Source organism: Panthera pardus, unplaced genomic scaffold, assembly GCF_024362965.1.
Source record: "Panthera pardus isolate Hobbes unplaced genomic scaffold, ASM2436296v1 HiC_scaffold_2, whole genome shotgun sequence".
Taxonomy (NCBI): Eukaryota; Metazoa; Chordata; class Mammalia; order Carnivora; family Felidae; genus Panthera; species Panthera pardus.
This window is the reverse complement of record NW_026526765.1, coordinates 20516870-20588958: the sequence shown is the minus strand read 5'-3', so window position 1 is coordinate 20588958 and position 72089 is coordinate 20516870.

Genomic DNA, 72089 nt, shown 5'->3' with positions numbered 1-72089 from the left:
GCAGAAACCTGCACATGAATGTTATACCAGCTTTATTTATAATAACGAAAACTTGGAAGCAACCAAGATATCCTTCAGTATGTGAATAGATATATAAATGGTGATACAGCAGGACAATGGAATATTGTGCAGCACCGAAAGAAATAAGCTATTAAGCCATAAAAAGACATGCAGGATCCTTAACTGCATATTTAAGGTATAAAAAACCAATCTGAAAAGTCTACATACTGTATAATTATAATTATAAAGCATTATGGAAAAGGAAAAACTGTGGAGACAGTTAAAAGATCGGTGGTTACCAGTAGTTTGGGGATTGGGGGCATGGGTGATAGGCAAAGCACAGAGGAGTTTTTGGGTATGAAAATACACTGCATTATACTCTAATGAAGGATATGTGTCATTATAGGTATTTTCAAACTCATAGGATCTATAACACTAAGAATAATCATAATGTAATCTATGAATTTTGGGTGATTATGATGTATCAAGGTAGAATCAATAATTGCAACCAATGTACCACTCTCTTGGGGGATGGAGATAATGAAGGGACCTATGCATGCACGGGAGAAGGAGATATATAGGAAATCTTCATATTTTCCTCTCAATTGTGCTGTAAATGCAAAGCCATTCTAGAAAAATAGTCTTAAAATGACAGAGAATTAAGTTCTGAGACATTTTATAACATGGATGAACCTTGAAAATGTTATGAGTAAAAAAAAGAAAAAATATATATAAATTGGGATGTAATTGACATATAACATTCTCTAAATTTAAGGTGTGAAACATGTTGATTTGGTACATTTATATACTGCAATATGATTACCACTAGTGTTAATTAACAACCCCATTATCTTACATCATTATCATTTCTTTTTAGTGGTGATACCATTTAAGATCAAGTCTTTTTTTTTCAGGAAGATTTTGTTTTATTTTATTTTATTTATTTATTTTTTCAATATATGAAATTTATTGTCAAATTGGTTTCCATACAACACCCAGTGCTCATCCCAAAAGGTGCCCTCCTCAATACCCATCACCCACCCTCCCCTCCCTCCCACCCCCCATCAATCCTCAGTTTGTTCTCAGTTTCTTAACAGCTTTCAAATATGTAATACTTATTGTTGACTATAATCAAAATGTGTGCATTCAATCCTCAGAACCTATTAATCTTCTAAGTGCAAATTTGTACTCTTTAATCACCATGTCCTCAATTTCCCCATATCCCGGCCCCATGCAACCACCATTCTATTCTTTGGTTCTATGAATTTGACTTTTTAAAGATTCTACATAAAAGTGAGATCATACAATATCTGTTTCTCTCTGTCTGATTTATCTACTTAGCATAAAGCCCTCAGGGTCCATCCATATTTTTCTGCAATTGGCAAAGTTACTTTCTTTCTCATGGCTAAATAATATTTACATATATTGGGAAGTTGAGCATCTTTTCATATACCTGTTGGCCATTCATATGTATTTTTTGTAAAATGTCTAATTGGTTCCTCTGCCTATGTGTGCACAGTACAGTGACTTATGTCCCGAAAAATTGTTTGAAAAAATGGAAAGGAATGGGAGTTTTATAGAATGTAAGAATGTGCATATGTATCTGTGTTTCTCTGTATCTGTCTTACTATCATCTAGTTTAATATGTTTATATATAATTGATGTCTATCTTTCTATTATCTGTTACCTATCATCTATATATCTATCATCTATCCACCTACCTATCTCTTTATTATTTATCTTAAATTTTAACTTTAAATACTTTGCCAGACATTTTTTTTCCTTAGGGAGTATTTTATTCTCAGGATATATACATAAGTATTTAACTTATTAAAATTTGGTCTTTTTATTTACTAAAGTTGGTGGCAATATCTAGAACTATGTAAAACAGAATTTCATTAAAAGACATTAATAAGTAAATTATTAGCAACCCTTAATGCAGTCGAATAATCGGAATTGAAGGCAAAATGGGCTACAACAAATGAAATACCTTTATAAAAAGGTATTGTATTTTTATGTGCTTCTCAATTATTTATTTAGTTAAAATTTTTTTTTAATGTTTATTTATTTTTGACAGAGAGAGAGACAGGGCATGAGTGGGGAGGGGCAAAGAGAGGGAGACACAGAATCTGAAGCAGGCTCCAGGCTATGAGCTGTCAGCACAGAGCCCAATGCGGGGTCGAACCCAGGGACCGCGAGATAATGACCTGAGCCAAAGTTGGACGCTCAATCGATTAAGCCACCCAGGCGTCCCTGCTTCTCAATTATTAAATACATTTTTTTACATGTGAGCTGCTAATTTAATCATGAATTGTCATAATTTGGTCTTTCTTATGAGTTTTGTTGGCTTGACTAAACACTACAGAAAAATTACAGTTTTGTGAACTCTTATAGGTTGCTGCGTCTAAGTGCAAGTATAAATTTTGCAAAAAATTTGAATGAAACCCCAGCCTAGGCATAAATAGAATGCCACAATTGAAACTCTATTTCTTGGGTATTATTTTGCATAAAAATTAGTAATAATCTTGTTACTGATGGAAATTGGCAAATAAAAAATTAATAGCTATGATGTGTGAAGTTGTGAAGCAAAGACCTTGAGTTAATAGTAGATATTTGATATACAGGGACATAGTATATATATTGTACACATCTCTATATACATATTATATAGAGGGATACAGAGAAGGCCTGGATAAATTCCTGCCACTGATAGTTCTTAATGATATGATCTTGGGGAATTGACTTATTGTTGTGTATGAAATGAGAATAGGTTTATAGTATGATTATTCAACCAGACTTTTTACATAAACACTTTGTAAACTGACTTCCAAAAGCTAAGTAATGAATATTATTGCAAGTATATAAATACATGTGGCATTTACGAAGAAAATAAAATTATTTATATACCACACACTACATATTTACACATCTGCCTATCATATTACTTATATACCACCCACTACATATTATACATAGCCTCTATTTTTCATAAGATATATGTACTGGTATTTTATCCTTTTAATAATTATTAATGAATCCTTTTCAGATTTGAGGAGTTGTATGTTTACTTTTTATCACACACTGATTGACAGATTTTTTACGTTGTTATCAATAGTTTTTGACATGTTCATGTTCAGGTGTGTAGTTGGACAAAAACTTTACAAAACATGGAAACGGTATATATTTGCTTTTAAACAAAATTATAACAATCTATTTTTAAGAGTAACCATGAGTAAAATATGACTTCTATAGAAATTCTATTGTCTGTCCTCATTACACTATTGGTTTCCTCTTGAAGAAAATAAGCAGGCTAGAACATCCTTGTCTATTTGGAATATATATATTAAATATTTATCACTTAATATGTTTCAGGTGGAATTATAATTTTATATATTATTTTGTATTTCATTTCTCTGCAATTGCTGAATTTCTGAATAGTCCTTTTGTTCATCTGAGTAGAATAAAATATTTAATCATAAATGTATTTTATTCTATAATATGTAGCTAGGAGAATTTATAATCTCTATTTTATTGTTGACTTCTTAAGCCTTTTGCTGTCAGAATGTTTTCTTTTGATTGCATCAGCTTATATTTATTTGATACTTATAATCAATTATATTTTATTTTTAAGCACTACCCATTTTATTCAACTGTGTGCAGTATTTTAATGTAATCTTGGTGAAAATTTGAGAATTTATATTTCCCCTTCACTACTTATTTTACCTAGATATCTAAACAACTTTTTTAATGTTTATTTATTTTTGAGAGAGAGAGAGAGAGTGTGAGTGGGCAAGGGGCAGAGAGAGAGGGAGATACAGACTCTGAAGCAGGCTGCAGGCTCTCAGCTGTCAGCACAGAGCCTGATGCAGGGCTCGAATTCATGAACCATGAGATCATGACCTGAGTGGAAGTCAGACGCTCAACTGACTGAGCCACACAGGTGCCCCTATAAACAACTTTTTAAAAATACATATTTTAATTTTTTTCTAACTATTCTGATAATTTGGAAAGAATAAAGTTATATTTTCAAGACAGCATAATAAAATTAAAAACCTATACAATTGTATTGCCCACAAAAGGATCCTGAAAGCTCAGTCTGGTATTTATAATTTGGGTGACTGTTTGTTCTCTAAATAATTTCTGTAAAAAAAAATAGAATAATTTTCAGTTACCCATAAAACCCAAAGAAAAACAAAATCCTAAATAATGTTTTTAAACAGAACTTCCTATATAAAGTTATGACTTATGCATTTAACCATTTAATTATCCTTGTTGATCTAAAAGGTAGGTATATTCGGGGTGCCTGGGTGGCTCATTCAGTTGTTTCTGACTTCAGCTCAGATCATGATCTCAAGGTTTGTGAGTTCCTGCCCTGCATCAGGCTCTGTGCTGACAGCTCAGAGCCTGGAGTCTGTTTCAGATTCTGTGTCTCCCTCTGTCTCTTTGCCCCTCCCCTGTTTGCTCATTCTCTCTCTCTCTCTCTCTCTCTCTCAAAAATAAACATTAAAAAAAAAAAAGGTAGGTATATTCAAATCACTGCAAGCAATGGACATATTATATGTAAAAGTTACATACCTGAAGTTATTGAATACACATATAATGAAATTTGCCTCCTTGTTTTATATTAAAATTATTTTGATGAGCAAACAATTGGCACACAAATTTGTTTACATTTTTTTTGTTCAAGTAATACATTAAGCAAAATCAATACCTTGCTATCAGTGCTGGTATTGTTGATTTCAAATGCCAATAAGCTAATATCTTCAGGATCTTCTAAGCAGAATATTGAGTACTTATTGAAGGATGACCTCTTGGTAATGAAGAGAAATATTTTCTTGTACTCAGAAGCATAGACCTAATAATGATAGGGCTGTACCCCCGAAAAGCAATGAGAGATAGGAGAAAAGATGAAAGGTATAAGAAAAGCTTCAATGTTTTTTTTTTCCTCCTTTAATTTTAGTGCTTTAATGCTGATTCTCAAAGAAATCGTCATACCTCATTAAGGGATATTAGTGAAGGTGTATTGAAAAATAGTGTAATTGGGAAAACATTTGAGTGAACCTTTGACTTTTAAAAACATTCTAATTTGGTATACCATGTTGAGAAACCTTGGATCTAGTCATGTTTTGCCCCTAATTATCTGTGAGAAGAAGAGTTTCACTAGTGAGGGTTTTTTTTTTTTTTTTTTTTCCCTCTGACATATTCTTCTATTCCATTTCTTAATTGCAGGCTTCAGCTCACTAGGATAGATGTGCATAACAAAGCTAGTATCTTCATAGGAACTACAGAATGGAGATTTCTAGCTAGTAGAATTGTCGGATATGAGAACAGGATCAAAGTAAAGACTTCCCTAAACATGGGCAAGTCAAGATGTTCACTGATGTTTTATTCAGACAAAATTGCTTTTTAGCTTCCTTCAGAACACCTCATTTATAGTTGCTTACACGGTCTAGTGGTGGAAATTCATGAAGATCACATTATTCTGTCCAACAATTAAATCAACTCTCCTCTCATTTTTTAAATGACAAACTAAAGGATTTCTGTTAAAGAAATGATACAGAAACATACATTTGTAATCTGACATTTTTGCTTTATTTCATAATTGGCAAGGAAAAAAGTCAAATCAAAAGAGTGTTAAAAATATTAGCAACTTCTTTTTTTTAATTTTTTTTTAACGTTTATTTATTTTTGAGACAGAGAGAGACAGAGCATGAACGGGGGAGGGGCAGAGAGAGAGGGAGACACAGAATCGGAAACAGGCTCCAGGCTCTGGGCCATCAGCCCAGAGCCCGACGCGGGGCTCGAACTCACGGACCGTGAGATCTGACCTGAGCTGAAGTTGGACGCTTAACCAACTGAGCCACCCAGGCGCCCCAGAAACTTCTTAAATAGGAAATTTTGCCCTTCCTAATGAATTGTGGATAAGATACAGTAGGAAATCCCCACATCGATGAATTATAATGGTAGGTGGAGACTGCTGAATTCTATGAGTGCGTGAATAAGAAAAATACCACATAATTTAGTTGAGGGAGCTTTGATAAATATTTAATAATGTTAAATTTTACATATGCTTATCTAAGTAACAAAATGTCTGAATTCTCTATATGTAAACTGGAAGTTGTACTTAACTAAAACTTATGAGAATAAATGACAATAGTATCCTAGTATTAGGGCTCAAAATCTGACATACTGTGGCAATTTTATAGCCTTCTAATAAGCTAATTCTTATGTATTCTTTACAGTTAAAGGTCTTCTTTGTGAACTGTTGTACTTTCAGATCTGTCAACATTTTTTAATGCTTTTATTTATTTTTGAGAGAGAGAGTGCAAGTGGGAAAGGGGCAGAGAGAGAGGGAGAGAGAGAGAATTCCAAGTTCTCTCTCAGCATGGAGCCTTATAGAGTGTTTGATCCTGTGCCCCTGGGATCATGACCTGAGCTGAAATCAAGAGTTGGCCACTTAAGTTAAGTGCTTAAGTGCTTAAGTGCTTAAGACCGGGCCACTGAGTTACCTGGTCACCTTCAGATCTGCCAACTTTTAAGAACCTGATTATTTCAGATAAATGATAGGACAAATTTTTTAATTTTGAATATAGCTTAAAATATCTAAATTTATATAATGTTAAATCACTAGTCATATGGTATTCCAAACATTAAAACTTTGCAGCAAATATATATAGGCTAAACTAAAGAACCTATAAAATAGAAAATCATGCCACACAAAATCCTGAAGACAGAATAAGTTGCATGTTATGCTTGTTTTATTGAGTAACTTGTTTTGTGAATGATTTAGCTACAATCATTCTGGGTGAAACAATGGGTTTGTATTTTACTGACCAAAATGTAGTTGAATATTGTGGCAAACACTGTAAGACTTTTTTCTTGTAAATTAAGAAAGAAAACTTCGTTTAGAGTTACTATATTTACTAGTTTGAATAAGGCTTACAAATAATTTTTACTCAAAACTGTGTATTAATATAATTAACATAACTTGTAGGTAAATTTAATTAATATGGATTTAAATGTAATTATAATATTAAATATTATAATTTATTTTTATTTATAATTCATCATTTAAATTTGGCCACATAGTGAATTTCAGGTGAGCCAGTATCAGTTCTATTTGGCAATCATAAATGTGCTTTTTGCTTGCTAATTTCTAATTTGTGTTACATAAACAAAATTACAATGTATTGAATGAACATCCAAATACAACCCCATCATTTTCATTGGTTGATGGCTGCCTGAAATTTCTTTTACTCTACTGTTCTTTTTTTCTCTTTGTTTCTCTCTCTCTCTCTCTCTCTCTCTCTCTCTCTCTCTCTCTTTAGCATCCTTGTATTTATTTCTGGAAAAACCTGAATATTTCCAGCAATTTGATTTTGCATATTGTGGTACAGTTGTGGTTGTAAGTTAAAAATCATATAAAAACCTTCGAGAAAATTCTGATTATATTTCTTTTTTGTGGGGGAGTGGGGAAAGAAAACACTATGTACCCATCACCATATGTAACATCAGGATTTTTTTGCATTTAGCTAATTTTAATAATAGGTTATAGTTTTCATTTACTGTCTGGCAAAGTATGTGTTGAGAACTTTTATTGTTTGTAAGTAGGTTGTATACCATATTTTCTCTGTGTGTAAATCAACTTCAATTTCTTTTTCTCTCTTATTTACTATTTGGAATTAAATTTCCTAAATTTTAATGAGGGAAGGAGAGTTTAATATAGGTCTTCTAGAAACTCAGCTATAAAACTTTCCCTTTCATTTTGTCACTGTCCTGAATATGGCCTTTCCTGTCCTGAAATATGCCTTCTGTATACTTGCACACCTTCCCCATTTTCATTATAACTTTTTATTTTACCTTGATTTTCACAAAGCCAGTAGAAAAGAGCAAAGTGTTACAATGTTTACAGATAAAAATACATATTAAGGAGAAAAGAGAAATCAAACAATTCTAGGTTTGCTCTCATTGCAAAAGTGCATGTATCAGATAAATACTAAATGAGTATGTCCTGGTTAATGATGTTTAAAGGTATAAACAGAATAATTCAACATGCAAAAAAAAAAAAATAAAGGGAATTAAAATAACTAGACAGATACAAAAAGATAAATTGATATTCTAAAATGAAATATAGTTACTTTAAAATTAAAAATTAAATTAGGCAAGGAGGAACAAATTAAATAATTGGAAAACAAATCTAAAGACATTTTATAGAATGCTAGAATGAAGCACAAAGAGAATTAAAAAGTAGAAAATATGAAAAAAGGAAATTAAGAAGTAAAAGCTAGAAGGAGAAGTAGAATCCATACTTCTAACTGGAGTTCATAAAGGAAATGGTAGGAGGAAACAATGATAAATGCTTAACATGACAATTATTGAATGTCCAGAATTAACCAATGGAATGCACTTTTGAACAATATCAGAATATCTGAAGCAGGCTCCACACTGTCAGTGCAAACCTGATGTGGGGCTCGAATCCATGAACCATGAGGTCATGACCAGAGCTGAAGTCAGACATTCAACAGAGTGAGCCACTCAGGTGCCCTTACATATGTCTTAATAAAATACCACAAAATGGGTAGTTTTAACAACAGAAATAGGATTTTTATGAAATCACTGTGGGGGGTTACATCCTTAGTTGTTGTGGGTAAGAATTGACCACTTATTACAAGTTCAGTTCTTGGGAAGCAGATGTTGAAACAAAGTTTGTAGTGCAAGATATTTGTTACACTTGTTCCAGGAATAGGGTGTAAGGTTGATCAGGGGAAGAAGCCAAATTGAGGGTGAGTCTGAAAAATTCTCAGTGTACCAAACAGCTCTGAAGACTGTGAGTTATGCTGTATCAAAGAAATGGACAGGCATTTATATCCTTGCCTCATTCAGTCACTGGTTAGGAGCAGCTCTGGGAAGAAAGTAACTTCAGACAAGGTGGCTCTTTGAGCCATCACTTGAGGAGGCTGATAGATGGAGGATTCCTGCTGACTATATGACCCACATTTACAGGGGCATCTAAGAACTTCCTTAAAGGGGGTGTAGGAGGCATATTTCCTTATCTACCACACTGCTATATCAGAGCTGAAATTTGGAGATCAAGCATACACTGTTATCACTGCTATATCACTGCTTCTTAACTGCCTATATTTTATTTTATTTTTAAACAGTAATTTTATTTTTTTTAAGTTTACTTATTTATTTATTTTGAGAGAGAACAAGAGAGAGAGAGACAGCACAAGTGGGGTAGAAGCAGACAGAGGCAGAGGGAGAGAGAGAATCCCACGCAGGCTCTGTGTTGTCAGTGCAGAGCCCAATTTGGGGCTCAATCCAAGAACCATGAGATCATGACCTGAACCAAATCAAGAGTTTGTATTTTAAAGACTTTTCTGCGTGGAAGTTAATTGTGAAACAACACAGAACAAAATAAAAATTGTAAAAAGAGTAATAGCTATTTAAAAAAAAAAACTGTTATAAAAGACTTATATATCGAGAAGAAAAAGATTATTCAATCAAAGAAAAAAAGCAGCAAAGGAAGTAAATAGTTTCCAAAAAAGATGTCGAAAGGTTTAAAACCTATTGAAATATGGCCAACACACTGGTAGCAAAAGAAACACATTAAAAATGTCAATGAGATGGCAGTCTTGGCAATCCATTTTGTCAAGTACAAAATATTTGTAATATTCACAGTGCTGACGAGGGTTTAAAAAAAAACAAACAAACTTGTTCTCTTATATATTACTTTAGTAAAATATCCTTGCAGGACATTTGATAGTGTCTCTCAAAATGAAAAATGCTCTTTATGTTTTTCCCAGCATTTCCACTTTTAGGCATTTATACTAGTAATACACTTGTTTCAGGCAGAAAACCATATAGACAAGCAACAACTGGAAGCAATTATCTAGCCACAACAACTTAGTTTAATTATGGCACTTAATCAATGGCAGATAACATGGTGTAGTATTAAAAGAATGATGGGTATATGTACAAAAAGGAAATTCACTCAAAGGTTTTCCATCATTTGAAAAGCAGTGCAAGTCATTAAAAGAGCAAAGCACATTAGTATGTATTCATAAGCTAAGAGTTGTTAAATATATGCATATTCTTATGAATATACAGGTATATTTTAATTAGAAACAAGACACACTATGTGAAAAGTTGAACTGTCTTTACTGTTAGTATTTAACTTATTTTTTAAGATGAGTCCCCTTTCCACTAATTGTATACAACATCATTTACATAAAATAAGAATTCTTTTTTAAAATTGTCATTCCATATATATACATATATATGGTTTATACGCTTGATTTGAATGTGCTTCAAATATCTGAGAATAATAAAAGCATTTTTATAGTCTTTGTCAATTCAGTTAATAATTGTTGATCAAACTAGTTTTTATGTATATAAATATAAATTTTAAGTTTTAAAAATAATCAACTTACAAATAATCTATAGGTTAGTTATTAGTATCTAAAAGAAAACTCAGTACATTGGCTCAGTTGGTTAAGCAACCAACTTCTCATTTTGGCTCAGGTCATGTCATGATCTCATGGTTTGTGGAATTGAGCCTAACATTGGGCCTCTGTGCTGACAGCATGGAGCCTGCTTGGGATTCTCTCTCTCCTCTCTTTCCACTCCGCCCCCTTCTCATTCTCCCTCTCTCAAAATAAATAAACATTAAAAAAATAAAACTATAGGGGCGCCTGGGTGGCGCAGTCGGTTAAGCGTCCGACTTCAGCCAGGTCATGATCTCGCGGTCTGTGAGTTCGAGCCCCGCGTCAGGCTCTGGGCTGACAGCTCGGAGCCTGGAGCCTCTTTCCGATTCTGTGTCTCCTTCTCTCTCTGCCCCTCCCCCGTTCATGCTCTGTCTCTCTCTGTCCCAAAAATAAATAAAAAAAAAAAACGTTAAAAAAAAAATAAAAAAAAAAATAAAAAAAAAAGTAAAACTATATATATGTAGTATATGTAACTATATATGTATACACACACACATATATATACACAAATATATATACTTTATATATAGTACATATATACTTTAAAAATATGTATATACTTAAAAATATACACCTATATCAAAAATATATAGCATGCATATGTATCTAAAAGAAAACTATCAAATAGTTTTAAAAACTTCTGTATTGACAACTTCTACCTTTTGACTTAATATATATCTTTTCTTAGAAAATACATTTTTTTAAGGATTGAATTTGCAGTACATTTGTACTAAGCAAATGTCTTATATGTTATATGTGTTCAGCAGATACTTAAAGTTGAAGTAGATTGATTCTAAAATTTCTATGGAATATCTATTCCATAATAAAACATGGAGTTTCTCTCGAACTTAATTTACTTCCCATTTATATTCTGATGTGAGATTAAAATCCATTTTCTACTTGCTGATTTCATTTAAAACATCATGAGCAATGAAAGTGCTGAGTCTTGCAGTAAATATAAAACATAATGTTAATAGTATGTTATTTCAATTTAAAATTCTTTAATAATATAATTACTGAGAATATTCCTTAAAGTCACTTTTTTTCACCTGAATATCAGTTACTCCTAAGAATTATATCATTGTTCTATTAAGAAAGTCCACTGCCTATTTAATTAAATTTTATCTTTATCTAAAACATAAATGGACACAAATCATATGTCTTACTAAAATTTTGAGAGAGACCCCTCAGCAGTCTAGAAAGTTCATGATATAATTATGTATTCTTTATTTGAGTCACATAAGACAATGATATTAGAATTCTCTGAACTATTTTACATAGGGTCTTAGAACTTGCAAACAAGCACCTAAGAGAAAATATAAGTACAGTAAATCATAGAAGACACAGCCATTAAATATAAATGAGATAACAGTCACAAAATATTTTGCTGTCAGTAAATATTACCTACAATCTAATTTCTCATCTATTTAATATCTGGTACATGGCTTTTATTATCTTGGTGGTGCCCTATTTAAAAGATAAGACAAGGGGCGCCTGGGTGGCGCAGTCGGTTAAGCCTCCGACTTCAGCCAGGTCACGATCTCGCGGTCCGTGAGTTCGAGCCCCGCGTCAGGCTCTGGGCTGATGGCTCGGAGCCTGGAGCCTGTTTCCGATTCTGTGTCTCCCTCTCTCTGCCCCTCCCCCGTTCATGCTCTGTCTCTCTCTGTCCCAAAAAAATAAATAAAAAAAAAAAAAATAAAAAAAAATAAAAGATAAGACAATAATATAAGGCAGCTCAGACTTCACATATTTTAAAGCCTATTATTCTATGGAAGATAACAGAGTTCTTGACTATTGCAAGAAAATCCAGAGTACTTTTTTCCTACCTAGATTACTGAAAACGTGTTGTTATATTGCAACTGCAGGTCAATGTTCTATGCAATGTTTGTATACAGGGATGAGTTAACATCTTGTTACGAGTAATTGCATATTGGCAAAGAACAAACAAACCAAAGATGGTTTTATAGAAAATATTCAACATGTATTACCACTTTTTTCTCTATTTGAGGGCTGTGCTTTAGTAATATCCCTAGGAATGGTTGTAACTGCTATAAAAGAGAATGAGACGGGATGAGAGAGTCATTGAATTGGTCACATGTAATGAGATCAGTACATGTTTAATTTAGACATTGGTTTCATAGACTTTTTACTCGGGCAGTCCCCATTCGGGGTAGTGGTCCTCCTATAGATTAATTATAGCTTGTAGTATGTAAGCCAAGAACATTATTACACCGATTTCAATAGCCCATTTTACTCTTTTATTTCTACCAGTAGACTACAAGCTCTGGGACAGCAGGCATCATTTCAAGCAGGCAATATTTTCAATTATTTTATCCTTAATACTTGCACCAATATCTGGTTCCTGGTAGACAATCACTAAACATATTTATATCAAACTATTCTAACTGCATTTATTGTTGGTTTAATAACATGAGAGTATACAAATGGCTATTTTCTTTTTTTTATGATAGCTAACAAATTATTTTGAAAGGCAGAACATTTTTAAATTAAGAAGGTAAAGAAACCATAATATATGCTCTAGTTTGTAGGTAAGACACTCTTTTTCAATTTCCTTTTTCTTCATCTGTAAAATAAATGATTCTGATATTTCATGTGTTCCTTTATAACACCAAAGAATTCTATATTTTTATATTAAAATTGCTCATTTTTCTTAACTTTAATTTTGCATTATTTTGTTTAGTTTACCTAAATATAAAATCATTATTTGTTCTGCCTCAGTTCACTTTTACTAAATATCATAAAATATTTGAAATAGATTGTGTTTATTTAAAATATAACTGTATCAAAATAACCCTGTATCTTGGCTTTGCTTTTCTACACAAATGTTTACTCCTCTGTCACAGTGTTTTGAATTCCTCAATGAAAACTGTAGTCTTAAAATCTGTATTCTCACTTTATTTTAGCATTTCTTTCTATTTTTTTCTTCAATAACTTTATTGTTTTCAATATCAAGATTTGGGTGTGGGTAGCACTCTTATAACCATCTTCGCTACATGTGTTTTTAAATACATCTATGCATTCAGTCATGAATGGCTTTCACTTCCCGTCACTGAAATAAGATTCTTTTCAAATCAGTATACACATAGCACTCTTTATTTATTTACTTATTTTTTATTTTTTGGAATTCTCTTTTTTTAAGTAAACAGGGTAGAAAAATGTACTCAGTGCTAAGTCTCTAGATTAAAGCCTGAGAACCGTAAATCATACATAGGTTTCAGAGAGCCTATGAATCATTTGAAATTGTAGCCACAAGGGGCGCCTGGGTGGCTCAGTCGATTAAGTGTCTGACTTGGGCTCAGATCATGATCCCCCAGTTTGTGAGTTTGAGCCCTGCATCAGGCTCTGTGCTGACAGCTCAGAGCTTGGAGCCTGCTTTGGATTCTGTGTTTTCCTCTCTGCTCCTCCCCGACTCATGCTCCCCCCTCCCCCTCTTTCTTTTCTTTTCTTTTCTTTTCTTTTCTTTTCTTTTCTTTTCTTTTCTCTTTTCTTTCTCTCTCTCAAAAATAAATAAACATAAAAAAAATTCTAGCCACAATCTTGAGTAGATGTGCTCTGTATACTCAAATGTTTATACTGGCAGTAGCTACCATCAAATTATCAAAGGATTCCAGAACACTTACAAAATTAAGAACTAAGGCACCATACAGATAAGCAAAATATCTGCTAGTTCAAGAGCTTCTTGGCATCTGTTGTAATATAACCATAAGATCAAAGTGAACAGAATGGGCAAGCATATATCTCTCCTGAGATGAGGAACAGATCTCCTATGGGCCATGACACAAATGCTGAAATGCCTTTTAAATTAATGTAGTCATCACTGCTTTGTTTTGTACTGTTGTTTTTGTAGATATGCGAACTTGGGTTTCAAGTTTTTCACGTATTTCCCTTATCTTTGATCTCATGTTTATGGCAATATAGATATATGGCAATATTTGGTTACATTTGCTATCTGAGAAAGTCACTTTATAAGTGATACACATTTTGAAGTCTATGTTAAAATTGAGTTATATTGTTTATTTTTTTAAAAATGCATTTATGAAAAAAAAGCAGCTGTGGTCTGAAAGGAGCTATGTTGAAAACTTGAGTTTAATTATGCTAGGCATGACCAAATGGAAAAGGCTATCTCTCTATTCTAGAGGGTTTAAGATTTTATGAATATATACATTGAAAAATATTCACACCAGAATTTGACCTTAATTCAAAATTTCTGAACAACTGTCCTGAGCATCATTATTTTGTGTAGCCTTACATAAAAAGAGTCAAATACATTTGGAAAACACATAACTGCTATATGCAGTCACTCATATTGTACACTCATGTTTATAGGTTTTGTTTTTAATAACAAAGTTATTGCAATATTATTGACTATATTCCCTCTGCTATATTTTTCATCCTTGTGACTTATTTTTTTGTTATTACTGGAAGTTTTCACCTCTTAATCCCCTTCGCCTATTACTTATTCCCTCACTTCCCTCCATTCTGGCAACCATTATTTTTTTTCTCTGTATTTCAATCTGTTCATGTGGTTATTATTCATTTTTTAGAGTCCACTTGTAAGTAAAATCATATGGTATTTGTCTTTCTTTGCCTGACTCTTTCACTTAGCATAATACTATCCACGTCTGCCCGTATTGTCATAAATGGCAAGATCACTTTTTATAGCTAAACAATATTCCATTGAATAGACATAGTACAACTTCTTTATCCATGTATGTATTTGATGGACTCTTGGGGTGCTTCCAAATCTTGGCTATTTGTAAATAATGCTGCAATAAACACAGTAGTACACATATCTTTTTGAATTAGTTTTTCATTTTATGTAAATAACCAGTAGTGGAATTACCGGATCATATTATATATTTTTTTAAATTTTTTGAGGAATCTCCACACTGTTTTCCACAGTGGCTGCAACAATTTATATTCCCACCACCAGTGCATGAGGGTTTCTTTTTCTCCACATTCTAACACTTGTTACTACTTTTCTCTTTGACTCTAGCCATTCCGACATGTATGAAATCATATCACATTATTTTGATCTGCATTTCCCTGATGATGAGTAATATTGAGTACCTTTTTATGTGTCTGTTGGCCATCTGTTATGTCTTCTTTGGAAAAATGTCTACACAGGTCCTCTGCCCATTTTTTAAATTGGATATTTTTTTTGGTGTTCAGTTGTATAATTTCTTTATGCATTTTATACATTAAATCCTTACCAAATATATCATTTGCACATATTTTCTTCCATTCATCAGGTTGTTTTTTTTGTTTTGTTTTGTTGATGTTTTCCTTTGCTGTACAAAAACTTTGCAGTCTGGTATAGTCCCAGTTGTTTAATTTGTTTCTCTTGCCTGAGGAGACGTATCTAGGAAAATGTTGCTAAGGCCCATGTCAAAGAGATCACTGTCTATGTTTACTTCTTGAGTTTTATGGTTTCAGGCCTCACATTTAGGTCTTTAATCCATTTTGAGTATATTTTTGCATAAGAAAGTGGTCCAGTTTCATTCTTTTGTATGTAGCTGTCCAGTTTTCCCAGCACTATTTATTGAAGGGCCTGGCTTTTCCCTATTGTATATTCTTGCCTCCTTTGTTGTAGATTAATTGTCCATATAAGTGTGGGTTTATTTCTGTGCTGTCTTTTCTGTGCCATTGATCTGTCTATTTTTATGCCAGTATTATGCTATTTAAAAGGCCACAGCTTTGTATTATAGTTTGAAATCTATACTAAACTTCCAGCTTTGTTCTCCTTCCTGGAGACTGTTTTGACTATTCAGGGTCTTCTGTGGTCACAAATTTATTTTTATGTAAATTGCAGTCTCTGGGGTTGCAAAGTATGGTGAACCTGGTTGAATGCTACATATGGCTTCTGTTAGCTTACAGGAAACTTTTAGAAGCCCTATAGTAACTAATTTAATTTTGTATATTTGATCACACTGCTTTTTTTCCCCCTATATTTCATCTCTTGTGATGAGGTTAGCTCCTTGTAGAACATCAGGAATATTTATATTATTATATGTATATTAGATATTTATTCTTGAGGTTCAACACGGTCTGCACCTTAGAAGGTTATATTCATCTTGTGGTACCTGGCTGGCAGTAGGTACCACATCCGACTCTTGCTTTTGGCTCAGGTCATGATATCACAGTTTGTGAGATTGAGCCTCATGTCACGCTCTACACTGACAGTGTGGAACCTGTTTGGGATTCTCTCTCTCCCTCTCTCTGCCCCTCCCCATCTTGTGCACGCACATGTGTGCACGTACACTCTCTCTCAAAATAAATAAACATTAAAAAAAAGAAGTTTACATTCATTTTAATCTACTGGGTAGACAATTTCACGAGAATCATTACTCTGTCTTTTTCATCATGTAGTGGTATGTAACATTTATAGAGCACTTACGGTATACTAATCACTATCCTAGTGCTTTGCATCAAGTATCTCATTTAATTAGCATAATAAAGTAAATGACAGATGTTATTGTTACTTTCAGTTTATTTATGAGAAAAGTAACACCTGGGAAAGTTAGGTGATTTGCCAATATTAGACACAGATAGACCGCTGCAGAATTAAAACATAAATCTGAATTATTTTACTATTGCACATGGGACTATTAACATATTAACACATTTGCCCTATCCCCAAACATTTGGTTCTTACCATGGCAATACAGTATTTCTTTTACACGAGGTCATAGGTGACCAGAAAGGACAAAAGGCATGTCCTGAGATCCCATTTGTTCCGCGTAAGAAGTCTCTCAGTTTTTAAAGGTCTTTAATAGATTTTTCTGTCTATTATTCCCACTTAAGTGGTTTTTCTTGCTTTTACTTTTTTCACTGTCCACTATTAGTTAAATTACTTTAAAAAATTAATTTTGACTAAGCTTCAAATTTTAGGATAGTTTCAGATAAACAGAGGATGACAAAGATAGTTCAGCGAGTTCTTGCATCCCCATATTCAATTACCCCTATTGTTAATATTTTACGTTCATACAGTGTATTAACTATTTCATACTTTATTCAGATTTCATCAGTTTTACCTAATATCCTTTCCCTGTTTCAGGATCCCATCAAGAAGACTGTATTACATTTAGTAGTCATGTCTTTTTAGGCTTTTCTTGGCTCTGGCAGTTTCTCAATTTTTCCTAGTGTTTCACAACTGCCAATTTTGAGGAGTACTGGTCAGGAATATTTTAGAATATCTCTCAATTCTATTTTTTCTGATGTTTTCCTTGGGGTTATGGGTGTGGGAAAAGGTGACCATGGAGGTAAGGTATGATAGATTCCTACATTAAAGGATATTTATTTATTCCTATTTGGCATTCTCTGATATGGTAAATAAATACAGTGTACAAATCTATGCTGAACTTTACTCACATTCAGATATATTATGATAATCATTAAGAAACTTAGTATTATTTCTATGCATGTGCATAATTTTACTTTTAAAAGAGGAAATACAAAAATCATCATATATATTATTCAAACCCTAAAAACACCCCTGACCAACCAATTTCTCCCCACTCTGATTTTATTTCAATAATTGTTGAATCAAAATATTTGGTTTGACACCAACTTTCTAACCCAATTGTCTAATTCTTTCATTTTTAGAAGTGTTCTAGTGGTTGTAGCTGGAGACGAACTGATCAATGAGCTCATAATGGGAGTAATAAGGATAATATTTTATAGGCACAACAAGTTCAGGCTCAGAGTACTGTAGGCCAGGGGGGAAATTTGATTTTATGTGGCAAAATCTTTGTAAATTAGTTCAAAACTCAATACATATTGGGAAAACAGAATGAAGAAAAACTATTATGGAGAATAGAGCTGGAAAACTCCTCAATGCAAAATTTTCAAGAATAGAACATAGTCAGTATTAAAAAAGAATGCAAAACTATATTGGTCTAGGCAACTTCTAACTCATATCAAGAAGTCTTAGTTGATTTTTCAATTCAACCAGGTTGTATCATTTTCTGACTATGTAGTACGAAGTTAAGCCCTCCAAGATCCTTACTTTTCTTCTAGAATAACATTTATTTCTCATATATCACGTTCAATAATTTTTCACTTCTTTTAAAAATGCTGTTTAAATAATAATGGCTTCTCTAATATATTTTTTCTTAGATATAGTGCTTATAATATCTTTGTTTTAAAAGCGTTTTTCTCATAATCTAAGGATGATATACCAACATACACGCGCGCACACACACACACACACACACACACAAAGACAGAGACTTTAAGTTTTAAATGATTAAGTGAAGACAAACAACAAAGAAGACTATACAAATAAAAACAACTTCAAATGACTACAGTAAAAATGTTCATATTGTGAAGTAAAAATACCTGTAATGATGTCAGCTATTACAAATTGCCTTAGGATAGTCTTCAAGGGGATTAGCACAGTCAAAATTACATAAGAAATTCTAAGGTAGAATGAAGAATTTCAATACACTTTGTGGAAGATAATCTGAACATTTGATTCCATCAATATTAAGTAAGTAAAGTCACATAAAAGAATAGCATTTTATATATTATAAACAAATAGGTAGAGCTACTCTCACCAAGATAGTGGTGAGCTCTGCTCACCAAGATAAGAGCAGAAAAATATAATGATCTTGTTTTATTTGTGTAATTATGTCTATTTATTAATGTTGCAGAGCAATCCATGTAAATAAAACCTAGCAAACAGTTCAGATTAGCTTCTAAATAAAAGCAATGGTTTTATGACTCTTTCCATTTTTTCTTAAGTCCTACTGCAAAGATACTCTCTCTTAACTACTTCTGTTGTAATTTGTCTTGTGGGTATCTGTGAGATATTAATATTTTTCTAAAATTAATATTTAATTTTAATTAGTATTATTGTTATTGATTTGTCAATATTAGACACTATATATATATATATATATATATATATATATATATATTACTGTACCACCTGACATCCAATGTCTTATAATTTTTAGTATTTCTTAGAAGTTTTTATCTTCTGTTTACTACAGTTATCAATCTAGATTATATACTGAACCTCTTTTATGTTCAATTGAATTTTGCTCAGGTCTTGGTACTGCTTGCATTAAAACATATTGGTCTCACATACTAAACTCCAGTGTCCTCATCCCACTTCCCTATTTTAACTGCGGCAAAGGGCATTTATATTTATATTGTCACTGTCTTTAACATTCATTTACATCATGAATACAATAGGAACTTTTCCAATGCTTCAGTCACAATACTTAAAGTACCATTTACAGTGCAACTAAGATATGAATTTAGCTTGTCCTGTGACAAATGTGTGCTATGATTATAGTATTTTAACTGGATCTAACGCCATATCCTTCAGGCACACAAATAAGAAGAATCTTTTTTTTTTTAATAGGTTATCATATTTTATTTATTTTTTGTAACAAATATTTATCTATTTATTTATTTATAAAATTTATTGTCATATTAGCTTACATAAAACATCCCAACAGTGCCTTCCTCAATGCCCATCACCCATTTTCCCTCTCCCCCAGCCCCCTGACCCGTTGTACCTCCTCAGTTTGTTCTCTGTATTTAAGAGTCTCTTGTGGTTTGCCAAAGAATCATTAACATGTGTCTTCACATTAAAATTCTATATCACTGATATAAATGTTGCCAGCCACAATTAGTTTGCTTCATACAGGGATGATTTATTTAATATTAAATTTTTGCGGTGGTGATGTTTGGTTATTAACTTTTTCATAATGTTTCTCTTTATTTTTATTTTCTCTTTGATTTTCTCTTTGCTTCACTTTATAATGGTCTCAGAGTTTTGTGTGCTATCAAAATATCTTTTCTGTTGAGTGGAGATTTTTATTTTTATCTCTACATTCTGGAACATTCTATTTTGTTCCAAAAGGGACTAGTTCCTCAATAATTTCCTATACAGCTGTCTTCCTGTTGATCCTCTGCTGTGTTTCACTGGTTTCAATGTCTCCTCTTTCTTGAATTACCACCATGTTGTTCTGGAATGAATTCTGAAATAAATTCCTGAAAGTGGGTGCAAGTGGGATAAAGATATTGTAAGTTTACTTGCCTAAAAATGTTCTTGGCATTCTAGATTGACTGATTGTTTGGATGTGAACAATATGCTTTAAAAATAATTGCATTCAGATCGTTAAAAGCAATGTATCATTATATTCTGTTTATTATCGATAATGCAAAATGTGATGCCACTCTAATTCATTCTGTGTTGTGCATTGCTTTTTATTCTTTTTATATTCTTTTTGTCTTTGGAATTACGAAACTAAATTGGTGATCTGTCTGAACTTGAGTCATTGTAGACATTGTCTTATACTTCTCACACAGACATCTGATGATACTATTATTTCTGATTATTTTCCTTCTGTTACTGGTTCATATTTAGCTAATTATTCTCTCCCAAATTTTCCTGTGATGTTGGACTTCTTAAATTTCCTTCCCTATTATCTCTCTTATATGTTTTTCATGTGTTGCATTTCATTCTTTTTCAATATTTTTACTTTTAAGTATCATTCAATTTTGAGGTAGAACAATTTTATCTTATTTTTGTAATATATCTTATGTTACTCAACTGATGAATGCAATACCTTCTTGACATTCTTGGATACCTTCATTCAGGCTTTTATAATTTTGTAATCTTTAAGTTTTTTAATGTTTCTCAATTGCTTGTTCTCTGGTCAGTTTATTATTTTTCATTTTTGCATTTCTCTATTATCCTTATTTTTTCTTGATTGCCTAATCTTATTAAATCTCAATAAATTGAAAGTTGTGTGACTTTACTTTGTTGTAACATATTCAAACTAATAGTTTTAGGAATTTAGATATTTGTTCAATTTATTAGGAGAGTACTTCTATTGCCTCACAGATGTTTATGCTACCTGCCTAAGTAGGTGAAAGTAATTCCTAAATGATACAGTTGTATGTTTTTAGGCAATCTATTAATCTTATTTTTGGTATTCTTGTCCTAGTCATCCACTTTCCTGTCCCTGGTTACTCTAAACTCAGCCCATCTTTGTTTTGTAATCCTACAAATGAACTGTCATCCCCCTTCTTCTTTTTTTTTTAAGTTTATTTTGAGAGAGACAAAAGACAGCACGAGTGGGGAAGGGCAGACAGAGAGGGAGAGACATAGAATCCCAAGTAGGCTCTGCACTGTCAGCAGGGACCCTGATTTGGGGCTTGGAACTCATGAAACCATGAGATCATGACCTGAGCTGAAACCCAGAGTAGGACGCTTAACCAACTGAGCTAACCAGATGTCCCTATTGTCCCTTCTAAGGATCTTTATGGAAAGATCAGGGCTGCAATTTTCTACCTCCATAATCCCCAAATACAATCCTATAAATATTCTGTCTTACAGAAATTTTTGTAAACTCTTAATAGTTGGAAACTTCTAGGAAAAATTTCTAAAGGTTAGGATACTAATTTTCTAATTTTTTAGCCCTGGTTGATATGTAAAAGAAGCCTTTAAATATCTATGAATTTTATGATGACAAATGAATGTGTGTGTGTGTGTGTGTGTGTGTGTGTGTGTGTACGTGTGTGCCTGTGCATATGGTATATCTGAGAATTCAATAATTGGAAGGAACCACTGTAACATTTTACTCAATGCTACTCAGAGACTACTAATTGAGACATATTTTTTTATATTTCTAAATGTATCTCTCCTACTTAAAATATGTCATCTCTGCAATTCACTTTGAATTTACTTCCATGAAATAATAAGTATGAAATGTACAGAAAATGCTGGAGTGAGAGGTCTATTTCCTTAATAGAAAGAAAAAAATAAACTTTTTTTTTTTTTTTTTTTTTTTTTTTTTACAATTTTTACATCTGCAATACAAAAGAACAGTTACAGGGAGGAGGGAAGCAAATTGCTTTTCATTGACCCAAACTTGATCTTTTGTCAGCAATCTCACTGTGGTTTTCAACAGTGAATTGTTACCTTCCAGAACATTATCTTTCAAAATATTTCAACTGTTTTTTTTTTTTACTTTCACTTCAGAAAAATGTATGACCCAACTGACAGTAATAAAATAAAATCTGTAAAAAGATCAGTGCCTATTTGATCTTAAGCAAAGATTGTATTAGCTGAACAGTGACTTGGTTCACTGGGAGATACAATTTATCATTCTTCTTGAAAAGTTAAAAGCAGGCAACTATATATAAATGTGAACGAAGAAATATTTGGTTGGAAATTCATAACAAAATTGAACTCTTTGCCTTGCAGTTGCTCTCAAAGAAGAAAGAATGATGTGGTACATTTAATGTCAGCAGAGTTTTAAAAAATCATTCTTGGACTAAACATAAAAGATTTGAATATTTTTTGTCTTGCTCGTGTCATGAGAAAAAGTCAAAGAATCTATTCTCCTGAATAATAATATATTGTTAATAATGAGTTCTGAATATTCTATTTGGATTTTAAACAGTAGTGTGCTGGTAAAAGTTCAAAAACAGGCTCTCCCTATAATGATGGAAAGAAGCTTTGATTTTAGTATTTGTCAATTTTCATGATGAAAACACTCTAACCTGCTTATATGTCCTCATTAAATGAAAACAGAAAAGAGATTCTAATAATAGGCTCTACGGGCCCTTATAAACCATCTCCTGCACATCTCTACTCTCAAGATAGTCATGGTGAAATGTAAAAATGTTTAAGATTATGCTTAGATAATCTCCATAGAATATAAATGATTATGCCATATTATGGATCAATATGTAATGCCTTTAAATATATAATTGATAGTTGTTAACCATTACTTAGTTCTGTGGGCAGCTTGCTTCATCAGCACAAAATTATTTAAAAGTAGGGTTAATAAGTGTATTACACTTTAGCTTGGATATAATATAAGGTTCTCCTTTCTTATATTTAACACAGATCTGGGAACGTGATTAGTGGTCAACTACATTCTACTGCAATTTCCCAAATAAATGGATAGTTTGAATTATTTTAAAAAATTGTTTATTTATTTATTTTGAGGAAGAGAGAGGGAGAGAGGAAGAGAGTGAGAGACAGAGGGAGAGAGAGAATTCCAAGCAGGGTCCATGCTTAGCACAGAGCTCAACCTGGGGCTCAATCTCATGACCTCGCGATCTTGACCTGAACCAAAATCAAGAGTCAACTGATTTTGACTGAGCCACCCCGCCATCCTGGATGGTTTGAATTCTACCTCTGGAGAAGAGTTTGAAAGATTTATTTATTTAAGTTTACTGAAAGCTTTTCTTCTAAGCATTTTGGCTTGTTTCCAAAAGAATCCTATTTACTTATTACCAACATAATGTCCATCAAGATCATTATAGGTGTTTTTGTTATGAAATGTATTTGTAAAGTAGAATGACAATAACTATCTTTCAGTAGAGTAGAGAAAAGAGAATAGGGTATCTTCCTAATTTCTATCTCTTACGTCTTTGCAATACTAGTGTTTTATGTTTTTTTTGTTTTGTTTTGTTTTGTTTTGTTTTCTGTGTGTGTGTGTGTTGGTCTGCATGTTTGTCTGATGTAATCAAGTTTATAAAAGTTGACTTAAGAGCTGTGTAGAGAATGCCAGTAATTTTTACCAAAGCAATGGACCTGAAACCCTATTTATCTATCTATTGGTAATTTGATATAAGGTAAAATATTGAATATTGGTGTCACAGTTGTAAATAATATGCATAGTAATGGGAGTTTTCAAATAAAAATATTTTGAAAAAGAAGTTGTATTTATAGTTTGAAACAAGACAGTTTGAACTGTTAGAGTCATTAGACAGTAGGCATATCCCAGTGAAATTTCATTACCCCAACCAACAAGAACATATAATCTTAAAAGGTTACTGAGGGATAAAAAAGAAGATAATCTACAAATAAATAGGAAACATCAGAAACAGAAATTATTCACACGCTAGGTATTTTGGATACCAGAGGAAATAGCTGAACAAATTTGGGGGGAAGTGATTATAGCCAATGATAATCCCAGTCCTTATACCTCTTTAACATATTCTAGACTAGTAACACTTCTGTCTTCCTTACTACGCCTCTTAGTCAGATTTTCCTCATGCAACAGACCTGAAATGGTAGGTGTCTGTGGCATGTAGAAGGCATGGAGCATTCATGGATAATCTTTTTCTATGTTTGCAGATCTTATTGCCTTCAGAATAATAGAAGGCATGACTACTCTCACTTCTATGTATAAGTAGATGTAGGTAGATGTCTGGGCAAAAGCAGCCTTTTGGAATCATGCACAGAAGCTATTTCTGTCTGTCTCCAATAACATAGCTGTATAAGTATGGATCAGCAAGTACTGATATACCTGCTGTATACAATTAATCACTTTCCATTAGCAAAGCATTCACAGGCAAGAATTGAGAATAAGTTTAATAGTCTGACTTGTTCAAAGACCCAAGCTGTGATCTTGTGTTGCTTTTGATTAAAATGACATCTTAATATTATCAATATATTTTATAACTAGTTTGATATTTAGGAGGAAAAATGTACATTACTTATTGCACTTTTAAGAATTCAGCAATAATTTTAACCAAATATCTTAGACTCAGTTACACTACAGATTTTTGTGAGCTCAAGAAAAATGGCCCAAGCTAAATTGCATATATGGTATTCCACTATTCCTTAACATATTTATTTGTTCAAGTGCAGTTAATCCAAATGTATATCACCTAAAAACATCTTTCATCCATTTGGTTGGCCCAATGAGACATTAAATAGTTCTATTTGATAAGCAATATAATTACAGTAAGACTTACCCTGGTGGTCAACTAAAAAAAAAAAAAAAACAAAAACATGCTAGGCCACCAAAGTTAAATTCTAGATGCATGACAAAATCCATACACACATCCCCAAAACAGTAATACTAATCTAAAAATTCTATAGTACTATAAAATAAAACCCTATGTTAAAAAGTTGCTATGTTAGAGAAAATCATAAATTCATAATCATTTTTGGTTAGAATCTATCAATTCAGTTATCAAATAATTATAGTCATTCCAAAAACTTCACCCCATGTTCATTTTGAGCTCCCCACATTTTGCTTGAAAGAAAAACATTCCAACTTTATGCATAGATGAAATTGCTGCAAATCAAAAGAGCAAAATCCATAGCACGGTAATTAAGCAAAACAATCAAAAGTAATCAATATATAGTGACTGATAAATACATCCATGAAATAACATGCAAAAATGAGGTCAAGTATCATCTAAATAACTTTAGAATAATTATAAATATACCTAGGTTTCAAACTGCGCCAAATTAAAAAAAAAAACAGGCTTAGAAGAGAATATTTCAATATATTACATAAATTATTTGTGAAATGAAAACTGAGTGTTGTCACAGAACATTTCATGGGTATGCAGTAAGTCATTTTGAAAATAAACAACACACAGGAGCCCTCTCATCAAAGTATTACAAGAGAGCTCCCTCTTTACTTGTATTTTGTACATGCTTCATCTAACTCAGACATCACAGCTGATGACATTCTCTACAATCTGATCATTACTGGTGTACTACAGATCCATAACTGAGTATACTACAACCAATATTATGTCCCTTAAAATAAATAAAGACATCATTACACAGTAGGTAAATACTTATCTATATGCTTTATTAAATATTTATATCTACAGAGAGCTAACTTTGCAGAAATACAGAGATTCAGGCAATCAGATCACAGACTCGTTTCCACACGAGGTGAAAAACAAAGAGGGTGAAATAGCTACTGAATTTTATCTTAACTGACAGTTTGGCTTACAGTGTTTTTATGATGGGAACCATGTATCTCCACTAAAAGTAGATAGAGAGTAGCTCAGAGAGAAAATGAATTATTGACAAACTAAGAGTGTCACTGAAAATCATTTCAAGTGCTATCTTTGTCATATTTTCTATAAGATAATTTAGCTTGCTCAGTGACAGTTTGCCATACCATGACACTCTGGCTCTACAGAGGCACTTGACTTTGGAATGGGAAGTTGATTCTAGCCTCCAACTTCTTCTAAGGACTCACAGAAATGCTTCATCTTCATTGAGTCCATTACATCTAACAGCAAAAAACACCATCCACAGCCTCCATTTTGACTCCTTCATACCCCTCCCTACATCGGTGTTTCCCTCTTTGAACTCCTCTATAGCTAGACCCCATTTCCTCCTCTTTTGTGGCCCATACCAAAGATGGTAACTGCTTTGTGGAGTTCTTCAACATGGGTTACCTCAGTGACCAAATTCTAATAGACAATCCCCTAACACCTTAACTAAATTCCTATATTGAATCCCCATTTTTGGATGACATAATTTGTTTATGAATATAAATAACATATAATAAATTTTAAATAACTTATATAATATATAACAATTTATATATAATATATATATATATATATATATCTTTTTCATGGTTGATATACAAAGTTCACACATTCTGAGGGGCACCAGTGTTCCTTTACTATCATATCCCCTAGACTAGTCTAATAAAATTTTTTTCTATTAATTTTCTTTTTTTTTTTTTTTTTAACGTTTTATTTATTTTTGAGACAGAGAAAGACAGAGCATGAACGGGGGAGGGGCAGAGAGAGAGGGAGACACAGAATCAGAAGCAGGCTCCAGGCTCTGAGCCATCAGCCCAGAGCCCGACGCGGGGCTCGAACTCACGGACCGTGAGATCGTGACCTGAGCCGAAGTCAGACGCCCAACCGACTGAGCCACCCAGGCGCCCCTCTATTAATTTTCTGATGCAAATTCTTTGAAATCAATGAACAAGTTTTCCAACAGCTAAGATTAATTCCAAAGTTTGGTCATTTCCTTATAGCTTTCTTAAACAAATTTTTTTCTATGACAAATCTTCATGATTTAATTTTTGACATGAAAAATTTAAAATATCCTACAAACACACAGCCATTCTAATTTCTTCCAAAAAGTATAGCTTAATTTTTCACAGGATTTTCACAGATTGTGTTAATATTAAAAATAAAGTTAATTTGTCTGCATGATTTTTATTTTTAAGAATCATTTTTCAGTGTTTTGATCAAATATATGGAGTAATCTGAACTCACATAACAAAGTGATTATTATAAGTTTATAAATGAGCGGGAAAGCTTATGTCCAAAAGACAGTCATATCAACTGTTTTTTTAAGCGTCTGTTTAAAAGGGAAGGTCTAAAATAAAATGCCATCAGATAATATTAAATTTTAATAGTTTTGATACTAGAATTCTATAAAGAGACAATCCTAAAAATATAGACGTTGGCACTTTGTGTTTTTCTTTTAAAAGGAATTCAGAGGGTATGCTTTAGAAACTATGTCCAAAATAATAACAGCATTCATTTTTATCTGAGATCCATGCTTTAGAAACAAACAAAAAAAACGGTATCTAAACTATTTACAGCAAAAGAGCTGAGTAAAACCCTCAACTAAAATATGGTATCACTTTGGTCTTCAGACAATCTGTGTCTATAAACTTTTTCAAAAATCCCTTTAATTTATTAAAAATTCCTTTTCAATACTTGTTTTTAAATAAAACTCTATCATCTCAAATATAGAAAAAAATATAATTTGATTATAACAAATAAAAAAAAAATAAAGCCTCACTTCACTTAAACATACAGGAGTGCCTGGGTGGCTCAGCTAGTTGAGCGTCCAACCAGCTCAGGTCATGGTCTGGGGCTTCGTGAGTTCCAGCCCCATGTCGTGTCTGTGCTGATGGCTCAGAGCCTGGACCCCACTTCAGGTTCTGTGTCTCCCTCTCTCTCTCTTTCTGCCCTCCCCCACTTGAGCTGTCTCTCTCTCAAAAATAAATAAACATTAAAAAAATTACTTAAACATACAAAAATAACTAACATTTAATGAATTCCTACAACGATCCCTGTACTCTATCAGCTCTGATTAACTTCCTTAAGATCTCTATAACTTTCCTTAATAGCATTTTAGAATAAGAATTTCAATAAACACAGTGCTCTGAATATTATAATTGTGCATCACCGTCTCAAACATGAAATGTAAAAATAGAAAGTGTTTCTCTCTCTTAGCAATTCATGTGTAAGTTAGATATTTGCAGATGCAATTTTCATGCGATAACTTTAACACGTAATTTATACTAAACAATTAGTCATCTGTCATACGGTAGAACCTGCATATTTTTTAAAGAAACTAGTGTAAAATGGGACCTTTTCTAGATGATTGACACGTGAGTGATTCCCTGAGACCCTCATTGAGAGAATAAATTAAAAACTATATTTATCTTTCCATGAATTCATCTTTATACCTTCTACTATGTAGGAGGCTTTCTGTTAACCATTGGAAAAATTTGCAAGACAAACTATCTGACTTCCCACTCTTGTCAGAAAAACAAGGAGAAAATTATTTCCATGCATGCAAAAATACTTCCAAGTGTACATGCAAAACACAAATATGATGGCTCTTTGTAATAGGGATATGATAGGAAAACTCAAGCCAATATTGGAGGGTACAGCAAAGAAAGCAAAGTTTAGTTATATGACTTTTTGATATTGCTATACCAAAAGTAGGCAGATGTTTTCTATCAAGGGCTAGGTAGTACATATTTTAAGCTTTTGGGGCCATATAGTCTCTGTCACAACTATTTGCTGCTGCTGTTCAGCACAAAAATAGCTATAGACAACAATGCAAACAAATGAGCATGACTGTGCTCCAATAAAACTTGATTTATAGGTACTAAAATTGAGTTTCATATAATCTCACATGTCAGAAAATATTATTCTTCTTTTGATTTGTTTTAGCTAGCTAAAAGTAAAACCTATTTTGTGTGACTCATGGGTCATCACACAACAACAGATGGCAACTTGCATTTGGCCCATGTGTAGTCATTTTCTCACCCTTGTTCTATGTACTGACTCATGAAGACAAAGAGAACACATTATATTGGTATGTATAAAAAGATGAGTTAAGAGAAATTAAACTGCCCACCTAGGAAGTTAAGTGAAAATTAATATAGTAGATCACAATTTCCTAGAACACTACTTCCATTAACACTTGTTTATTCATTCATTCAATCAAAAAGTCATGTATTTGACACCAGGTACCTGATGCTGTTCTACCTAAAAGTGTTACAGCGATAAAGTAAACAGGCAAAACTCCCTACTCTCATTGAGCTTACATTACTTACAGAATTACTTAGTTTATAAATATTCCTTACCTGGGTTCTCCCATAAGCAAGAACAGTAATAATATAGAGAATAAGCATTTTGAGTGTAGAGAAAACATAATCCACTGAATTTCTTCTGTTCTTTCCCCTTGTCAGACATTGTTCTTTTCAACCACAAATAGTAAGGGGAAAATATAGCAAACATTCTGCAATAAATACTCCATTCAGAATCAGCATGTTTACATTTTTAATTTTTGCTTCATTTATGTTATTTGTATAATTGACAGAAATTAAATTAAAATTTAAAATTCATCTTTTTCCTCAATTCAAAATTTTCCTTCTGAAGAAGCCATGATCATGACTTTGGCATGTACTGCTAGCAACACATTTTTACCCATTATATCACATTACTGTGCTAATCATATGTATCTGTGTGTGATTTATTAAGTGTCTTATTGCTGTCACCATTTCTGTTATAGAAAGTTTACAATTAATGTATTATTTTCTAAGCTTTTTTATTCATAATTTTGTTATAGAGAGTTATTCATGATGACATGTAGAAGTTTACTAATATATGAGCAATAATACATAGTCGATCCAATGACAAGTATTAATTTCACCATTTCCTTGATGATATTTTTGAATTATGCAAATAATACTGCAGGGAATATTCTTTTTAAAAAATTTTTTCTTAACATTTATTCATCTTTGAGAGAGAGAGAGAGAGAGAGAGAGAGAGAGAGAGAGAGAGAGAGAACACGTTGGGGACAGGCAGAGAGACAGGCAGACACAGAATCCGAAGCATGCTCCAGGCTCTGAGTTGTCAGCACAGAGCCTGACGTGGGGCTCAAACCCACGAACTGTGCGATCATGACCTGAGCCGAAGTCAGATGCTTAACTGACTGAACCACCCGGGCACCCCACTGCAGGGAATATTCTTAAACTTTTCATTTGGTGTACACTGAAAAGGCCATTTCAGGGTATGTGGGTAGAAATGAAATTGCTAGACTTTAGAGAGGTATACATTCAATATTGCTATACATTATTGCTTCCCCAAATTGAACAATTTACCTCTACTTATATTATAGAAGAGTCTCTTGTTCTACCATCCTTATACAAAATTATAATTGAAAAATGTATTTTTGTGAGTCTGAACCCTGTGAAATGGTATCCAAATATTACATTTAAATGCACTTTTTAAAAAATAAATGTTTATTTATTTTGTAACATTGTTTACATTATGAAATATTGTGTAGAAAATTTAATTTTGAAATACATTTCATTCATTTATAACCTTAGATCAGAAAGACATTCTTCTTTGTTTCTTCATTAACTTTTAATCCAAAGAAAATTTATTTATGTCTATGATGCAAAGTAATGTTTATTTATTTTCTATAAAACAACTTTTCTTAATGTCATTTTGTAGATATTTCATCATTCCCTTGATTTGTAAAGCTACCTCTTTCACAACTAAGTTTCCATAAATATTTGTATCTTATTATAAGCTAATGATTAATATATTTGCAAATAATTGTATATTATAGTTATATATATTTATGTGTTATAAGTATGTAATAATGAGATATAATTTTCCAATTTTTTTAGATCAGTCTTAACTTGCGTTAAGCACTGAGTGTTATATGTAAGTGGCGAATCACTAAATTCTACTCCTGAAATCAATATTACACCACATGTTTACTAACTAACCTTTAAATAAAAAATTGAAACCAAAAAAGAAAAAAGTTGATGTGCCTTGACTATCCTTAAATATGCCACATTTTATAATCAACTCCTTTAGATCTTTCAAAATAAACTGGAGTTATTTGGATTGATATTTATTGATTTTCTGGTGATTGTATAAAACTGGCATTTCTAATTCCTTTTGGAAACTTCTAACTAAAACACATCTCTATTTCTCCTTTCATTTGGATTTTCTTTACATACATCAATGACATTTAGAATTTAATTTGTATATAATTGCTGGAAATTTTTCTCTAGGTTGCATATAATTTTTGTTGATAAGTGTTAGTGAACGTCAAACTTTGTTTAATATAACTGGATTTAGTCAACTTTTTGAAAATTCTTCATAAACTTGTTTCAGCAGTTTTATTAATTATTTTAATTAACTGAGTATCAAAAATACTACTTTCTCCTTATTAACTATGTTCAAGATCACACAGTCTGAACCTTTTGACATTTTGTAATAATATTTCACATATGCATGCTTCATTTATTTTACATTTTGGATTTTACTGAGTAGTGCTTTAGTGCTTAAAGTATAGTGTTGAAGCTTACATTAATAATAGACATTGTTTACATTATTTTTCTCAATTTTTTAGTGTGCTTATGTTTGTATTGTATAATACTTATGGTATATTGAATTATTTGTTTCCAATTACCTTCTCACTCATTGTAATAGGATTTGTATCCATGCCCATTCTCATGTGACTGACCCATGTATATTGCATGAAGTGAATTCATCCCTACCAATGGTAGGGGTCACATCTAAGCAGAAACTTTAAATGCAACTGCAGGATTTTGACTGGCTCATCTCACTCTGTCCTCCACTATTACAACAACATATCCAAGCTAATACTGTAGGCTGCATTCCAAAATGAGAAGACATATAGATCTGGGTTTAGTCCTTCTAAGTGCAGCTCATCCGTATCCTTCAAAGCGGTAACAAATGTTTGTATGTCTGTAATGTTAAGCCATTGATGAATTTGGGCTAATGAGTATTCAGCAATGATGGTAAACATAATCTATTAATGTGGTCTTTAAAATTATGTTTTCAACTGTTGAATCAATAAATAAAGGCTTCCTTGACTATTTAACATTGTCAGGCAAAATTTTGCTTTCATATTAATTCTGGTGCCATGTCTTGAATAGGGTTCATCAATAGACCTCTCAACAAGGTCCCCAAGTGCACTGACTGAGTGAACAGACATCTATTGGGTACCTTGCTCCAAGTTTTAAAACTACCTCCTATTATGAATATAAAAGAAAATTTACTTTTCTTCTGGGTAAAGCCAGGTGGCAAATCAATGGTCTACGATCTTCCTCTTACCTCGCTTTTAAAAATCCTTCCCTGGCCGTTGTTTTTACTCTGTCAGGGTTAAACAAACTAAGTTCTGGCCTATCTTCTTTCTTACAATACCCTTGAATAAAGCCTTCCCTGCCTATTTAATATTGCCCAGTGCAAGTTTTGCTTTGACATTAATTAAGAATTATTCACAACTCTCTTTTCAAGTAATATATAGTCTACATTAGATCACTGTTCTCATCTCGAGTACTAGATAACCCTGGATAAACTTTTCAAAATGCATTTTTAAATTGTTAAAGAGTTGAGAATATAAGAAATTTAAAGAGATATTTTTCACAGAAAGTCCTACTTTGGTGATCAAATTGTTGGCCACTGGGAGTATTTGGTAACCCTGGGAAGTTTGGGCTGATATGGACAGAGGAAGTCTTTTAGAGTAATGAGAAACTATTATAGCTTTTAAGACTAAATTAGCTGACATGACAAATTGCCATTCTACGATATCCAAATATGACAATACAAAACATATATTATCCTGAAAATATTGAAACTAGCTGAAGCAATAATATAGCATTGACTCAAACTCCTAATTTGAGAAACAAGACCTCACCTTAACTGTCACACAGAAGAATTGGGTGTTTTCTCTCTGTGGCCAAACAATATTCACAACATACCCATATGTTTTTTTTAAAAAATTATATCCAGCATAAAATTAAAAAAAAGACATATAAAGAAGCAGGATAATGTTTTCCAACATTATCCAAACACAGTAAAAAAACACATTTTTTCTTTTTTTCTGATATTATTGTGTTCAATACTATTTTAAAAAATAAGTATGTATGCACATATATATCATTCAAAGAATTTTTAATGCCATATGTCTGACATCTACATATAACATCCCATACTCCACATAGAGTGATGGTAATTTTAAAGGTTTTTTGTAGTGTGATTCTTAAGCAAAATGCAAATAAAACACATGTCCCTGGTAAATGTTAATTTGCTCATGTATTTCTAGTCAAAAATGCATATTTCTTCATTATTATTATCCAGACATGAAATAGGATATATTTTATTTTATTACCTTGAGATAAAAACCCATTGGAAATGAGCTCACAGATAAAGTGTAAGTCTGACCATTTATTAAACGTACACACTATTACTAGATAAAAAGGATAAAAGAATAGAAAAACAATTGTAAATTCAAGGGGGAGAGTTAATAATATTGTTTCGTTACCACATTTGTTTAAAACATTCTTTTTCATTTCTACTAACATATATTGCATATAATCCTATAATCCTATATTACATATAATCCTAATCAAATCCTATGAATTTGAACCCAAGGCCTCATTTCAATTATTTTATAATTACAGAGTCTTGGTAATTGGAAGGGTGTGTTCTGATTTAAGAACCAGAATAGAATGTATATAAGAAATTATAGGGGGGATTTTTCTCAAAAAAAATTTTTCTTGAGACAAATGAAAATGGAAACATGATATACCAGAACTCGTGGGATACTGCAAAAAACAATGTGTATAGAGTATCTAGATAGTGCATGTTATTTGACAGAACTCCATACAATTAACATTTCATTTTAAGAAGAATTAAATTTCCATAGCAGAGAGAGAAGGGAAGAGAAATCCAGCACATGGTAATTAAAGGGGATTATCATGGATGCCTGGCTGCCTCAGTCAGTTAAGCCTTTGATTCCTGATTTCAAGCTCAGATCATGATCTCACGGTTTGTGCTTCAGACTCCGTGCTGACAACGTGGAGCCTGCTTGGGATTCTCTCTCCCTCTCTCTCTGTGCCCCTTCCCCACTCACACACACACTCTCTCTCTCTCAAAATAAATAAATGAACTTAAAAAATGGGCTTATCAGTGGATTTCTTTATGCCAATAAGCCTACTAAAAATATATTATGAGTCAGGCTTTCACATCCCACCAGTGAAGAGGTGGGACCCAGGGGTGGTGACAGAAGCAGAGAAAGAATGCAAGTCACCCTTTTCCATGTATTTATTTGTCATCACTCTTCTGATTAAGCTTAGATCAGATCCTATGAAGAAAGACTTCCTCAAAATTTTTGGAAAATTTCCCAGCCATATTATTAAAGAAGTATCATTCTCTCAAATACAATGATCTATTCAAACTGATTTTAAAAACTGGTGGGTTTTGCAGATGATTTATTTGAAGAAAGAAATAATCAATTTTTCTACTTCACGGTCTCCAAAACAAGATTTTCATATTTCTACAGTAAGTTCTCTTAGATTGAGAGTATCTTGTGAACATTAGGAATGCCCTATATGTTGTATATCAACCACATTCATCATAAAATTTATCAGAATAAAATTAGATGCATAAATTAATACAAGGCATCTTTGTTAAAAAGTGTTTATTTATTTATTTATTTTTATTGATTGATTTTGAGAGACAGAGAGCATGAGTGGGTGAGGAGCTGAGAGAGGGTGAGGGGCAGAGAGAGGAGGAGAGAGAGAATCTCAGGCAGGCTCCATGCTGCTAGCAGAAAGCTCAATGCACTGCTTGAAATCATGAACTATGAGACCATGACCTGAGCCTAAATCAAGAGTCAGAGGCTCAACCAACTGAGCCACCCAGGCACCCCTACACATCATTTAGCACCAGTTGACTCACTTCAGGCTTCAATTAAAATGGCATAAGTTTATGTTAATGATACTTCAATAAAAGACAGCCCAAGTTTAACACCCGAATGTTATAGGATTGAGTTTCATCTACCTTTTTCATCAGTCTTTATCATTCTGGGCATTAAACATAAACTGAAAGAATTAAAAAAAAACATGCTATCCTATAAATATTTAGTTGTTATGTGAAATATATTGCAAATGGCAATTTGGAATTTTGACATATTTTTGTTTCAGTTTGTTCCCTTGAATGAAAGAAACATAAATTCAAACTTCTTTCACACACAACTATACCTTTACCTCAGAAATTAGAAAAGCACCATCAAATTTCAGTATCATTTACATATCTCACAAAAAAAGCACATCCATACTTATGCCTTAGTTTACAAAATCAGTGTATTCCTCATAAACTTTCTGCTTTTGTCCATAATTCATTTCACCAAATTGCCAAATCTCATAAGAAATTCCTACTCTACAAAGTACAGCATGTTTGGTTTATGAGACTATAGTAGAACTTTGCAAATTACCTACTCTTGAACTTGTAATGGCACATGTCTATTCATATTCCATTGGCTGAAATTTGGCCATATGGTCATGCCTAATACAGAAATGTGTTTTTTTCTCTGTGATTACAAATAGAGGGAAACTCAAAATTCTGTTAACAGCTACCAATCTGTACCACAAGCTTTATGTGAAAAAGTTAGAAAATAAGAAAGACTGAAAATTAATTAAATTCACGTGTTGAGAAAGAATAATAGAATAAACCAGCATAGAAAAAAAAAATAAGTTTAATTAATATAAGAGCAGAAATCAGTATGATAGTGATTGAAGAAGAATGAGGTTTATCAACGGTGTTTGTATTCTTAAAAGTTTTAAATGATTAGGTAAAAACACAAAACACTGGCAAAGACTGATAAAAAAATAAGTAAAATAACAAAGGAACAAATATTATTTGCAATAAAATATTTTAAAAATTTAGATTATAATTCCTAGAAAAATAACTATAACATAGTTATTCAAAGGACCAATAATTATTATATAAGTAAATATATTAGCAAAATTTACCAACAAAATGCAGATAATTTCACAGTGAATTTTGATAAATCCTTAAATTATAGAAAGGATTGAGTATAGGACTAATATTTGTTTTATTGAAAAACTGGAGAAGAATGCTTTAGAAAAATACATGTTATAAATATAGATGCAAACACTTTAAATAAAATTGAAAGAACAAACATGGATGAAAACCACTGGATCTTTTCCCTTAAGCTGTTCACAAATTAGTACACAGGTCCAGTTTTCACTGGAGAGTTTCCTTTCCGTTTCTAAGGGCAGCTCTGACTTAGAGTGGATTTTTCTTTATTATGTTCAAGATTGTATGTACCTTCAGTGAGAGGGATTTGGATTATTTCAATTTTAGATACCCATATTGCTCATCTGGCCACTCTTTGGATTGAAGATATGCTAAGGTTGCCATTCCATTTCTTAAAATATAGACTGCATACATATTGCCTCCTTAAAGCTTCATTATTCGAGATTCTTGATTGCTTTGCAATTTAATATTTTATATCTCCATAGATATATTTATAAGAAACTTGTCTTTTTACATTCAAAATCAGGACCAAGGAAGACAGAACTAGGTTTCATCATTTGTCAAAAATTTCCACTCGCTGAAGATATTAAAGGAGTCAAAATCTTACCTGAGTTTCTGGCACTGTCACTTCTACCAGAGTTTGGTTCTTCTGCTGTGGGACTCATTACTGTTGAATGACTGATTTCTTGTCTTCAGAAAGAGGGCTGAAAAGCAAAAGACCGATATATGGTTACTTAACATTCTCCTTTTATTTATTAAATGCTAGAGCTATTTTATGCACATATCCTGGCCAATTTTCTTAAAACTGGCCATTATTAATCAGAGTCTATCTGTATTTAGTTACATCTCTGACTGTATTAGTTTCAGTCTGGGGCCCAGCTGGAAACAGCATTCTCAAAAGGACTTAGAGAGAGAGGACAGAAGGGTAAGGAAAACAGCAATGGATGTTGAAGCACTCATTAATCAACAATGGTGAGAAGTTGAAACTACTACTAACCTGAAGAAAAAAGACAGAGTGAAATTACATGCCCCAGCTATTTCTGGAAACTCAGAAGAAATATTTTCTGAGAGGTGGCAGGGAAATATAGCTCTTCCAGCAGTGACACAGACTGGAAAGAGACGGGAAGAATAAACAGTTTGCTTCCAAAATTCAGCTGATTCTAAACCCAACTGTACAGAAAGCAAAGTGTCCACATAGTCGATTCCAAAAAGAACATCATCCAGTGGGCATAATGCAAGACAAAGAAGGTGAAGAATCCCAGATCTTGGGATCAAAATGTGATTAACAAGCTTAATTCCTACAATGTGGTCATCAGACTATGTAGAAGTGAATCAGTTGCTGGATAATTTAACTTGGTCTGGAGTTCTTACTATTTTAGTAATATTATGTAAAAATGGTTTGTCATGATTTGGCATTGGAAAAATAATAAAAATAAAGATCAGTGTAATGTAATAGTTTAGAAACAGATGTCAACTGATTTTCAACGTTTTTTTTTTGTTTGTTTTGTTTTGTTTTTTTTTAATTTTATTTTATTTTTGGGACAGAGAGAGACAGAGCATGAACTGGGGAGGGGCAGAGAGAGAGGGAGACACAGAATCAGAAACAGGCTCCAGGCTCCGAGCCATCAGCCCAGAGCCTGATGCGGGGCTTGAACTCACGGACCGCAAGATCGTGACCTGGCTGAAGTCGGACGCTTAACCGACTGCGCCACCCAGGCGCCCCTGTCAACTGATTTTCAATAAAAGTTTTAAGGTAATTCAACAGGGAAAGGATAACCTTTTCAACAAATATACTAGAACAATTGGTTAACCAACTGTAATATGAATCTCAACACTAATCTTAAGCAAAATTTAAATTAAAGTGGATCATAGACTTAAATATAAAGAAGTAATAAGATAAAACTTGTAGAAGAAAACAAGAGAAAATATTAGTGACGTTGGATTGGGTAAACATTTCCCAAATAAGATGCAAAAACACTAAGTGTAAGTTTTAACTTTGACAAAATTAAACACATTTGTTTTCCAGAATACAATGGTAAGAAAATGAAAAAATACATTCCCAAGTGGGAGAAAATATTTGTAAAATGAACATTAAAAATAGATATACATATTTTAAAGTTTGTTTGTGAGAGAGAGAGAGAGAGAGAGACAGCATTATGTGCCAGCGCACATGAGCAGGGGAGGAGCAGAGAGAGATGAAGAGACAGAGAACCTCAAGCAGGCTCTGTGTTGTCAGTGCAGAGCCTAACACAGGCTCCCAGGCGCCCACAAAAGTATATTTTTATCCGGAAAGTATAAAGAGCCCTTATCACTCAATATTAAAAGGGACAAAAATCCAAATTAAAAAAAAAATAATTTAAACAAACATTTCTCCAGAGAACATATATAGATGTCAAATGAGCACACACAGAATATTCACCTATCTTATCCATTAGATAAATGTAAATTTACATTTAGAGAAATTTACATTAGAGAAATGTAAATCAAAATCACAATGAGATACCACTACAAATCTACTAGAATAGCAACAATTAAAAAGACTCACACCACCGAGTACTGGTGGAGATGTTGAGAAAATGAACCCTATATCTTTTTGGTGAAAATGCTAGATGGTGCACCCATTTTGGGAAAAAATTGGTAGTTTCTTATAAGGGTAAATACACACCTACCCTATAGCTAACCAATACTGTCCCTAGATGTTTAATCAAATGTAAAGAAAACATATGTCCACATCGAAATTTGACAGTAAATTAGTGTTTTTTTTTTTTGCAATTTTACCCATAGAAGCTAAAAACAAGGAACATCTATAATGTGAGTCAAACAGTGGATAAAAAAAAAAACAAAACTGAGGTGTATACATGCAATAGAAAAGTATTCAGCAATGAAAATGAATGAACACACACTGAACATGCACAAACACAGATGAATCTCAAACACATTATTCTCAGTGAAACAATGTCATTCACAAAAGAGTAAATGCTCTATGATTCTATTTTTATGATTCTAGAAATTCAAAACTACACTGATAGAAAGCAAATCTATCACTAAGACCCAGAAAGGAAGGTGAGGGGATTAAGTGCAAATGAGGATGTGGAAACTTCCTTGTAGTGTCGAAGATGTTCTGTACTGTGGTAGCAATGGTACTTCATAGTCTGCCAGCCACTAATTGTCTTCCAGTACCTGTCCAAATTTCTTCAAATTTTAGCTTTGTATATTACCATCAAGAAACAGATTCCATACCATAACCTCACTTTCAGCAGATTTGTCCATGAAACTAAATTCTGACCAATGGGATGTAAAACAAAATAAATGATTGCAACTTCTTTGTCATATACCTAAAATGATATGACTATGTCTCCACTTTCCTCCATGTTTTGCACATGTACAGAAGGGTAATACTTAAGTTGACGACAGAGCAGAGCAATAGGAAAGAAAGAACTAGATCCCTTAATGTCCTTGTAGAATCACCTATCCTCTTTGTACTGCTCAGTTACATTCACTTACATTATGTAGCACTGCTACATGAAAAAGGATCAGGTCTAAGATGTCATGTACATTATCTAAAGCACATGTTAACCCCTCTTATATGTCAAGTGCATAGTTTTATCATTGTACGTTCTTTTTGATACCAACTGATACTAAATATCTTCTATACTTCTTTCCAGCCATATTGTAATAATTGTATTTGATATTCTAACATAAAATACATAAACATGAGTACCATGGGGATTGAGGTTTTGTTGGAGACTGAGTTAATTTGTGGGACTACATTAGAATTACTACCTTTGACATTTAAGGGCTTTCTGATTCAGGTATCTTTATTTGCTTTTGATTATCCCTGGAAGATATTTACCCCTTCTGATCATGTAGTTCTTAGTTCAAATACAATCTCCTCATAGATGTCTATGCTATAAAATCTATCTTATATTGCCTAATCCATTATCTATTTACTATGTATTTTGTTTGTAAGTGTTGAAAATCTTATCATTGATTTATGTGGGGTATTGATGCTGTGGTTTTCATTTAGTATACAATCTCAAAGAGACTTGGAACTTTTTTCAACATTACATATCCTAAATGTTAGTATGCTAAATGATGTATGGTATATGGTAGGAAATAAACAAACATTGTGGCTTGAACGCATTTAGGTAATTAATGCTTACAGACTAGATTCTGAATGCTCTCTGTCAGAGAGATAATATTACACATTTATTATTCCAAAAAATTATTGAGAATCTACTATACACTGAGGCATCAGAAAGGCTCTCCCCTTGTAGGCCTTGTCTTCTAGAAGAAAACAGAAGGTATACAGATAAAATATGTATTTCCATACATGATAATTATGTCTATATAAAGAACACACATGAGGCTCTTAGTGAGTTGAGAGGGGACTAATGAATGCCATAGGTAGGTTAGCTGAACACATAAGCTGGTATTTGTGGAGAAAACAAAAAGAAGAAAGGAAGGTTAGTTCAGGCAGATGGAACTGAGTGAACAGTCACTGAGTTAAGAGCGTCTTTAAAATTTTCTTTTTTTCCGGGGCAGGTGGGGGGTGGTGGTAGTATTTTGTAACAATAGAAAGGAGACTAGTATCTTTAAGGGATACTAGTGGAAAAGGAAAGTGTTTATAGAAAGGAATGGAGTCACTGGGAGTGAGAACATTTAGAACCTTCTAGCTTATTGTAAGAATGTTGTTTTTTATATTTAATTGATTAGAAGCCACTCAAAAATCATGATCTTAATTGGTCTTCATATTATTATAAATCTTTGACTCTGGACTAAATAACTTAAAGGACAAGTGGTGAGTAGGAAAAACATTTAGGAAGCTATTGCAATAATCAAGGTGATGAAAATTTGTGTCTGGGAGCAAAATGGCGGCAATGAAGGTGGCTAGAATTGCTGAGATTCTGGACAATAGAACCTATAGAGTGTGCTGAAAGATTATGAGTTAATATGTGTCAAAGAGAACAGTAGCAGTAATAAATCTATATTTTTCTAACAGAAGATGGAGAACTGTAGAAGCTTAGGGCAGCTATTTCCTGAAATGGAATAGACTGCAAATAAGTAGACTTGGGTGTGGATCAAGTTTGTTTGCATATGTACAGATTTGAAGTGTCTTTGAAGCACTAGATGGAGCAGTTGTGTAAGTGGTCTTGAGCTTAGGGTAAATTTCTTGAGCTTATAAGCTCAAGAGTAGACTTAATAAACTGCATTTATCAGCATAGAGATGGCATTTAAAGCTATAAGATTTCATAAGGTCATTAAGGAGTGAACCCTTGTCTATAATTCAACATCTTGGATTATAGAGATGAAGAAGATTCTTGCATATGAGATATTGGAGTGGCAAAGTTGTTAGGAACAAGATCTAGGGCATGATCATATGAATGGATGGTTGATTTGACTTGAAAACATCAAGTCTAGAAGAAAATCTATCAAGGAACTGAAAGAACAGAGGTTTGAAGTCATTGTCTCTGTGGAAATTAAACCCATTAAGAATTGTGACAAGAGCAGAGTTGAATGAAGTTGAATGATTCAGTAACTAAAGTTTTCAAGGAATGGTGGGGGCTAGATCTGTAGTCTACAGAAAAGAGTAATGAGGAGGAACTATGGTAAAATATGCTTTCCTTCTTCCTAGTATGTCTGGTCTTTAGTTCAGTAGGCCATACGTTCTTCAGTTCTTATCAGGGAGGTCACTGACTAATATGCCTGGTCTCCTTTACTGATGAAATTTTGCATTATGATTTAGTGTTTTCACAAATCATAAAATGTGAAAAAGTATATATGGATTAAGCATTAGCAGATAATGTTTATCAATGTATAGAAATCTTTGATATGCTTTCTTAAAATTAATCCATTATATGTTTTCAAATTTATTGCCTAAACAAAATGAAATATCAATCCCCAAAATATCAGTAAATCATGCTTACTTGTAAATATAATATAATCAACTGGTTGTAAGCATTAATATATTATCGGTATCACTGTGTTGTTACTGACATATTAATGGGAAGTATTATCCAACTACTTCATTGTTTTACTGTGGGAGATGGGGCCCTATACATTTCAGTTACATAGAAATATTTTGCACCATAGGAAAACAAATGTCTTTGCCTTTTGCTGAAAGATATTTCTAATCATAGCTCAATATTTTGAAGTAATATTTTGGAATAAAATGAAGACATAAAAGTAAATATTATGTTCTTTTAATGTTAAATAGGCAAATGAGACTTCTGAGAAGAAAGCTCCAAAAATAAAATTCACATTTAAGCAACATAGCAACTTTTCAAGTAACTAACAACGAAATATAAATATATTCACATAGATGACAACACACAAAAGTTAATCACAATGGAAAAAAAAAACAAGGAAATGTCTCTAATGTCAAAATTTAAAACACAGATCTGACAAAACATCATTAAAATTTCCTCAAACATGAAGACAAGACTGCATTTTATTTTTATAGAAACAAACATGGTAATGGTTGCACAATTCTGTAAATATACTAAAAATACTGAATTGCAACTGTCAACAGGGTGAACATTATGGCATGCAAATTATATCTAAATAAGGCTCCTTAAAATACACACAGGTATATTTATATATAAGTATATATGTATATAAGTATGTGTATACATGTACGTATATGCATATATATGTATAAAAGCCATCACAAATGTTGAATATATGACCAAAAACATTTAGAAGAATCTTTGTAAATATGATACCACAGTGAAAAGACACCCAAGTGGATAGACTATTAATGCCAATAGGGTCTAACAACAGAAAAGAGAACACACACACACACACACACATAGACACAAAGCTAACCTATAAAGTTTATATTCTATGGACGGTTCATATAGTGTAAAAAAATAAATAAAAAAAATACAAACAAAAGAACTACAATAAGAACACTGATGATTAATTTTCTGATTTCTTTGCTCTAGAAGCAGAAAAGTGTAAATTGCAGGACAGTATAGGTTGGAAGTAGGAATCATTTCATTCTAACTTTGAAATGAGTTAATACCTCACAGGTAATTATGGTACAGATTATTTTAAAAGTAATGAGCTTTAACACAAAATAAATTCAAAATGAATTAAAGACCTAAATGTGAGACCTGAAACCATAAAACTCCTAGAAGAAAACATAGGCAGTAGTCTCTTAGACACTGGCCTTGGCCACATTCTAATTGATATGTCCCTTCAGGCAGGGGACACAAAAACAAATACAAACTACTGGAAATACACTAAACTAAAAGCTTTTGCATAGTGAAGGAAACCATCAACAAAAAAGAAAAGACAACCTACTGAATGGGAGAAGCAATTTGCAAATTATATATTCAATATTCAATAAGGGGTTGATATCCAACATATATAAAGAACTCCTATGACTCAACACCATAAAAATAAATAATCTGATTAAAAAATGAGCAGAAGACCTGGATAGACATTTTTCCAAAGAAGACATACAGATGGCCAAAAGACAAGTGAAAAGATGTTCAATATCACTAATTATTAGATAAATGCAAATCAAAACCACAGTGAAATATCACTTCATACCAGTCAGAATGGCTAGTATCAAAAAGACAAGAAATAACAAGTGTTGGTGAGGATGTGGAGAAAAAGGATCCCTCGTGCACTATTGATGAGAATGTAAATTGGTGTAGCCACTGCAGAAAAGAGTACAGAGGTTCCTAAAAAAAATTAAAAGTAGAAATGCCATGTAGTCCAGTAGTTCTATTACTGGATATCTATACCAACCCCCCCCCCCAAAAAACACTAATTCTCTGAAAAAGATATATACATCCCTATGTACATTGCAGCATTATTTATAATAGCCAAGATACAGAAGCAACCCAAGTATCCACTGAATGGATAAAGATGTGGGATACACACATATATAATATATATCATATATATATTATATTAATTATATATTATATATAATATATTAATTATATATATATAATATATATCAGCCATAAAATATGAAATATTGCCATTTGCAACAATATGGGTAGACCTAGAGGGAATTATGCTAAGTGACATAAATCATATAGAAAAAGACAAATACCATATGATTTCACTTATATGTGAATTATAGAAAAAAATGAACAAACAACAACAACACAGAAACAAATTCATAAATAAAGCAAATTGCTGGTTGACAGAATGGAGGGGATAGGGAGATGGGAAAAATAGATGAAGGGGATTAAGAGGAATAAACTTCCATTTATAAAAGTCAAGAGGATGGAAAGTACCGCGTATGGAATATGGTCAATAATATTGTAATGACGTTGTACGGCGATACACACACTTATCATGGTTAGAATTTCATTAATGTATAGAATTGTCAAATCACTATGCTGTAAACCTGAACTAATATAATATTGTATGTCAACTATTCTTCAATAATAATGATTAATAAGCTTTAAAAACATTTAAAAAAGGAATTCAGTGAAGAAAGGTAAGTTCTTCACTGTTTTTTAAATTTTTTAAATGTTTATTTTTGAGAGAGAGAGAGAGAAAGAGAGAGAGAGAGAGAGAGAGAGAGAGAGAGAACATGAGTGGGGGAGGGGCAAAGAGAGAGATGGAGACACAGAATCGGAAGCAGGCTCCAGGGTCTGAGCTGTCAACACAGAGCCAGGCACGGGGCTCAAACTCACAAACCGTGAGAACATGACTTGAGACGAAGTCACATGCTCCACCGACTGAGCCACCCAGGCACCCTAGTTCTTCCCTGTTTTAACTATTCTATGTGACCCCACCCTTAGCCCCTGCCCCCACAAGGCTTTTATTTTTCTAGTTGTTCATACTGGACATAGACATGTTAATATTCTTAAATATGTATCTTACTAAAGAAAGCAGATTTTCCTTGAAGATTATAAAGCCAAAATTCAGAGCCCTTCACTTTCATGGTTTACCCCAGTTTCTTAAAAAGACAATAGCTTTTTATCTAATGTCTAAAGTTATAAATTTCATTCAGAATATTTAAGATTAGTTAAGATTCATGAAAAGCTCTAACACCCTGACATCTTAAAGCACATATAAGAACAAGTTTGTTATATTTTCAAATTTGACAACTGTGAAATGTTCATAAAACTAGCTATCAAAAATCAGCTATCAATAATAATAAAACTTTAATAATTTTGATAAACTATGCTATAGAAAATGCTGAGTTAATGCTCCGTCCTCTCTGTAGAAAATGAAGTTATTAAATCAATGAAATATGAAGAATCAAGCAAAGGTAATGAGAATGAAAGAAAATCAACATTATAGAGGTATGTCAAGCATTTAATTAAAATAGGTTTATGTGTTTGAGGTTTGCAATATTTTTGGTATTTCTCAGCTTTTTAAAATAGATATTTTGTAATTTATTTTCTAACTTACATGTTAAGTCTCATATTGATTTAATATTCATATATTTGCATTAAAAAAAATACCCACGGGGCGCCTGGGTGGCTCATCAGTTAAGCGTCCGACTTCGGCTCAGGTCATGATCTCACAGTCTGTGGGTTCGAGCCCCGCATCGGGCTCTGTGCTGACAGCTCAGAGCCTGGAGCCTGCTTCCGATTGTGTGTCTCCCTCTCTCTCTGGCCCTCCCCTGCTCATGTTCTGTCTCTCTCTGTTGCAAAAAAAATAAAAACATTAAAAAAAAATTTTTTTAAATACCCACAAAATTGTGGATTTTGTGTGATTCTTCCCAACATTTCTTCAAATTAATATGGGTTCTGTTCCCACTAGGTATACTCACTCATCCTTTGCCTCAGTTCTCCCTTGCATATTCCCTCTTAGCATTGCTTCCAAAATGCGTCTTTCTAATATATGATTTTGACGGCAAGAGATAATTTAAATTCCCCCTGTTTTTTTTTTTTTTTTTTTTTTCCTCACAAGCAAATTCTAAAATACTGAACACAATGTGGCCTGTAAGATGTCTGTTAAGGTCTTTCGCCAATTTTTTAATTGACTTGTTTATTTTCTTGCTGTTGAGTTTTCAGACTTCTTTTTAATTTTTTAAATTTTAGAGAGAGACAGGGTGATCAGGGGAGAGGGGCGCAGGGAGAGAGACAGAATCTTAAGCAGGCTCCATGTTCAGTGCAGAGCCCAATGTGGGGTTGATCCCATAACCCTGAGATCATGACCTGAGCTGATATCAAGAGTCAGATGCTCAACCAACAGAGCCACCCAAGTGCCCCAACAGTTTTTTTTTTATTGTATATAAGAGTCCTTTATCAGATATATATGTTGCAAATATTTTTCCCAGTCAGTGGCTTGTCTTCTCATTCTCTTGACACTGTCTTTCATAGACCAAAAGAGTTGTTGTTTTTCTTTTAAGCTTTTTTTTTTTCAGTTTTATTTATTGATTTTGAGAGAGAGAGAGGACATGACTGGAGAGGGGTAGAGAGAATGAGAGAGAATCACAAGCAGTCTCCATAGTGTCAGCGCAAAGCCCAATGCAGGGATCAAACTCATAAAACTGTGAGATCATAACTTGAGCCGAAATCAGGTGTCGACTGCTTAACTGACTGAGCCACCCAGGTGCCCTCATAGACCAGAAGTTTTTAATGTTAATGAAATCCAGCATATCAAGTATTTCCTGGGGGTATTTTGTGTTTGGTGTTCTTTCTAAAAAGGCCCCACCATCCCAAGGTCATTTAGGTTTTCTCCTATGTTATCTTCTAGGAATTTTATAGTTTTGTGTCTTACATTTACACCCAAGACCCATTTTGAGTTAGTTTTTGTGAAGAGTGTCAAGTATGTCTAGATTCATTTTTTTTTTTGCATTCTGCTGTCCAGTTTTTCATAGATTTATTTGTTAAGGATGGACCATTTCAATATTGCTATATATTATGGTTTATTTTGCCAGTGTCTTCCACAGTGGGCATTTTTTTCCACCTATAGAGAATAATGCCGTCTTTTTAAGATTTCAGGTAACATTTCAACATATATATTTCTTTAAAAAGTGATACTGAATTTGCAATACACACAACATTGTGAATATTAAAATAGCAAATATAGAAATGGATCAAGATACATACAAGAATTGGAGAATATAAAACAAATGAATGAAATGTCCGATCCCTTAGAACACAATTTTAAAGATGATAGTAAATATTTAATTTCTCTTTTATTATTTGTGTTTTGGTAATGGTTGTGATGAAAATTGTCAAATGACTTGCATTTTTCTTATTTGTTAAAAGCTTTCTCATGTGGAAAGTTGTCCTACATTGTGTCAAAAGAATAAGCTGTCACTGCTAATGTTTAATACATTATGAGAATAACTGCCATGTACTATACTAATTTGACCTTTTCAGAACTCCAACTTTGATTGGATGGACAATTTCTCTCCTATTTAAAAACTCAAACCCCTGTTGGGAAGAGCTAGAATGACCATCTGTTGAAATTCAGAATACTAAAAAGGTTAGAGTACACAACCGAATGCTTCAGAGAATATTACATAATTAAATCTTTCCATCTTATTTCCTGTCAAAAATCATGAAAACCTGAGATGATGGTATGAATTCAGCTTTCATTATTCAGAAAATAAAAAGTAAGGTGAGCATGTTGTACTATTAAGTTTTATGTTGAAGCCCTATATAAAAGTGTTTCTTAGTTTTAAGATGCCAGGAATTACTCTAAATATGACCATTCTAGCACAAAAAATGCTTCATCCCAGTTCAGAATGACATTTAGATAAAGAAAAACAAAAAAGAGTTAGTGTTTGTCCTTCATCAATCCTCAAAGTTTAAATCACCTGTATTTTAACATTAATCATGTGTAGTTATAATTTATATTATCTCAGAAATTTAGAGTAGGAGAAATTAAAGCACAACAGCTGATAGAGCAGAGATCATAAATAATTAGGTTCATTTAAAAATGCCAAAGCTGGTTTTTTTTTCTAAATAGAATTATGTCTTAGACTGTGCTGCCAGAGCAAAGTACCACAGACTGGGTACTTTATAAATGACAGAAATTTCATGGTTCTGGAGGCTGAAAGTCTTTAGATCAGGATGCTGGCATCACTGGTTTCTAGTGACACCCCTTTTGCCGCCCCTCTTGTATCTTGCTGACTCTCATGTATCTTTGCCTCTTCTAAGGGTACTAATCCCATGCATGAGGGCTCCACTCTCGTAATTTAATTACCATCCAAAGGCCCCACCTCTTAATACCATCACAATGGGTATTAAATTTCAATATGTAAATTTGGTGGAACATAAATATTAAGTCTATATTATATAGCTACATGATTGAAACATATGATTTCTGCATATTGCATAGTAATTATAGCAAATATTAGTATAATCATATACATTCCATAAGGTTTTAAAATGTATAAAATATTGATATAATTTGAAGGTAAATTCAGTGAATACAGTTTTTCCCCATCAAGTACATACAATTCAAATAAATGCCATTCAATAATTGGCAATAATAGATGTCATTATACTTGCTGAAAAATAAAGAAAAGTAAGCAATATTTACATTTTTAAGTTAATTAATTAATTAGATAATTAATTAATTTTGAGAGACAGCAAGAGCACTAGTGGAGGAGGGACAGAGAGAGAGGGAAAGAGAGAATCCCAAGGAAGCTCTGCACTGTCAGTACCGAGCTTGATGTGGGCCTCAGTCTCATGAACCATGAGATTATGACCTGAGCTGAAATCAAGTCTGACAGTTAATGAATTGAGCCACCTAGGCACCCCTTGATATATTTCAACAAAAATTGAAAAGTTTTAGTAATATTGATTTTAATTGGAAAATAAATAGCATTCCATTAATTCCTGATTAAAATTACTACACTTAGTTATATCTTATAAAAAGTCATGCTGAATTGTTTTGCCCTTTTCTATGTCTAATAGAAATTATCTACTTAAATTATAATTGTTAATATTTAAAAAGATTAAAAGCAAAAACTATACTTTTTAAAAAATAATATACTCTTATCAATATACTGAATTAGAGAAATATATAATATTTACATAAATATAATTCATTATAATTATAAGTAGAAAGATTCCAGGATGCAATGATCAAAACTGACCCAAGAAAGCTCATACATGTATATTTATATAACACATAAGAAAATACATAAATATATACACATAAAATATATAACAAGAAAATATATAAACGTCAGAGTTCAGATTGCTCAAACTCAGTGTGTCAAAATGAGTATATAGTTCTTGCTATCTGACATAACTATAAACAAACTTTGTATGATTCCTAGGAGGTGATAAACAGATTCAGTAATTAACTGAAATGAAATGAATTTTATGCTTTCAAATATTTTAATCCATGATTGCAAAATCTCCAAAAGTCCATTGACCTATGTCAGTTTCATCCTATATAATACAAAAATTAAAAAAAAAAAAACAAAACAAACCTTAATCTGAGCATAGAAAGTCGCATTTCTATCTCTGGCAAAATGTCAGACTAAAACATGGATAGTCCTTCAGCTACTATTTTAAATACACAGAAATGCTGAATAAAATATACATTAACATATTAAATATATAATGAGATTAAAGAAGGAAAGACAAACTTCTGGTCGATAAAAAGAGAAGTACACAGTTAAATTTATGATACATTGGCAATAGGATGGGTGGTAATAAGTTAAACACAAAAATACATCTTGCAGACTAAAGGCTCAAATTTTAGTGCTAAACTGGGGACATAAAAGAAGCATATTCTTGAGAATACAAAAAGGAGAAACTGGGAGCGGGACAATACTAAAATTTAGTGGAAAGGAAGGGAAGGAGTGGCGGGAAAGAAGAACTAAAGAATTAAAAATATATATGCGTATCTTTTTATGTACATAAAATCTGGCTATGTGAAAAAAGATAATGTCCCTCCTCATAACTCAAGCAGTGACCTTCATGAGTAGAAGTGCAAATACACACCTAGGCTTAAGGGAACACAGTACTGAGTCTTCGCGGCATTTGATATTATTAGAATTAATTAATAATAAAAAGACTAGGAAAAGAGCAACATTTGAAGATATTTTTAGGAATGTTTGCAATTAAAGAAAAATATCTGTTTGGGAGTGTAACAGAGTCAAGCAAAGCTAGACAGATTTTAGTGATGGTAGAATATTAAACACAACGCAGCAATTTTAAGATCCAACGGAAGACAGAATCCCTATAAATAAACGACTATATTACTGGCAGCTGCAGTTCCCTTTTATCAGGCACATTAGAAGCAAGGGAAGAATGAGTAAAATATTTAAAGTGCTTAACCTATAACTGTTGACATATAATTCAGTAGGTTAATCATATTTTTAATCTTGCGATTTCTTCATTGACCCCAAACTCCCTTAAGGCAGTACCATCCACATATGATAGAAGAGAAAATTAAAAATATATGTTTAAATAGTCCTTAATAACAAAAGCTACACATTTGTCATTTACTTTTTTAGTACATAATGACATATAGTTCTGAATAAAGTGACCTCAAATTTCACATACCCTACTCATAATTTAACATGGGAATTGTTGAAACAACAGTTTAAATGTTTGCTGAAATCAATTAATATATCAATGAAAGCATGAATACATAAATGTAAAATCATAGCTGCAATTATATTTTTCTTAATTACATTACTTGTTAGAAATGTCTAGTTGTTTATGGTACCACGAGTTTTGAACAAAATTGGAGATTCTTTTTCTCAGTGTAATACAGCATTGTAGAAATGTAAACAAAAAATGTTTTATCAACTTACAGCAAGACATACACACAACCATGAGCTTAAATCCTATAATCAAAAAGTTCAAGAGTAGAAAATACGTAACAAAATCCATTGAAAAATCTTTGTTGAGAACAGAGAACAAGTGAGCTTCAGAGATACCGGGGGTTCAGTAACAGACCATCGCAATAATATGAACATTCCAATAACGCGAGCCAAATGGATTTACTGCTTTTCCAGTGTATATGAAAAGTTATGTTTACACTATACTGTACTCCATATACTGTGTATACAATACTCATTATGTCTAAAAAATGTACATACCTTAATATAAAAAATATTTTAGTCCTAAAGAATTTTAGCCATCATCTAAGCTCTCAGAAAGTCATAATCTTTTTGCTAATAGAGAGTCTTGCCTCCATATTGACAGCTGCTGACCAGTCAGGATGGTAGCTGCTGAAGGTTTGAAGTGGCTGTGGCAGTTTCTTAAAATAAGACAATTGGGGAACATGGGTGGCTCAGTAGGTTAAACGTCTACCTCGATTTCAGCTCAGATCGCGATCTCAGTCGGGAGATGGAGCCTCTGCTCAGCACAGAGACTGCTTGGGATTCTCTCTTTCTGTCTCTCTGCCCAGCTCCCCTTCCCCCCAAATAAGTAAATATTAAAAATCAAATAATACAATAATGACATTTGCTACATCATATGACTCTTTCACAAACAATTCCTCTGTAGCACATGATGCTGTTTGATAGCATTTTCTCCACAGAACTTCTTTCAAAATTGGAATCAATCCTCTCAAGCCCTACCACTGCTTTGCCAACTAAATTTATGTAAGATTCTGAACACTTTGTTGTCATTTTAGTCTTCACAATATCTTCAGCAGGAGTAGTTTCCATTTCAAGAAACCACTTTCTCTGTTTATCCATAAGAAGCAACTCCTCATCTGTCCAAATTTTATCATGAGATCGCAGCAATTCAGTCACATTTTTCAGGATCCACTTCTATTTCTATTGATTTCCACATCCGCAGTTACTTCCGCCCCTTAAGTCCTGAATCCCTTAAAGCGATCCATGAGGTTTGGAATCAACTTCTTCCAAACTCCTGTTCATGTTGATCTTTTGACCTATTCCCAATGAATCACAAATGTTCTGAATGGCATATACAATTGGTAATCCTTTCCAAAAGGTCTTCTGATTATCTTTGCCCAGATACATCCAATGAATCACTATGCAGCCACTGTGCCTTACAAAATGTATTATTTACATACTGAGACTTGAAACTTGAAATCCATGGGCTACAAACCAGATGTTGTATTAGCAGGCAAGAAAACAACATTAATCTCATGGTACATCTTTACTGAGGCCCTTGAGTAGCCAGGTGCGCGGTCAATAAGCAGGAATATTTTGAAAGGAATCTTCTTTTCTGAGCAGAGGTCTCAATACTGGGTTTAAAATATTCAGTAAACCAATGTTTAAAACAGATGCGATGTCATACAGGCTTTGTTGTTCCATTTGTAGAGCACTGGCAAAATAGATTTAACATAATTCTTAAGGGCCCTAGCTGTTTCAGAATGGTAAATAGCACTGGCTTGAAGTTAAAGTCACCAGCTGTCTTAGCCCCTAACAAGACAATCAGCATGTCCTTTGCTGACAGACATTGACTTCTCTCTAGCTGTGAAAGTTCTAGATGGTATCTTCTTTCAATATAAGGTTGTTTTGTCTACACTGAAAATCAGTTGTTTAATAGAACTACCTTTTTAAGGCTCTTAGCTGGATTTTCTTCTGAATAGCTTGCTATGGCTTCTACATCAGTACTTGCTGCTTGACCTTGCATTTTTATGCTATGGAGATGGTTTCTTTCCTTAAAGCTCAACCTCTGCTAGCTTTATTTCTTTTTTAATTTTTTAATGTTTATTTATTTATTGAGAGAGAAAGAGAGAGACAGAGCATGAGTGATGGGAGGGGTGGAGAGAGAGGGAGACACAGAATCCAAAGCAGGCTCCAGGCTCTGAGCTGTCAGCACAGTGCTAGAACTCACGAGCTGTGAGATCATGACCTGAGACGAAGTTGGACGCTTAACTGACTGAGCCACTCAGGTGCCCTGATCTCTGCTAGCTTTAAACATTTCTTTTGCAGCTTCCTCAACCTCTTTCAGCCTTCATAGAATTGAAGAGATTTAGGGCCTTGCTCTGGAGTAGCTTTGGCTTAAGGGAATGTTGCGGCTGGTTTGATCTATCTAGACCACAAAAACCTCTGTGTCCGTGATAGAGCTGTTTTACTTTCTTATCATTTACTTTCTTATTCATTGGAGTAGAACTTTTAATTTTCTTTTAAAACTTTTCCTTTGTAATGAAAAATTGGCTAACTGTTTGATGCAAGAGGCCTATTTTTAGGCCTATTTTGTCTTTTGACATGTCTTTTTCACTAAGCTTAATCATTGCTAGCATTTGATTTGAAATGAGAGATGGGAGTCTTCATTTCACGTAAGCACTTAGAAGTCACTGCAGGGTTATCAATTTGCCTAATTTCAATATTGTTGTGTCTGAGAGTATAGAAAGGCCCAAGGAGACGGGGAGAAACATGGGAATGACCATTGAGTGGAGCAGTAAGAACACACACACTTATTAAGTCTGCTGTTGTATCTGAGTATGATTCGTGGCGCCCCCAAACAATTACAATAATAACACCAAAGATCATTGATTACAGATCACCACAACAAATATAATAATAAAAGGGTTTGAAATATTGTGAAGAGCTACCAAAATGTGTCAAAGAAACAAAGTGAGAAAATGCGGTTAGGAAAATGGCGCTACAGACTTGTTCAACACAGGGTTGCCACAAACCTTCAATTAAAAAAAACAAAACAATATTTGTGAAACACAATAAAGTAAAACACAATAAAAAGAGGCATACCTGTATAAGATTTATAATCCAAATAATTAATAATAATGCATTTAAGATTTTGTATCAGAATTTCTAAAGGGCCATCTGTTATAATGTGATAATGTGCTACACAAAAGGTACACATATAAAACAACACTTCACTTACATAAATAAAGAGAAGGAGATCAGCAAGGATCCCTAATGACCCATTAGACTCTCCTAATAGTTTATACAGCGTGATTTGCCTATGTGGACCCCTTCTGTGCTGTAGTAAGAAGACTACTCCCTATGAGGGCAGATACTACAGCAGGGCTGACCAGGTGCCTTTTGACACACAAACTTCAAGCAAGGACAAAAGAACGTTCTTTGAGCCTGAAACAAGAAAACATGTAGGTATCCCAGATAAAGTGATAAACTCAGCACAGGTTGGGTGGACTCTTTATCTCCTACTGAAGAAACGTCCCAGGTCCAAGAACCATTCTTAAGCATCTGAGTACAGATGAAAGACTGTACACATGATTCTACTTTCTGGAACACAATGTATTTAGTTTGAGAAAACATGTTTTCTTTATTAAAGAGAAAATTGAGACTGTTAGAAAAAAAATCTCAAATCTTATTTTGCTACTAATCCAGATTTCTTTGTTATTATATCCTTATTCAGTTATGAATGGAAGAAGAAATATTCTCTACATATCTTAACTACCTGTATATCCTCTAAGACCCTACTCCATCAATTATCTTTTACCTCACTTTTCTTCCTTTAGTACCTCTCCACTGGCTCATTCATTAATAGTCTTAAGATAGAGGAGATTTGGGGATACAGCCACATTTTTCACTTTCCTTCACAGCCACATGATATTTGTCCACCTCAAAGCCTCATCCCATCCACAAAAATCCAACATCTGAATCCAAAAATTCATTATTTGCATTAAATTCATTTTCTGGTGGTAACTGGTAAAGTAAGTCATATGAGTCAGTTTTTATATTTTTAACAATGTGTTCTCTGCACTGCACAAGTAAATGCAAACACTGACAGGAGATTCAATTCCAGACCAATCAGATCACTTAAGTAACAGTCATGCCCTGTTTATTTCCAAAGTGGCAAGTACATAATACTACATTTGTCTGATAATTTTTATTTGTCTGATAAATTTTATTCTTTGTTGGTGTCACCTGTGCTGCGTCTTTATGTATACACATAAAACAGGGCACACTATCTCCATATATAATAGGCTTTAGAAAGACAACTGTAACCCCGCATTTTAAAACCTCAAACAGTACTTGAGTGAATAATAATAAAGCACAGGACAAGATTTTAGGGAATTAAAATACTGAAGTAATTCACAAAATGATTTTGAAAATGTGGATAAAGGCTGGCTAAGTCCCTGAAATTCCATAATAATTATATCTGCAATCAGATGGATTACTGCAGCCTTATTTAACACTAATTTTAACAGGTTGTATGGTTCTAGTCCCCAAACAATTTGGTTGGGGCCCAGATACCAGAGTCAGTATTGCTTACTAAAGAAAGCCAAGTGATTTACTTTAATAAGCTATGAGATGCATGGGCATATATCCACTTATCTGAATGGAATGGTCATTGTAGTCACATCAAATAAGTAGACAGTTCTTGAACTACTGGAGCTAACTTAATTTGCTCCATTATACTTTCTTACATATCTGTAATACAGCAGACAGCTTAGAGTAAGTTGTCATTTTAGGATTTGTCCTGATTCTACAACACATAATTTCAAAAGAAACGCCCTCTAGGTATATACTAAATGGCATGTGGTTTGATCTATTTCAGAGGTAATTATACAAGAAATGTTTTTAAAATTGAGAAAACAATTATCATCTGGATAAAAAATCTTTTTATATTTTTTTGTTTTTTGTTTTTTTTTGGTAACTGTGGTTGAACAACAACAGAACTTTAGGACCATACTATTTTATAGACAGGTATTATGCATTGTTGAATTAATATACAGCAAATATATATTAAATGTACCTAATATATATATTTAAGATACAAAACTAAAAACTCTTAGATGTAATTTGCTTCAAGGTTTCAAAATAATGACATTGTTCAATCAATATCTTCCTAGGGATTTTAGAGTCACTATTTCACTGAAGAATTGCCCAAAGATGACCAAGATCACATTAAATGTTTGAAAAAAATGTATTTGAAGTATTTTGTATTCCAGTTTTTTAAAAGAAAATAATCATTATGGTGACTTACATTAAAATTACTTTTTTGTTAAATATCTAACTTCTTTATCTCTAGAAGTGTAACTATAAATTGACTCAATATCTAAAATAGACTTGATATAATTTAGAGAAATACAGATTATAAAATTTGGCTCCAAATATTCAATGATAAAGCATCACCATGAGGGATAGTTAAATGTTAAACAGTATTTTAAATCTATGTATGTGTTATGCAAAATTAGCAATAAGAAACATTTTTCCAATTGTTTAAAATGTCAGAAGTTTCTTTTTTTTAATTTTTTAAATGCTTTTATTTATTTTTGAGACAGAGAGAGACAGAACATGAGCAGGGGAGGGGCAGAGAGAGAGGGAGACACAGAATGTGAAGCAGGCTCCAGGCTCTGAGCTGTCAGCACAGAGCCGGAGGCGGGGCTCGAACTCAACAGATCATGAGATCGTGACCTGAGCAGAAGTAGGACGCTTAACCGACTGAGCCACGCAGGTGCCCCTGAAGTTAATTTTTTTTAAAAAAAGGAGAGAGAGAGAGAGAGAGAGAGAGAGAGAACAAGCAGGGAAGGAAGAGAGAGGGGGAGAGAGAGAATCCCAAGAAGGCTCTGCACTATCAGCTCACAGCCTGATGCTGGATTTGAACTCATAAACCATGAGATCATGACCTGACCCTAAATCAAGAGTCCCACACTTAACTGATTGAGCGACCCAAGCGCCCTAAGTGTCAGAAGTTTCTAATATGTATTGTATATAAGAGAACTATCATTTTTCTGTTATTACTAACTATTCTTGATATTCTGATTGTCATATGCATAAAAAGCCTGGCTTCTTGATCAGTTATTGGCATCATAAAGAGTATAAAGTATCAAAAAATCCAAGAACAATTTCATATTATCTGTAAAAATTTTCTTCACAGGTTGTTACCTTGAGAAATTGATTTTCCAGAAGGTAAACTTCAAGAAGATAGGGATATTTATTTTTCATGGGGTATCCTTAGCACATAGGATAGCATACAGCTAACAGAAGGCATGCATTAGTTTTCAATCAATTAATCTTTAAAGGAAAAAAAATCACAAGTCTATTGAGTTGACTTATAATCATTGTTTAGGTGATTATAATGTGATTTAAAGAAATGCACAGCATTATGAATACCTTATGTTTGTCGACCAACATGACTTTATAAATCAATTAAAGAGTAAAATAATAAATGTTTATGAATATTTATTAAATGTCAAAGCTTATTTTCCTTGGAAGTAACTTTTCTAAAATATAAAGTTAAATATTACATGAACTTAAAGTAACCTGTTTGTATCTTGTTATAATTCATTTTTAAATATGGAGTTAAATATTAAAATATTCATTTTAATGTTTTTTCTCTTATTTTGATTATTTTTTCTTTGAGTATCACCATTATACACAGTTCTCTATTTTTGATGGTGACTTATATTTAAATTACTTTTTTGAAGATTGAAACTCACTATATAATTCTAAAGAAAATTTATTTTATGAAAAGTTTTTTTGGACTTTTGGAAGATGGACGTTGAAGTACACATACCAAGTTCCCACTGCAACTTAATATATTAGTTTACTATTTTCTCATTTTATTTGTTCTTGTAAGTCAAAAGTGGATTTTTTTTTTAATTTTTCTTAATGTTTATTTATTTTTGAGACAGAGAGAGACAGAGCATGAACGGGGGAGGGTCAGAGAGAGGGAGACACAGAATCTGAAACAGGCTCCAGGCTCTGAGCTGTCAGCACAGAGCCCGACGCGGGGCTCGAACCCACGGACAGTGAACTCATGACCTGAGCCAAAGTCGGCCGCTTAACCGACTGAGCCACCCAGGCACCCCCAAAAGTGGGTTGTTTATATCACTATGTCAATTTTGTTGTATCACATCAGACTCAAAAATGGATTGATATCAATTTGTTTTCTCTAAAAATGAATTTTTATAGTATTTTTTTACCACAGAAATATATGTTAACTGGTAAAATATTTCAATATACGCACAGTGTTGGAAAACATAGCTCATGGTTACATTACTTGAGCCAAATATGCTTATCGATATATTAAAACGAACACTTTAACGATGACATCAGCATGATTTTTAAATGTTTTAGTATATTAAAAGTATTCAAGTAAAAGAGAACTCACAAAACAAATAGGCATGTATTACTGACAGATGAAAGCAATTAAAGCCTTACATGTGCTACACACTGATACACTTTCCTCCCTTCACACAATAGATTTTGCAACATATATTCATTAGTTCCATTCTTTCAAATTTTATATAAATGAACCTTGGTATATTTGTTTTCTAAAATATTCTTTACACATCTATTTTGACTCTCTTTAATAAATGTAGCTTCATTTTATTATTTTTCATGGCCATACAATAATGAACAGTTTATTCATGTATTTCAGTTTCCTTGGACATATTTTTTGCTATTAGAAATGATATGTTTTTGTGAATACTACCTAGTATTTCTTTAGGAGATATAAAATAAGTACAATAGCTCTATTTATGTTATGAACATCTCATATTTATTTGTTAATGCTTTCTTGTTTTCCAAAGTACTTTTTCCAAGGCATAGGCTTATCAACATTATATGGATGTTCATCCATTTAGTAACCTTACAACACTTACTTTATTTCTTGGTGTGCTGAATCATGTATCATTATATGTGACCACACTTAATAAGACTTTGTCTTATTGAGTGTTACTGTCTAATTGGAAATTATCTAGCATTTGTTTGGCTTTTACCTATTTGAATAAGCATTTTCATTTTACTTTCAGCAAATAAGTGGCATGCTATTTATATATGTCTCCTTTAAATAGCATAGGACTATAGTTTGACTATAATTTTGAACTGAAAAGTTAAGTCCATTTGCCTTTTTTTTTGTGATATTTCCCCTATATATGGATTATTTTCTACCTTCTTTTTTTGTGTTCTCTCTTTGCTTTGCTTTTCTGTTTCTTGTCTCCATATTTTTGAGCTGATAAACTTGCCCCATTTGATTATTTTCCTTCCAGAATTTTGAATTTTGAATGTTTTTCACTGTATTTATCTTCCAATTGCATCAAACTGGGATGCAAGACAAAAGGCCTGTGTTTGGCACTTGTAGTTCTACAAAGGCTCCAAAAGAAATCAGTCTTTTCTGCTGATTGTATGGCTGGAGGCTTTTCAGGGCTACCATACCAGAGAGCTCAGCAGGGAGACAGGATGGGGGTAGCATCAAACCAAAACATCTCAGACTCCTCTGTCTGACTGCTGTATCCGCTGGATACAGGATCAGTTACTTTTGTGAATTTGGTCAATGTCCAGAGTTCTGAAACGGTTACATTTAGTTTATCTGCCAGTATGTTCATTAGCTTGTGAAAGAGTAAATTCCCCAAAATCATACTCTGCCATTCCAGGATTCAAAATCTTCCCTTCATTATTAACAAATAAATTTGTTATTTTTTTTCTAAGTATTATACCAAACAAAATAGTTGATTATTTGGTGGCAAAAATTAAAACAAGATAAACTGATAAAGACGTAACAAAAGATGACAAGAAAAGAAGGCTTCAAAGTGTGCTTGAGTGCCACAAATTCTCCTTTTTTCATATACTGTAGATATATCTATAGATATATGAATATGTTACATACGTCTGTCAAAATTTATAAGAAAGTGACCACACCTTAGGCATATATGTTGAATAAATAAAGGGAAAGAAGAAATATTAAATGCAATCTTGACAGAAAAAATACGATTATCAGGGTTCTTCCCACTTAAAGACATAAGGAATCTTACAAGAATATATTTCAACTAATTATAGGAAGTCAAAAATTCTTAGTTTCTTGGCATGTGTGTGTAGCCATGTGTTTTGGAGTGACCTAGGGTATTATGGTTTTTTAGCTGCCCCAGGTATTTGAATCATACACTACATCCAATTGCCAGCAAAGAACAACAACATCAACAAACAACAAAGCAGATGGCTTCAGTTACATAAAGTAGGTATTAATTTTGTATAACTGAAAGTATTATAGCACCAAATTTTTTTTTTCCTGGTCAGTAAAATCTCTATATTAAGAGCTGCTTGGTTTCAAACCAGTATTTTTCAAAAACATATATTATTTTATAGATCTCCTTTTGTTAGCCCTACTACACATTTGTTGTTGTTGTTGTTCTGGTCTCATAAGTATTGACTAGAATAATTTTGGGTATACCAGCTATGTGATTCTTTTTTATTATTGCATTACATATACAGTTGAAGCAAATCAAACTGGACAAATCATCTGCATTTAATTACACAATCATCTGCATTTAATTACAGCAATCTATTATAGAATTAGAGAATTGTAAATTCTTTTGCTTATGGAATCATACAGCTATGCCAAATTAAATCAGCTTTGATAACCCAATTACCATCATTTTAAGGAATTTCTACATGCTTAATGAATAAATTTTAAGAATCACTGGCTAAAGAAAGGGATATAATTTACAGCCATATTGTAATTTTAAATAACACACTCTGAGATTTCAGGACACCTTGGAGATGATTGTGTACAATGATTTCAACTTATTGAAAAAGTTACACTTATTTAGCGTGTATTGTACCAGTTAACAATGGATTGACTCAGGGGCATCTGGGTGGCTCAGTCAGTTAAGCATCTGACTTCAGCTCAGGTCATGATCTCCCAGTTTAGTCTGTGAGTTTGAGCCCCGCATTGAACTCTGTGCTGACAGCTCAGAGCCTGGAGCCTGTTTCGGATTCTGTGTCTCCCTCTCTCTCTGCCCCTCCTCGGCTCATCCTCTGTCTCTCTCCCAAAAATAAACATTAAAAAAAAACTTGAAAAAAAAAACCCAAAAAACAAAGGACAAAAAACAATGGATTGACTCAGCTTCAAATTCAATCTTTTATCTGCTCTTTGATAATGGAACTGGGTTTGTAATATTTCTTCTCTGTATGCAGAAAAATACCTTTGCTGGTGAATGGCAATGTAGAGACATTAAAGGAAAAGTTTTGTGTTCCTTTTCTTCTTTTGGAATATCCATCTAGTTGTGTCCCTGCAGAGTGTGGCTTTTTCTATCAGTGATTCTCCAGCCAGTAGCAAGTGACAATTCCTCACGAACAACTTCCCCCAGAACGCACATCCCTCTCTCATAGTTTCTAGGGGTTAGTGGCATTTCTGTAAATATTTTAGAAATGTGAATTCAGTGCAAAGTCAGCTAATGAATTATATGGGAATTCTGGCTCCTTATCCAGATAATTGCCAGATGATTTTCTGATGGGTCAACACCCCCACCCCTTTCTCAGGAGTCCTCCTGACAGCTTTTTGGCCAGACAACAGTTCCACTATTGAATTTTAAGCAAGCTAATAGTAATCCCTACAAGAAACTTACTGGCTGAATTGCCAACATCCCAGAAGGCTTTTCTCTGCTTACCAAATCACTCTGCAGACTGTGGACCAGTTGTTGCTGAGGACAACCCAGCTAGCTTCTTAACCATCTAGTGGGATTTGACACCATCTTATCCAGTGAAGACTGAATCCAAGCTTTGGGGAACAATTTTTCCTTCCAAAATTCTCCCCTTTGGGGGGACATTCATTCAGCCTTAGAGCATCCTTTGGCGTTACCTCTTTTTCTCTTAGACGAATTCCTGTTATTTAATCCCTGCTAGTAATTGTTTATGTTACAATTTTCCACATCAAATTACTTTTTGTTTCTATTTATGGAACTCCAAATAAAACATAATTGATAACAGAAGTAGTTGCTATAGACTGACCCAAAACATAGGTTTTGGAAATGCTTTGGCTGAAAAGTGTAGTAATGATCTCCTTGTTAATAGGAAATGAAATGTTAGTCACCTATTATATCATAATCAATCAAGCTGTCATGTACGGTTGTTTGTTATGAAATGCCGACTGAAGCACATACTTTGGGAATCCAAGGAGCTATTGCATTTGACCCTCAAAGCAATAATAACAACTCTAAGACTGTGTTATGGAATAGACTCTTTTAGAGCACTCAAGTGCTAGCAAAGTAAAACAGCAGGTTCATTTCCATCAACTTTTTGATCAAGTCATGTGGCAACAACCAGAGATCTTCCACAACAGCCCTAAAAGAACGCAGTATTCCTACAGACACAGGAACAACACTGCTGAAAACAACAGCATTGAATGTTAATTTTGAATGTTACAGAATTAAATTTTGAATGTTAATTTTGTATGTTACAGAATTAAAACTACAGTTGAATTTACAGTCATGCCAAATTTCTAGTGTGAAATTTAGGGTACTGCTTGGTAAATAACTGGATCCTGAAAGCCATAATGAAGACATTTGGTTGGGCTGAGATAAAACCGACACTACGAGCTCCCAAGTCACTTGGAGACTCACTTATCAGTAGAAGTAGTTTGCCTTCCAGTGTCTGACGAGATTCGCGTTCTTCTGCTCAAAAACACTGGGATAACCTCAACAAGGGCAGATGTCTTGAAATGTGATAAAATTTCCCTAAAGATACACCACAAGCATATTCTTCTGCCACTAGAACCATGACTAGAGTAAAATTTTCCATCTCAAGGTGTATATAATCTGATCCAGAGAAACAAAAAACATACATACCAAAAGGCACTGATAAATATTTGAGTGAGCAGGGTATGTGTATCCGTGAAAATCTCTGTGGCTGCTCTCTTCTGTATGCAAGGCAAAACTGTAGAGGATGCCACCAGTGAGCCAGCTTGCAAATTGCAATGGAGATAGGGAGTTTCGTAAGTGGTAGAATTCAAATAGCAACACTTAACCACCAATGCAGGTGTGCAATTATTACACCAAAAAGGGCAGCAGAGGTGAACTGGTAATCAGCATGTGTTGGCCCACAGATACCTTTCTTGTGGGCTAATTGATCACGGTGTCCTTAGGGATGAAATAGATGTAGCTTAATAGAGTAATTCTTGATATGTGTATAGCAGAAAAACAAACACACAAAGTTCTAGTAGCCAAGAAACCTGTCTTGAAGCATCACAGTAGAAAACTGTAGTTTCTTAATGAGCTTGCAGACCTGAGTCAATTCACAGATTCAGAGAACACTGAATGAAGGAGGTTGCTTCCTCTTGAAATAGGACGTTGCACCTTTGGTGTAAGTTTACACTATAAGTATTACCCAGAGATTTCTCTAAAGGGACCATAGGAGAATGACAGTGCATTGGGGTAGAGGAAATATTAAAACTTTCTGGGATAATGAGACACTAACTTTGAACTAAAACTGATACCTGGCCACTGTGGTTCACCAGTCAGAACAGAGACTTGCGAAGACTCAGTTATGGTGGAAGTTTTGGAATAAACTTCCTGAAAAGATAAGATCTGTCTTACAGAGACCTTTATATGGTACTACCCCCCCCCCCCCCCCCCCACTGACAAAATACATGAGACTGAAAATCAAGGGTGGGAACTGGAAATCCTTTCTTTCAATATTACACCTATTAACCAATTTGCAAATTGCTTTTTTTTTCCTTTCCATCCCAGTGATTTTGGGCTTTGTTTTTACTGTTTGAATGTCTCAGCATCCAAGGAGAGAATCCTTCCACTAAGGGACACAATAATAATTCTACTGAATTGCAAGATGATATCTGCCATTTTTTGCTCTTCATGTCATAAGATCAACGCACAGAAAAAAATGGTTTCTCTATTGGTTTGAGTAATTAATTCTGATTGCTGAGAGGAAAGTGGAGTAAAGAGCACTATGATTGGAACTCAGGGCACTCTCTGGGCACCTCTTAACTTTCCCATGCCCAATAGTAAAGGCCAATGGAAAATAATAGCAACCTCTCCAAAAAGGCAGGATATTTGAGGACTCAGACCATTCTATAATTCAGGTTTGGATTACTCCTCTGGGTGAAGAACCTCAACCAACTAGTTCATGTTTTTGAGCAATGTGGGGGAAATATAGAATGGATAATGGAAGAAGAAACCATGAGTATTCATGATCTCCAATTAAGGAAATAAAGATTGTAGTAGTTTTTCATATGCTTTGCTTTTTATATGCATGCATTTATTTGTATTTGCTAATCAAATTTTTCTTACCTCTCTTTATTAAAAAAATATGTATGGAAGTCATGGCAAGTTAACTGCCAGTTTAGTATTAGGTAACACTATTAAGTGGGATGGGACTGTGACAGAATTTGAGAAGTCATATAGCCAGTAATGGATGCAACAACTTGGGTATGAGATCATTTCGAGAAAATTATGAGAACTTCTTTATTTGTAAGGAAATTAGCTATATCTTTTTAGGTGGAAATGTAGGTTGTTTGCTTCTGTAGGAAAGTTTAAATAAGTGTAGTCTGGTGCATATGAAAGCTGGGTAATAGAATAGCCAAAGGGGCTACGTTAGGTATTAATTTATTGCCTCTTTGCTCTGTGACAATGGAGTTAGGCCTTGTATTTACTTACTTACTTACTTACTTACTTACTTACTTACTTATTTGCCAGTACAATGTTAAGCCTTGTCAGTAGTGAATGCTTAAAAGGATTTTCTCTTTCTGATTCTGGTGATTTGTTGTTCTACCTGTGCATCTATGGAGTTGTGCTATTATTTAGCAATGTCCCGGTTGCCAGCAGCAAGAGGCACCTCCCCCATCTTCTCCCAGGACACACACTTCCCCACCTGGCTGGTTTCCAGAGGTAACTGGCGCTTTAGCATGAAATGCTTTGGGCCAGCCAAGAGATCAGTGGCACTCCTAAGGACACCCCAACTGTCCTGCCCACATTTTCTAAGTGACAACTTCTAAGTGAGTCAACACCAACTCCCTGGCTCCCAAACCCAGTATTTCTAGAAGCTTTCTGGTGGGTTTAGTAAGTGTTTTTAGCTGGCTTTCCAGCAAATGTAGAACAACTGCACCGGCAGCTTACTAGTGAATCTTATTATTCTCTGCCTGTCAGTTACCATCCTTGGCCAGAAATGGTGGAAAATGTCTCCACCTTTCTGTCAGCTTCAACCACTCTCTCCAAAGAGGTCTAATCTGATACCCTCACCATTCTGAAGACTCTTCCTGTCAGTATGTTACCTTTTTGGTTGCCCTCTATTAGACCTGAAGTATCCTTAAGAATTCTCTCCCCTACCCCTCACACACACTTAAGCAATTTATTGTTTTTCTAAACCCATGTTAATAATTCTTTATACTAAAACTTTCTTGCTCAGAATCTCTTTATTTTTGGACCCTAATTAATAAATATGTTAAATAATTTTTTTGCAGAATTTACCAGTAAGGAACTGATTGTTTAGAGAGGTTGGATGGCACTACATAAATGATAACACCTCCAGTTATGGATTAACGCAGCTATAAGCTTCAGTGGAAAGGTTATGTAATAATGTTTTAGAATTTTTTTTTTTTTTTTTTTTTTTTTTTTTGTCTTCAATGTATTGTTTGTATCTGTTTTCATCTGTTAAGGAGTCCACTCTCTGCCCTTTCTATTTTCCAGAGCTATTATCTACTTATTTTTCATTTATGTCCTAACTTCTTTATTTATATTTTCTTTTAATTTCAGGATATATAGTAAAAGGGGGTGGCTGCAGCATGTACCCAATATTCTCTCTTAAACTAGAGGGTATGGTAAATATTTTCAAATCAATGTGTTCATTCACGACTTATGCATATATATATGCATATATATACATACATACATACATACATACATACATATATATATTTAAAGTGTAATTTTAGAAGTTTTCAGCCTTCATTTTTTAAGGTTATTTCACATCCTCTTATAACTCCTGAGTTTCACATTTCTGCAATTTTAATTCATAGGCATAAGTTTTGTAACTCAGCAAACACTTGTCATAAAACACTAATAAATCTCTAAAAAGTGAGTAATAATTTTCTCCATGATACCTTTTTCTTTTCTCTTTCATAATTTATTTGTTGCCCTTCATAAATAACATTTCTTTGTTATTCTTTGAATGCCAAATGACTACAATTTAGCTTTCTTTTATAGAATATTTTGATAAGTTAATACTCTATTTCTAAAGAAAATTTGTCTTATTCCTTAAGCAATTCATCCTTGTGTCTTTTTGTCATGTTATGATTGTATTTACCATTCTCATTTTAAGAGCAAGGGATTAAAATTATTCACTCTCAAATCCATGTTATTTTCTATAGCACCATTTTCAAATGAATGTTCATTAATGTTATAGTCTGTTATTTTTAATATTGTATTTCTGTTCTGTGAACTTTGAAATAGAAGATAACAAATATTTATATAATACTTTAAATAACAGTATTTCCATAAAACTGAAAATTTTAAAGACTTTTACTAATGGAATTCTTATTAAATGTCAATTTGAATATTGAATATTTCATGGTGAAAATTAAGGCAGAGACTGTTAATAATGAGGGGAATAAGAAAAAACATAAACACCACTCTTGATTAAGTTAAACAAAAAAATATCCTTATATTGTAATTTTTTTCATAATATACTTAGCAACATCATCAGTTAAAAACTATCTTAATGAGTACTTTGTGCTTTTTTTTCAATTAAATATTTCTTCTTAGAATATATATTCACCCAAAACTCATGGCCTGGTGGTTCACCTGCTCAGAATTCACAGCTAGTCCCTACTCAACTGCTAAATTTCAGTTTCTTAATCTATAAAATATGAAAGACAATGTTTATTCATCAAATAATTGTTTTAAAGAATAATTAAATGATTGCAAATTCCACAGAATTATTTTGATTGTAACCCCTAAGTATTACATATTTCTAAGATTATTATTTTTACTGATAGCTTGTCAAAAAAAATGATGGGACAGGACGAGGCAAATCTTCAAAGGTGAAATTTTCAGAGTGAATTTAAGAGCCAACAATATTCAGAAAGGTCTGTTAATGAAATGTAGTGTGAGATCACTCAACCTATAACAGAATGCTGGGCCTGGTTTCTAAGGAATAGAGATGGCTTACAAGTGAGGCCAAGGTTTCAGAAACCATGAGAATGACTAGACTTGAGACAAACAGGATTGTATCATTGTTACAGGTAATGAATCCAGGGTAAATGTTCTGTGTGTGACAGGATGTCTCTAGCATGTGGATTTGTAGGAGTTCAAGGTTGTGAGACTGAGGAATGTCAGCATTGAGTGAATTTTTATGACATATGACAAGGGCCAATACGATGCCTTGGAATTGGATCTCTGTGACAATGAATTTCTTTCTGATCCTTTGACTTTTTTTTTTTTTTTTTTGGTAAAGAATTAACTGAAGGAGAGTTGACCTAAATATCTATATTTGAAGAAGAGAATAGCAATCATGTGAAGTAATACCATGTAGACACATAATATGGCGACCAGTTTAAACACAAATGTGCAGAAAAGTTGCAGCTTTTTAAGTTTCTACTGAGGCCTCTTGAGTCTCAAGTCACAGGGTTTGTGGGAGAACACTTAACTTACTAATAAGTTAGTTTGGTCTCTTTGGGTTTTAAAAGCCTCTTTTACTCTGTTCTATAAACTTGACTCTTGGGGAACTTCCAATCTTTGTTTTTGTTTCTGTTTTGTTTTTAAAGTACATATGAATAATAGGAGAGTTTCCTGATTTTGTTTATAATTGGAAGGTAAAATTGCTATTTCAACTATGGTCTTTGCATTGTCTTCTATGTAGTCCAGAGTCCCCATTTGAAGTCAGAGTCTGGTCATATCCACAGGTGATTTACATTCTTGTCCTCTGAAAAGAGAAAAGTTAAGTAGTTGCTGTCTTTGCATCCAGGAAAGTTTTTTTGTCCTCCTTTGTTAACTTGCTTGACCTTCACACCTCTGGATGCAAACATTTCATCCTGCCTTTGGATAAAAACTGGCCACTTACTAGCCTTTCTATCTGTTTCCATCACTCCTCTCCAGAGGGCTCTCTCAGTAGCACATTGGCCCTCAACTCAGCAAACACTTCATCACTCACAGAAGTGGGAATTTTCTGTATTTACTACATACCAGAATATCATTTAAGATTTAAGTCTATTGATTCATTCATTTTTCTCTGTCTACCTATGCAATGTTGCTATTTTTACTTTGTTATAACTATGCTTTTGTTAAAAGACCAGCCTGATTGACAGTAATGGATGTTTTTAGAGTTTCAGTTACCATCCTCTTCAGAATTTAAATTTTTGGGTTCTGGAGCCAAGACACAATCAGTCTATGACTGTGTACCTCTCTCCTGATTCATGTCATTCCCCCCCACCCCCCACTCAATTCAGAAGAAAAAGGAGCAGGATTTTCTCACTTCTTGAAAAAATAAGGGCTGCCCTTCTGATTATCTGTTGAAGTCTTTCTATATGATAATACTGGAATTCAAATAGGCCTGATTTTTATATAGAAAAAAAGTGAATATTATTAAGCATCAGTACTTCAAGGGTTTTCTAGGGCTGTGCTATCTAATACAATACTCACTAGCTAAAGTGGCTACCGAGTAATTGGAAGGAGGATTGTTCAGATTCAGATGTGCTGTAAGTATAAAATACACAACATATTTTGCAGATTTGTTAATGAAAAACCTAATATTGAAATATCTCAATAATATTTTACATTGATTATATGTTGAGATTATTTTTTATATATTTAGTTACAGTTATTTTAATGTTTCTTTTTATTTAAAAAAAGTGCCTTCTAGAAAATTTAAATTTATCTATATGGCTCACATTATATTTCTAATGGAAAGTACTGTTCTAAGAACTGAAATGAGCCATCTGTGTGCCAAACCTGGACATTAACTCCTGATTTCTCTTTCATTTCCTCTTTAACAAACTTAATTTCTCCTGTTGCTTCATGTGGCACAATAAATAACTGGAAAAGAGAAATTCATGCTAGCATACATACGTAATATAAAATATATGTGTGTGTGTGCATATATATGTATATATATGTTTAATGTATATTATTCTTTTTTCAACTATAAGCACAGAGATTTTATGGGCATCTGGGGTACCACAGATTTCCCTACAAAGTTTCCTTCCAGGATTTGATCATATGATTAAGGCAAATGGACACTAATGAAGGAGAATGACAGTTGAAAATTTTCAGTGTCACAGCCTGAAAGAAAATAAGATATGTAGAGGGCTTATTGCCTATAGATGTTTGAGACCTGTACCAAAGCTGGATGCCATGATATTCATATTTTACTATTCTTTATTTATATATATATTTTTATGAAGGTAACATCTGTGTAACAAAATTAACCATTAATCATATTAAAGTGTACAATTCAGCATCACTCATTACACTCACAGTGTGGATATAATGTGGATGTGGAACCATCACCCCTATCTAGATCCAAGATATTTTCATGACTCGAAAAAGTTCTGAAAGCAGGCAAGTTCCTGCTCATAAGAATTCCTGTTCTCACATGGGAGCCCATATAATTCATAATCCTTAAAAATGACATCAGATTCTCTATAGTTTATATTTCTTCTTTGATCATCTTTGGTAAGATAATTATTTGGTGGGATTTATCAGTTTCATACAAACTGTAAACTAATGTTTATAATATCTACTTGTTACTTATTGACATCTGTGAGGTATGAGGTTGTATGCTTATTTTAATACTAATATTGGTAACTTTTATTTTCTTTATTTTTTTCTTATCAATTTATAGATTTATTTATAATTTTTTTTCAATGGACTACTTTCAGCTTAGTTGATTTGTTTTTTGTACGTTTTTTCTCTTTCATTGTTTCCTGCTCTACATTTGATTATTTTCTTTTTTCCTTACATTTGATTTCCTTATTATTTCTCTAGCATGTTGAAATGGAAGATTTAGTCACTGATTTTCTTTCTATAATCTTCTCTAGTATATGCATTCAAAACTATTAATTTCCCTCTAACTGATGTTATAACTATATCCTGCAAAAGATTATATGCCATGACTTATTATTTTGTTCAAACATTTCTTAAATGTTTATCTTGATTTACTATTAATGCATTAATTATTTAGTAATGTATACTCTTTTCCTCTTGCAAGTGGTTGTTTTCTAGTTACCTATTTGTTGCTAATGTTTAGATTCAATTCATTAAAGTCAGGAAACACAAATGATTTTAGTATTTTGAAATTGTTAGTCATTTGCTTTATGGCCTAGCATATGGTCTATTTGATAGTTAGTGGATGCATATGTGAAAAGAATGCGGCTATTGTAATTTTGCGTAGTGTTCTGTAAGTGTGAATTCAGTCAAATTTGTTAATTTTTGTTCAGATATTTTATATCTTCATTGATTTTTTGGTTAATTCTATCAGCTACTGATGAAAATACATGAAAGTTCCCCACTAGAGTTATGGGGTGTCTAATTTGTTTTTCTTTTTCTCCATAATTTTTTCATATATTTTGAAATTATATTATTGGGTACATTCAGAATGATTATGTATATGATGATAAAGATGGAAACAATAAAGATTTTAGAGGGACTGTAGAAAGACATCTCCATGACACTGGGGTAGGATAGTTAAAAAAAAAAAAAAAGTTCTGATAAGCACTGACTATAACACAAAAAAAATGGGCTATACTAAAATTAAGAATATCTCTCCCTCAAATAATACAATGAAGATAGTATAAAGACAAATGTACCGAATTCAGAGAAGGTAGTGGAGGAACTTAATGTGATTCTGTGTAGGCAACAAATGAATAAGAAAAGATGGATGGCCCAACAGAAAAAAAAAAAAAAATCATCAAAACAAAACAAAAAAAAATACTTCACGTAAGATGTTCAAATGGTTAGAAACATATGAAAAGATATTCAGCTTCACCAGTCATCAATACAATGTTATAAATTTACATAGACACAAATGACTGAAAGGAAAATGACTGACACTTTCAAGTACTGACAGGGATGTGGAAACACAATAACTATTACACATGGCGAGTGAGAGTGTAAATTTGAATTTACTCTGAAAACCTCTCTGAGATTATTTCCTAAAACTGAATTTATGCATACCCTACGGCTCTGTAAGTGGTTTATAGAAGACATTGTTAATAACAGCATATGAACTAGAATGTTCACAGCTACACTATTCAAACAGTTCCCCCTCACACACACACACAAAATCCCCAAACACCCACAAACAAAACCTAGATAGATAGATAGATAGATAGATAGATAGATAGATAGATAGTACAGGGAGGTGAGGAAAGATGCCAGCAAAACAGTACGTCATACGGAAATTTCTAGCGCTTGTCCATCCCAGAAACATCAATTTGAACAACTTAACCTGTGCGAGAAAACACCTTCACAAGCGTCAGGTGAGGGATTACAGCCCGTGGGGGAAACGCAGAAATAAAAGACGCATCCAAGAGGGTAGGAGAGAGATTCCATTCCTCACCCCCCCCCCCCAACCCCTCCGCCAAGCCCAGGCAGGCAAGGCCAGCCGAGAGAGACACCCTCTCCGTGGGAGTCGGTGAAGGGGCGCCCAACCTCACAGGGGACCCCAGACTCAGCCCGCCCGGGCAGCAGGTGCACTCTGCGGCCCTGGCACCCGCCAGTTCCCGCGCCAGCTGACGCCTGGGGGGGCTCCTCCACAGCCAGGCCTCAGCTCTGCCTGGCGCCCCCGGCTCCCGCCGCCCCACGCAGCTCCTGGGGCAGCAGGCTCCCGGCGACCCCGCGAACGCTGCCCGCGACCCACCTCAGCGCCTGCCAACTCCCGTGGCCACAGCTACGCCAGGCTCCTGGGCCCTGGGCTCCTGCGAGCCCAGGCTCCCGCTTCGCGTCAGTTTGGGCCGGCTCCCACGGCCTTGGGGGGCTCCCCCAAGCCCCCAGTCAGCCCTTGCAGACCCCGCTCCCGGGGAGCCCCTCCGCTGAAGCCAGGCTCCCCGCCGGCCGAGGGTCCCGGGCGGACCACTGCGGACCCAGGCCCCAGGCTTTCAACTCACCAGAGCACCTGCTGCTGGTCAGGCTCCTGACCCG